Here is a 70855-nt window from a genome sequence, read left to right as displayed (position 1 = left end):
TTCCCTCCATTGGTGTTGTTTGTCTTTTTACTATTTTTTCGACTTTGAATTTTGATTGCCCTATCTATATCTTCTGTCCATTTTTATACAGAGTGGGCGTTCTTGTCCACCTTTGTAATGTTATTTAGAATATCGTGCATTCCCGGTTTTGATATAGATTTCCTCTTAATTAGTGATGTTCATTATGAAACATCTATTTCTTCAAGAAACTAGCTGTGATAAATAGGTTAAAATATATTGAAATTAAACCCTTTAACTACCTGTTAACCACGCATATTCGCTTGGATACAATGGCGTTCCATCTAATCATTACCAGTGCCCCTCTACATTGATATCACTTATACCAATCAACGCCCGCTAAAGTTCATTGCTGAAATAGAATTCATAGTTAAAATATCACTGCAATAACTGTTCTTCTTCTACAGTATATGTAGAGAGAGCCAAGTCGATTAAAATATATAGGGGGTAATTCATTAAATTCTGATCGCAAGTAGCTGCAAATGGTCGGGTGTTTGATAAAATATGATAATTTGGTACAGGTGCTGAATTTGTACGATTTTGTATTCAAATGAGAAAACAAAATGTTATCTGATCGTAATATCTTTTGTTTTTTACATATAAAGAACATGATGTCTCTTCTCATATCTAATTTTTAATTTAACATGCGATTATTTGCTTTCATTCTATCCATACAACAGAGCCTTCATGTATGGTTCTAACAAAATCAAACAATAATACACAAACTGTAGTTTAAAAAAAGGGCCATGACACATACGTTTTAAGACATATTTTGCACGATATACACAACATTTTGGCAAAAAAAATAAAAATAAAAATTTGTTACACTTATTATTGTGTTGTCTTCATATTGACTTTATCCAATATCTGCTACTATTCAGTTGGATTAATAGCAAAATGAAAGTTACAATTATTCAAATTTAAAAGCCAGGAACCAATGAGAAATTGACGAACGGAAAAAACAGTTTTGGCTAGGCGGTTGCGGAATACAAAAAATGCCTTTAAGTAAAATCCCTACATACAACAAAATATATTTTGGAGTAATGATTCTGATTGTGTGCTATAAAGAATATAAAAAGAACATAAAACATTTTGGAAGTCGAATTCTTTAAAAGTATCTATACAATCAAAGTGAAACTGCCAACAACCTCTGAAAATTATCGTCACAAATGCTTTTATATCCACCTTACTGTATTTCTTACTGTTTCAATGACTGACACGGAACGCGTTTTTATCCCATTTACATTTGTAATGCAGAGTGTGCTTTAAAAAGGAAGTTTATTTCAAGTTGCAAATATAGCTATACTTTGTGATATGGATAAACGCATAAATTGAATATACCTTTGCATGAAAGATGAAACCCAATCCATTATATCCCTGGTCGGAGAAAAAAGAGCAAAGCCCTGTTTGCTACATTCATCGTTTGCCTGGTACCATGACATCTTAAGTGGCTGTCATCCACTGTCTCTGATTATTGTATAATGTTTGCTTTTGTATTCTGTCCACGTTGTATACGCTTCAACTGAAATTTATACATTTCATTTAAAAAAAGAACTCTGCAATCTTTTCAGTCCCTATTGAAACAAAATGTTTGAATATAATTTACTTCCATAATTATGTAACGTACATGGGAAAGCGTTACCTCTATACTGTATGATATCTGTATACAGGTTAAAAGGATGAGGGGAAACGCCTAATTTGAAGGAATGAATAATTACATTGTTCGAATATCTTATCCCTTGGACAATCCCAAGGGTTGACTGGGTTTTAGAAATATGGTAACTTGGATCTTTCATCTGGCAGTAAAACAGATGCTTAAGCGAAGCGTTTATTTGACTGTGCGGCTTGCATAGATACACAGCCAGTTAGAATAGGAGCGTCATATTCAATACCTTGTGTTGGGAGAGTTACCTCAGACTTATAAAGTGTTTACTTTATGTTACGAATAGAGTCTTATATAAAGAATCAATACTAAAGAGCCTTCTACCCTTGCTCTCATAAAAAAAAACACAGAGTTTTTTACGCTCAGTTCAAATAAGCTCTTTCTAGTAGCTATCCAAATGTATTTATAGATATAACACATACCTGTAATGGTTAACAAAACTATGTGCACCATGTAAAACATCTCCATTCAACCTTAGCTGCAAACAAAAGATGTAAATAAGGTTAGATAGAAAATGTACCAATTACATGAACGAGAAAGGTTTGAGAACAAAAAGACGTTCCTTCATGGTACACAGTAAATTTGTTCAAGATAATGATTTACTTTTAAAAAATTAGTAATCAGTTGATCGAATTTTTATATCCAATATAAAGCCATCAAATGCATAACATTCACTGTTATTTATTAATTGGAGTGTTTTTTCTAAGCAGTAAACAGTAAATCTGGTAGGTATATATAGTCTAATTTAATCCTGGTATCTATGATGAGTTTATTTATTCGTTAACAATTGTTTTTAGAATTTGGGGAGGGTTTGGGGCCTGACATATAAAATAGACACCTTTTGTTAAAGACCGAAGGAAGACCTCGGCTGGTTTGCCTACTCATTGACCTCCATCTAATATCTACTTTTATTTATGACCAAACGACTTTTTAAGTTTTGTGAACTCTATTTTTTTAAACGTGTCGCGAGTCAATTAGCAAAATGAAGATGTTGACTTAGAATGTAAACAACTATCTGGAATTTCAAAGTATTTACACTAAATTTAAATAATGCCCAACTATATCTATTATTTAGAAACAACTTTTCGAATGCCATTAATATCAATTAAGCAATCGTGAGGTTTTTGTTAAGGATTTTGAAAGTACCATCCACATTTTTTATAGATCATAAAAAGGTGAAAAAACGAATAACATACATCACATGCATATATTATTTAGTATTCGTGTGATTCGTATTGTACTACTGTAAGTGTGATTTCAACGAATGAATCTTACTTTGGGTCTTCATAAGAGTAAACAAATAGCGCTTGAAAAAGGTATAGCCAATTTCCCCGACTTTATTTGACAGTGTCATTAAATAAATGTCTTTTAATATAAATATGCAGATGATTGAAAATGAGACATATAGCTTAAGGACGTGGATGTAAGAAAACTAGCAATGTTAACTTTTACAGTAACAGAGCTTCATATGTGCACTTAAAGCAGTGTCTACACCAGGAATAAATTACCTTAGCTGAACATGTTTTGTCAAAACCTTTAGTAATTTTTGGTCCTCAATGCTCTTCAACTGCGTTCTTTATAACTTTTTTTTATTCTAGTGTCACTGATGATTCTTTTGTAGACGAAACGCGTTTCTGGCGGTACAAAATGCTATAGCTGGTACCTATGATAATTTTATTCAACATTGTGTCGTAATTCTGAACAAATAACTTAACAGCTTTTAGTTGCTCTTATGGTGTAACACCACTAATTCGGGCCCGGCCAGAAAGCACATACAGAAAGTAGTACATATTTAACACAAAATAGTTCCTACGCATGGATGTAACTTTCAAAATACGTAGAATATTTAGGTACTTTTGGTATTAAATGAAAGCTGAATGACTGGTGATCATTGTAGAACACTTTTTGACTTATAATTTTGAAAAATAAAAAAATTGCATGAAATTTAAAAAAGAGGGTACATTTTGCCTGTTTGTCAGATCTGAAGTACTTGTTTTGGTATATCTGAAGTTCCGGGAACCAGTTCTTTCTTATATGCCATTAAAGGTATGTTGATTTTTTCAGTTCAAGGCACCACAAAGTGTTGCTTTGACATGCAATGATTGTCACTTTATTTGAACTTGAAACAAAAGAGCTGTGCCTGTTTGAAATTGGTGAATTTAACATAGAAAGCAATGGGGCCATGAATTAGTGGTGTACTTCCTTATATATAACATTTTTCAAAATTTTGGGTTCTCACAAAAAATTATATCATCTACATAAAAGTAAAAAAAGAATTACAATACAGAAAAAAAAAATTAACAAAACAGCATAATAAAGGTAGAAAATTAACTCATTTTGCATGTAATACAAAAATTCCTTAAAATTTTATTTCTAACAATATTAATGACATGTAATACATTTTTCCGATACTGCACATTCGTCAAAACCTTTGAATAAACCAAGTCGTTTATTTTATTACTATAAATATCTGTTTTATAAAATCTCAAATGTGACAGGAAATTTCAGCAAAATTACAAATATCCCCTTTTCTTTCGAAAAGAAGCACGGTAACCTATGTGACCTTTATTATTTTCAAAAATTGTATATTGATCTGCAACATATTTCAAAGTTTTAAAATTGATGATTCAATAAGTAACTATAATACCTCCCCTTAAAATACCAATGAATGATATTTTGGCATCCATCTAAGCGTAAGACTGTCACGATAATTTAGTATTTATCGGCAAGATAAATTTGTGGTACAACAAAAATTTCCTAAAATACGCCAATATTCATATGATCTTTGATTAAGCAAATGAATATGCATCATTAAAAAAAAAAAAAATTTCAATCGCAAGAAAAACCAATATTCAAGACTTTCCCCGGGATTTAAAAAGTTGTGAAGGAATTGAACAAAGATTATAAAAACTGATGATTAAATTATAAAAAGTATTTCAATCAATTTATTCGATATTTAAAATAACCATACAGGAAAAGAAAACATGCTAATAGTGGTGCAAAAAAGGCAAGAGGTTTTAGCTAGCTATAATACCAGGTTTAATCCACCATTTTCTGCATAAGGAAATGCCTGTACCAAGTCCTAAATATGACAGTTGTTTTCCATTCGTTTGATGTGTTTGAGCTTTTGATTTTGCCATTTGTCCGTTTTGAATTTTCCTTAGAGTTCGGTATTTATGTTATTTTACTTTTTGGACCATGTTTCTGAATACAGTATTTAGATTTTTGTATAAAATGATCAGTTGATATTCATTAAAATAAAAAAAATGTGTTTCACTTAAATACATAATATTGATTTATAAAATAAAAGTCTTTCATAAAATATTCAACATCTCACGATATTTTAGTATAACATTTTAAACTAAAAGAAGACAGAAAAATGATTATAAAGTAGATACTTTTCGCATCTCCCTTCTTAAAAATTGAACTTTACCTTGTAGGAATTTGATCACGGAGTTTCACAATAATACATATAATAAGACTATGACACATATTAGTTGCTGCGTATGACATGATTGGCAATCTTGAAAACAATTTAGTTGTCCCTATTATCCTTATACCATATCTCTATTTATACAATATTTTCTCTTCCTTATCCTACAAAAATGTATGTTAAAAATTATTAAACAGGGAGACTGCGCTCACAAAATATGTTTAACACGAAACATCTTTAAGTACATCCAACAGGTATATTCGGATTTGCGTGTTTAAAACGTATTGCTTTCAATCTTTGATGATCAATTTGATTGCAAAGCTTCCTGGTTAGATTTTACTTCTTTACTTGGTATTGCCAATTGAGAGTTAAGTATTGATGTTACATAGGGGAATATGGACACACGTTGAATTGAAAAGATCCGTAAATAAAAAATTCTTTGATAAAGGTTAGAAATTTCAAACTGTTTACTTTTTATTGTTAGCAACAAATGTAAGCTTTTACTCTTTTTATCCTTTAAAAATTCATCAAGCTGCTGTGATGATTTTGTATTTTAGGTTAAATAGTTTACTTTAGTTACAGTTCAGCAAAAGCCTTATTTTATGTATCTGTATATACTTAAATAAAACATAGAAAAGAATAAAGTACTTGGCGGGTAACATTTTGGTCAGGTCAAATGTGAAGGGGTGTTCCGAAGTAAACTGTAATACGGGTAATGAGGCACTCTAGAAGAACACCCCTTCTTCAATAATGGTGCAGCTACCACTGTGGTATACAAGCAAGCGCAATTCCTTGCTAATTGTCATTTGTCACAAGTCTATGAAGATGGAGACCTGTTATTACGATACGTGGATATTCGAGATTGTAGTCTTTTATCAGATACTAATACTCCGTTGTCTTTTATACGATACTAATACTCTAAGTGTAATAAAGAACAAGTTGGTGCCTGTTTGTAACTTACAAACTTGTACAAGTTGGAGCTTTACAAGTTGTACCGTATTGGACAAGTGCTATAGCTTGAAGGGTACATAATTGAACCAAAAGGACAAGTTTTTTCCTGACTTTGGACAAACTTGTAATAGTATATTACAAATGTGTACCAGTTGTATATATATTTGAATTATAAAAGTTATAAGCAGTTGTACATATTTTAGTTCATTGATGTCAATTTATGAATACAATTTAATGGTTGGATACTTTGTAAATAGAACATTTCGGATCCAGTATCAAACTGGTAACGGACCTTGTACATAATAGAAATAAACATGCCTACTCTGTGTACACGTTGCCTAGTTTGGTGGCTAGCGGTGGGATCTAAATTGTTCATTTTTACATCCATTGTGAAGGTTTATATCCAAAATAATAATATCATAAATTTATATCCAAACTGTCTCATCGTGAGAATTTATATGTTAAAACTATTCACTTTTGCAAAGATCGTAATTGTAAATTGTATATCAAAATTGTCCTGTTCACGTTTTAAATTTCCAACAGTTTAGTTGCGTATATTATTTACATTAGGGATTAACAAATCAAATCAAATCAAATATTTTATTGTCGTATAAACTTTACAGTTTGTGACCAACATGTTTTAATACAATAAACATATATACATACATATCAAACAAACACAATAAAAACAGCATCAAAATTTATAAAAACAAACAAGCTGTTAAGAGTCCCCTGCCCTCAGTTCTAATGACGTTTGCAAGAAGGATCCTAACTTATGTGTTTGTAAAGGCGTTGATGGATTTAGTAAATAATGAATTTTTTCTTCTTCATTTAAATTATTAAAGTTATTATTTTCAGTACATATGTGTTCCAAAAAGGCATTTCTTAGTGTTTTATTATAATCACAATAGAGTAAAAAATGTTTCTCATCCTCTAGTATTTTACATTTATGACAAAGTCGTTCCTCTCTTGGGATTTTAAAATATCTCCCCTTTTCAATTAAGAGGGAGTGATCACTTAGTCTAAATTTAGTGATCAATCTCCTTATCTGAAAATTAGATATATTTAGATAAGATTCTAGTTTGCAATCTTTTTAAAGTTTTTTATATAGATAGAATTTACTTTTATCATCAATGTTTTTCAAATTTAGTTTCAATTAAATCTTCATATCTATTTTTCATTTTTAACTTAATATCGTTTTTTTATTTTATTTACATCTTTTATGTCCTTACAATTAGAAAGAATATTAAGGTCAATATTAGTCTCTTCAACAATATTTTTTGCATATGTATACCATGAATAAGTTCCAGTCAAATCTAGAGACTGTGCTAGAGAAAAAGCTTCCTTTATCAATGGATTAATATTATTATTATATAGTCTAGCTAAATATAAAAGGGGTTGTGTTTTAATAAAACATTCTATAGGCAATCTTCCTAATTCAACTCTTAACGATCGATAGTGGTACAGGTAATACTTTGATTGAAATTTATCATATTGTGCATGCATGGTTAAATCGTAAATTAAAATACAAAAATGTCTTTTGATGATAAAATTGATGAGTTACAAAACAAATACAAGATATGGAAGGAACTATGTACAGAAAGTGTTTTGTTTCGTCAACACCAAAAGATCAAGGTGGACGTCCAAAAGATGTTTTTATAACAAGAAATGATTCAGGTCTGGATCAAAAGGGTCCTCATTGTCAACATGGGCGAAAATAAAAATGTGATATGCCTACATACACCCAGACGAATACTCACAAAATTGTCAAATTTTCTCACATTTATTTAGAGGAAGGGGATACTTTGCCATTACCTATAGATAACGGTCATATTAAGAGATGTGCAAAGTATGAATACCGATATACTGATTACACAAATAAGTTTGGTGAAAAAATTAAACCCTGTAAATATGACGGTAGCACACTGAATGGACTATTTGTCCCATTTTGAAATGTGTGCACTTGTAAATAGTTGGTCGGAGAAACAAAAAGGGTTATATTTGGCGGTATTCTGATTGGAACATGCACAGACTGTACTCGGAGATTAACGAAGTGAGAAAAGACAAAAGTTTTTCAACATCGAATTTAGTTTGACTAGAAGGCGCGAATCGCTCTTCAAGTGAACTGACTAAATCAATCAGTGCACTTGAAGAGGGATTCGCGCCTTCTAGTCAAACTGAATCATACAGAGTTCAGTTTAAAGAACGATATCAAAAAGCCAACGGATCACTTCTCGAACTAGGTCAGTTAGTTCGGAGATTGTCCAACTTGTCATATCCTACTGCCCCGTTGGACGAACGCGTAACTCTCGGGAAAAAGCAGTTTATTGACGCGCTCATAGATTCGGATATGCGACTTAGAATAAAACAATCGCGCCCGAAAGGTTTAAATGATGCCGTGAGACTTGCCGTTGAATTAGAGGCATACATTAAAGCTGGAAATAAAGTAAGAGAGGGACGAGATTATTTACGGCAGACTATGAACGATGACGAATTAGATAGGTAAGGAAAGATTAAATATACTGACTCGTCAACGAAAAAACATATGTATGTCAAACTAAATGTAAGGGACATTGAAGCATTGTGGTTAATTAATATGGTCGCCGAGCTGTTAACACTATAAAAGTCAGCTCTTGCAATTTATGCAAAATTCTTTTTTAATCAAGTGTGGATTTACATATTTTTGTGATTTTCTGATGTATATTGGAATGACTTATCTGCAGATGGATTTATATATGTTAGAATTGTGAAATTAATGACTTTTCCTCAAGGACAGTGAATATTACATATAATATATAAGGAAAAGGAATTTCAGCTATAGATTAATACTCACACCTATTGGTCATGATGCCTGGAGGCAGTAATACTTTTAATAAAACTTCCACTAAACTTACGCATAGTAGAACAGTAAGGAGTGTTCAGACATTACTGGCAGCTAAAAAGAACAACAAAGATGATAAAGAACCTAAGGCAAAAAGAACTCACTCTGAAGTTTCTAATGATTCAAACACTAGTCTTGATCTATCAGGTCTTATAAACTTTCAAAAGAATCTTTATGAAATAAAATTTAGCTTGAGAGATGTAACCACAAAAGATGATTTGATTGACATTACAAAAGACCTTGTCAAGACTTCAGACTTAGAAAATCTTGTTACTGGAATTGTGAAGAAATTATTTAATACGTTCGAGTCATCACTGGAAAAAAATATGAACGATAAAATTTCTAAAATTGAAGAAGAGATGGAAAAGAATGGGGAGGCACTATCTATTGAAAATAAGCACCTGAAAAAAAGACTTGATGCAGTGTCCTCTCCTATATCACCTATTAAGACTGACCTAGCAGAAACAGCAAAAGTTGCCTAGATAGCCAATTTGAGCAGCAATTATAATGAACAATATTCCAGAAAAAACAATATCAAGGTGTTTAATTTTCCAAGGAGAGACAAACAAAACCTTCGCAAGGATTTCATTGAAATGATTAAAAGAGATTTAGACGTTATTTTAGAAGAAAGGGATGTTGTGGCAATAAACAGGTTACAATCTGTACATGAGCCAAGTCCAATTATTGTTCGCTTCTTTAATAGTGATGTGAAGAGAAGTGTTACGCGTGTAAGGAAGCAGTTAAATGGGAAGGTGAAATTTGTTGATGATATGACACAAAGAAATATGGAGCTTATTCATCGGCTAGAGAAGAGCAATTATTTTAAACAGGTTTGGTATTTTAATTGTGGTGTATATGGTAGAACAGAAATGGTGCACAGATAAAGTTTGGAATGTATGATGACATCAACTTTCGAACCAGACAATTAAGGTCTGGGCATTAACTCTTGTGGTAAAAATATTTCTGACAATTATTATATGTAAAATTTAAGAAAAATTTGAAAAAGTTAACTTTGTTAATTAAATATATTTCTAAAAAAATTTCATGAGGAAGGCTTTATTTTGTAACAAAACAACATAACATTTTGTATACATGTATACATTAAAAAAAAAGGAAGTAAGAACTCTAGAATTTGCAAAAATTGTACTTTACTTCAAGTATAAAATGATGCGAAGTATCTTAGTTTTGTATTTATGTTTTTATTCAATATTTCAACATTTATTTAAAGACAGTTTTCAAAATCATTTGTTTGTTTGCCTGATGAATTTGTGTTTTCAATATTTTGTGAATATTGGTATGTACATGTAAAGTGTAAATGTATTCACCTTATTATGGGGTCTCTGAAACTTTTAACAGTAAATTGCCAGGGTTTGCGGGATAGTACAAAAAGAAAAGATGTCAGATCCATGTGGGGTTTTGAATGTTCTTTCTCTACTTTTTCCTCTAATTCAAGAGGCGTATCAATCTTGTTTAATAATAATTTTGAATTTGAAGTGCTAAAAGAGAAAAAAAAAGACTTGAATAGCATTAGATGTTATAATAGATAAACAGAAACTTACACTTTTGTCATTATATGGACCTAATGTTGATAGTCCTGGTTTTTATGATCAGATTATGAATGTTATTGAAGATTTTGGAAATGAAAGTTAAATACTTTGTGGTGACTTCAATTTAGTATTAGATCCATGTATTGATTACTGTAATTATTTACATGTTAATAATCCCAATGCCAGAGATAAAATTCTTGAAATTATAGATCACTAGTCCCTTGTGGACCCTTTCAGAGAACTGTTTCCTGATCTACGCAGATACACTTGGAGAAAAAAATCACCATTCAAACAAGCACGTCTTGATTTTTTTCTTATCCCAGACTGTATGTTGACAAATTTAAGAAATTGTAAAATTGAACTTAGTTATCGTTCAGATCATTCCATGGTAGTTTTAGAATTTGATATAATCCTTTTGTTCGAGGTAAAGGTCTATGGAAATTCAATAATTCATTACTTTATGATATTGAATACATAAATATTATTAAAGATAAGATTTCAGATGTTAAAAAACAGTATAGTGCATTGGTTTATAATTTTGAAAATATACATGAGATTTGTAATGATGATCTTCATTTTACTGTAAATAGTCAGTTGTTTCTTAAACTTTGTTGTTAGAAATTAGAGGTAAAACCATCTCTTATTCAAGCTACAAGAAAAAACAAAGGGATAAAAAAGAAAAAGATTTATTATGTGATATTGAAATATTAGAAGCAGCTGCACTAGAAGAAAATTTAGTACAGAGCTTAGAAATTAAAAAACAAGAATTAGAAAGTATAAGAAAAGAAAAGAAAAAAAGGGGGAAATTTATACGCTCTAGAGTTCAGTGGATTGAAGAAGCTGAAAAACCCGCAAAGTATTTTTGTGGTCTTGAATCAAAAAATTTTACAAGCAAAATAATTCCCAAAGAAGAAAAGGATGACGGGAAAGTTATTACAAACCAATTTGATATTTTAAAGGAGACAAAAGACTTTTATGAAAATTTATACAAAAATAGAGATAAATATGGCAATGGGTGTAAACTGAGTGATTTAGAAAGAGATTTGAAATATTTAAATCTTAGTAAATCATCAGTGGATGAACAGTAGTTGAATTTAGAAGGGGAGATAACTATAAATGAAGCCAGCATTACTTTGCAGAAAATTAATAATAATAAATCACCAGGGTCAGACGGTTTTTCAACAGAATTTTTTAAGTTTTTCTGGAAAGATTTGAAATCTTTTGTTGTCAAATCTTTAAATTATGGGTCAAATTTTGGACACTTATTAGTGACTCAAAGGCAGTGAATCATTACATGCTTACCAAAAGACAATAAACCAAGACATTTACTCAAAAATTGGAGACCTATATCCTTGCTGAATACTGTATACAAAATTGGTTCAGGGGTTATTGCTAGTAGATTTAAAAAAGTTTTAGACAAACGGATTGATTTAGATCAAACTGGCTTCATCAGTGGACGTTTTATTGGGGATAACATTAGATTGATTTATGATCTTTTACAATATTCAGGAGAACATAACATTCCAGGTTTAATGCTTTTAATTGATTTTTAAAAAGCATTTGATTCTCTATCTTTGGACTTTCTGGTATCAGTATTGCAATTTTTCAATTTTGGTGAATCTATTATAAACTGGGTTAAGGTATTTTATGATAATATCTCATCTGCAGTCATTCAGGGAGGAAATCTTTCAGACTTATTTCAAATAGGACGTGGCTGTAGACAAGGGGAAACCTTATCACCTCACCTATAGAACATAAGTTATCACTTTTTTTAGATGGAAGTGAACAGTCCTTAAATGAAACTTTAAATGAATTAGATTGGTATGCAAAACTTTCAGGGCTAAATATAAACTTTTCTAAAACACAGGAAGTTTGGATAGGGAGTAAAAAATATTGTAGTGATAAACTTTGTCCAAACAGAAATTTATCCTAGGGTACAATATCCTTTAAGTTATTGGGTATTAATTTCGATGTTGATCTTGATAAAATTATTAACATTAATTAGAATGAGAGAAATTTGCAGATAACAAATCTTATTAAGATATGGTCAAAAAGAAATCTTACAGAAATAGGTAAAATTACAGTTGTGAAAACTCTGATTTTACCTGTCCTTAATCACCTTATAATTACATTGCCAAATCCAAATCAAGAACTTGTTAAAAAGATTAATGAGCTTATTTTTACATTTATTTGGAATTCAACTGTTCATAGAGCCAAGAAAGAGCTATTGCAAAAGGATTACAGTGAAGGTGGATTGAAAATGATCAACCTAAGCTCCTTTATCACAGCCCTTAAAATCTACATGGGTTAGAAAACTTTTTCAATCTGACAATAAATGGAAAATGTTTTATTTTCCATAATAAATCAAGAAAAATTATTTAAATTTGGAAATGGTTATCTGTCACACATCAAAGGAAATATGAAAAATAAATTTTGGCATGATGTGTTCCATGCATGGGACATTATTGTTCATAAAGAAGAAAACAATACGAGGGAATATTTTTTGTCAAGCCTACTGTGGATGAATAATTGTATAAAAATAGAAAATAAACCTGTATTTTACAAAAACTTGTTTAATAAAGGTATATTTTTTATTAATGATATTGTATCAGATGCTGGAAAAATTCTCAGTTTGGAACAGTTAGAAGCAACATTAAAAATTGACAGAAACGTTATGAAATATAACAGCATAATTTCTGCTGTAAAAAATGCAAGAAAGGGCTATGTTTTTGAAAATTATAAACTAGTCACTCAATTTATTCCTTCATTTGCCAAGATTTTTTTTAAAAGCTCAAGGGGAACTAAAGACATGTATTCACTATTAATTAGAAATAATATAGTTTCAACGGGTCAGAAAAAATGGAATCAAATTTTAAATTCAGATGAAAAAGAATGGAGATTACTTTTTCAAATTACCTTTTATAGTCACAAAAAATACCAAACTGCAGTGGTTACAATATAGAAAAAGTCAGCATATTTTAGGTACAAATAAATTTTTTAATAAAATTAATGTCACTGACAATCCAAATTGTACTTTTTGCCAAGAAGAAGTAGAAACTATTGAACATTTATTTTGGAATTGTGAGATTGTTCAAACATTCATTGATGAGATTGACTCTTGGTTTTGTCTAATGGTATAAGTGTTCCATTTACCATAAAACATTTTCTGTTTGGGGATATTACAAAATCATCTAGGGGAAATGCTGCAAATTTGATTTATTTGCAAATAAAACAATATATTTTCAACTGCAAATATTTTAAGAAAGCAATAACATTACAGGCAGTGCAAAGTAAAATAAAGTCTGTATACAGCACTGAAAAATTAATTGCTGTTAAAAATAAAACAGATATTTTTGACAAGAGTTGGAATGCTTTTGCCATTCTTTTCAGTGAATTTTTTTGAAATTCTTCTGATTATTTTTCTTTCAATTATTATTATTTTTTTTATTTTTCATTATTTGATTACTACAAAATCTACAGACATACTCAAACATAAATCTTTATATTTTACTACTAAAACAACACAAACTATATATTTTTCATAACCTGTGCATTTGTTATACAAGATAACTATATGTTTGATAATCTTAATGGTAAGCTTCTTTTTGATATTACTGACATGGTATATAATTTTTAAGTATGGAAAATTGTATGTATATTACTAACTAATACTACCAGCTATACAAATATGTTATTTACTAATGTTAACGAGGCTGGGATAAGGTACCGGTACTAGATGTTTTCTAACTAACAAATGTACAGATTTCAATAAAATATGATAAATTAAAAAAAAAAAAAAAAATGTGGTTGATACAGGAGAAACTTTGACATTGTTTTCTTCCAAGTTATACGATATGTTGACTCCGATAGATAAATCAGGTCTAAACGGAGTTAAGACAACTGTTAGGTAACTGTAAGGTCAGTATGTTGCAATGAGCTAGACCCTCGAGGAAAAAGGCAGCTTCAATCTGCGTTTCGGTCCAAATATAAGTTAAAATTTGCAGCTGTAGTGACTGATCTGCATTTTGATGGTATGCTTGGTGCGGATTTCATGAAACGACACCATTGTTTAATTGATGTTAAAATGGGATATTTTATACAGTGGATTTTAAGGTTGATTTGTGTTTTCAAGATTAAATAGGCTGTTACCGAGTGTTTACTTCAGAATCGGACTAAGATCATATCTACAAGATCTTTTGGGCAGGACATCAGCCGAATTGACTTCTGAAGACAAACAGAAAGTTAGATCTTTGCTGATAGAAAATTTGGACTTGTTTGCCTCTTCTACTGTTAACATGGGAAGGACCAATTTTGTAAAACATGGAATCAATAGGAGAAACGCAAAGCCATTTAAAGAAACGCCTCATCGAACACCTTTTCAATTGAACAAGGTATTTATGACAACCTTGACCAAATGTTACAAAAGAAGATTATTAAACCCTCCCACAGTCCCGGGCGGCAGGGATAGTCTTAGTGAAGAAAAAGGACGACAGTTACCGTTTTTGCGTTGATTATAGACGTTTAAACAGTGTAACTCTTAATAAAGACGCGTATCCACTACCGAGGATTGACGATTAGTTGGATCATTTAGCGGGAAATAAATGGTATAGTACTTTAGACTGTCGCTTGGGATATTGGCAGGTAGAATTGGCCGAAAATGACAAGCACAAACCAGCTTTTGCAACAAGGAGGTGTTTATTTTAATTTCGGGTCATGCCATTTGGGTTGTGTTGCGCTGAACATACATTTGAGCGATAAATGGAAACCATAATAGCTGGTTGCATCATGCCCTTATTTGAACGCAGGAAGGTTTTACAAATTTCATATGATGAGAAATGTTCTACTCATTTCGGTATCGATAAAACTTTGGCAACACAAGTTCATTGTTAAAATGTATCCTTGTTCTCAAGATTGGTGGCATTGTTACACGTAGATTATATCCTAGTGCTCGAAAAGGGTGACATTGTAACATGAGATGCTCGAGATTGGTGGCTTTGTTACAAAATTGATATTAGTGCTCAAGAAGGGTGGCATTGTTTTAAAAGTAAAATAACAAAAATACGGAACTCCAAGAAAAATTCAAAACGGAAAGTCCTTTATCAAATGGCGAAATCAAAAGCTCAAATACATCAATTGAATGGAAAACCACTGTCATATTTCTAACTTGGAACAGACATTTTCTTATGTAGAAAATGGTGGATTAAACCTGGTTTCATAGCTAGCTAAACTTCTCACGTATGACAGTCACATAGAATTCCTAGATCCTTGTGTTTGACATCGGTGGCATTGTTAAATATACAATAGATCACAGTGCTCGAGGTTAATGGTATTATTACACAAATGTGATGATTTTCTTCAGAATGATGTCGAATAGTGTTATGGTTAAAATGAACCTGATGGAAAAATGATAAATTGACTGTTAATTTGTGCAAACACAATTGTACAAAGTCAGCAAACAAAATTGTATCAAGTCATTACAGAAAGGTCCATTTCAAGGCTTTTATTTTGTTTTATACAAAAAAATGATAATAACATAATTATTTTACGAAAAATAGAATAACAAAAATGTCAAATAGGACATTTGAAAGCCGTCTCTACCATTTATTATGTGAATTTAATTGTTTGCCAATTTTTTTTTCAATATGTTAACAAGGTGTATTAAGGCCACGGTTTTTAAATTTGTTGGTTTGAAGAATTTCAATGGAGGTAATATCAATAACACCAGGACTCAATACTAGCATAACGTCTATATTATGTCACAGACCAAAACGAAATATTGATGAACATACAATTTTCAACAATAGAAATGTGTTTTGTGATTCATGTCAAACGCAAAATTTGCATAGTTTGGATAGAGACTAAAAATAACAGAATGGCTTGCATCAAGAAGTATTTCTAGGTAGGACAAACCTACTTAAAGATAAATTATTTCCGTATCAACAAAATATGTTAACAGTGATATATTTTCTATTATTGCAGGGGAAATCTCAACTTTCAAAATTAACAGTTCATTCAACGTCATTTCAACGTTGCAGATTAATATTGTTTAAATGTTGAAGTGCCTGCTTGGACGCTGATATACAGTCTTCTGCTGGTTGGTATGTATCTATCAGGATACCATTGCACTGGACTTGGAACTTGGAACCAAAAATCATAAGCGTTTATATGCTGGTGACATTCCCTATGATTCAAAGTTGACCAAACATCCTTTCGCCACCATCTACCTAGCTGTAGCATAACTATACATAAGAATGACAGATGAACTCAATTAGAACGACAACTTCACGGCGAGGGAAAGGGTCGACTGCAGTCATACGATGCATAACAGGGGATGCCTCGCTTTATCTTAGATGTCATGTTTTTCTTCCTTGCTTTCACAATCTTTAATAACAGAACCAAACTTGCTATATTGACTTCTGCATTAATTAATTTCATTCTATGATCGATTTCTAGCAATACAAAACATTTAAAGCTTTAGTCCAAAAACTATACTACGGATTTTAAGCTCAAATTGGATTGGTGGTAACATGTGGTTTATGCAAAGAAAACTGCATATTGAAACTTCAATGACCTATATGAGTTTTTTCTTCTTCAATATCACCAGGTATTATTTGTTAATTTCTACTAGAAAAACAATGTTCTTACCAATATTTTTTTTCCCGAAATTGTTCATTGAATAAAAATATACCCAAAACATAATTGACAATGTTGTCTTTTTTTCTGAAAATTGGAAAAGGGACATTTTTTATATTAACCATACTTTTTTTGGTATAACATGGACAAATAACAGCAATTTATATATCCATCAGCTGGACAACTTGCTAAACTGGTTCAAAATTGTATATAAAGTGAAATTTGGAATCATTATATGAGTATATACCAATTGCCTAAATTATAAAATGCTACCATATGAAAACCAAGAAAAATCATAGGTTTATTTAACCAAGAGCTATCTTTTAACTATAAACAAGTGAAAATAAACATGTTTCATTGATTTCAATCCAAAATAATGCAAAAATTGGAACTGAACTAGCGGTGTTCCTCCATGACTAGTTCATCACCCCATTACTTTCTATGTTAAATTCCTCAATTTCAAGCAGTCATTGCTCTTTTGTCTTAAGTTCAAATAAAGTGACAGTCAGTGCACGTCAAAGCAACATATTATGATGTCTTGTACTAAAAAATTCAACATAGTACCTTTAATTGCACATTAGAGAGTACTGGTTTCCGGAACTTCAGATCTGGGAAATGCACAAAATGTACCCTCCTTATTAAATGTCATACATTTTTTTTATTATACAAAATTATGAGTCAAAACGTGTTTTAAAATATTCACCATTCATTCAGCTTTCATTTGATACAAAAATTACCAAAACTATTCTGCATATTTTGAAAGTTACACCCATGTGTAGGAACTATTTTGTTTTTTATAAGTATTACTTTCTGTTTTGTTCTTTCTGACCGCGCCCGAATTAGTGGTGTTACTCTTTAAGTAATGATCTACTTTGTAGGCGTAGATCTACGCCTGAAGACTTACAAACTCCGTTTTCAGTCTCCTATTGGTAAGGGCTGTGCCATTTAGTAGATATAAGAAGATATGGTATGAGTGCCAATGAGACAACTCTCCATCAATGCACAATTTGTAAGAGTAAACCATTATAGGTCAAAGTACGGCCTTCAACACAGAGCCTTGGCTCACACCGAACAGCAAGCTATAAAGGGCCTCAAAAGTGACTAGTGTAAAACCATTCAAACAGGAAAACCAACGGTCTAATCTATGTACAAAATGAGAAAAGAGAAACATTTATGAACCACATCAGCAAACGACAACCACTGAACATCAGGTTCCTGTCTTAGGACAGATGCAAACAAATGCAGTGGGTTTAAACGTTTTAATAGGCGCCAACCTTCGCCCTATCTGAAACAGTAGTGTAACATCACAACATAGAAAGACACACTATAAAATATCAATTGAAATGGCTTAACTCAATCAAAAGACATATTAACAAAAACAAGTGAACATACTCTGAACGAATAGATTTGATTTATGAGACAATGTAAATAAATCAATAATACAAGGGGGTTAGATGTAAAAAATATCTGAAAGACAACCATAACCGTGGACAAAATGCCGCTAAATAAAATAACGTACACAGGTAAATAAAAAATAATTTTGTTGTAAGGTATACATGGAGTACGGAAATAATTTTTACAAAATATATAAATACTTTTGTTGTTCCTAGTATGAGAACAAAAGTGAAAATTTATCGTCATACTAAACACTTATCAAAGGTGGTATTTATTAAAAATAGTGAGACTAGATATAACACTAAATAAGTAAACATTAAATAACAAAAATACATTACAAATTGTATCAACAGGTCAAATTAACACGAAAGTACGATTTGAGAGAACTCGCAGTTACTGAAAGCTAGTTAAAAGCCAAAAACAATTAATGAAAAAAAATCATGCATCAGGGACTAAAGCTCTATTTTGTTCTAAGTGGTATTCAGATTGAAATGGGTCTTTGTTCTTAATGGAACTCAAGGTGATGATTTTTAAATAAAAAACTTTTCACCATAACATTGGAAATGTTGCTATTTAAAATAAAATACTGAAATTAATTACTTGTGTTGTTTTAAAGGGCAGATTGCCACATAACAAGATGTAAACACTTATTAATTGTTTGCAAAGAACTGAATCATAGAGAACTTTATTATTTGAGATTTGTTTTCACTCCGAAAAATCGAACCACAAAGGGTTCTTACAGGTTACGCTAAATTGCGAAAAAAAAGGTACAAGGATTCCCCGAAAATCCATTCATATTTGCGGTGGAAATGTCTCAATTTCTAAACAAACCACCAAACATATGATATCCAAGTTTACGATATGGACAAAGGAATTGAAGACAATTTGACTAATATCGCCTTCCTGAAATGAATTAATCATATTGACAAAGCTACACCGTGGCTAGACCTACAGCTCACTTCTATTTTGCAGTAGTGCACAGTTTAACATAAACATGACCCAACAAGTTCTTAAAGATGTCCTTCAGCGAAGGCACGCCAGATGCTAGGTAGATAGCCACGAAGAGTTATATTCACTCGGACGTGTAGCAAACCTTCATGTTCATAGTCATTTCACTGAGGTCCTTCCCACGGAGTCTTTTGTAAAACGTACGATGAACTATAGTTGTTAACTTCTATATCAATTGGTTTCTGGTGGAGAGTTGTCTCATTGACAATCATTCCACATATTCTAATTTTTATATTGTATGGGTACCGATTCTCGCTCAACCTGACTTGCCGTCCAAGTTATGTGTGGGTACACTCTAGTTCACACAAGAACTGGTAGGTGACAGGTTATCAACCAAGTTGTTCGACGAGTTTATCATGAAGTTACCCACCTTCTTCAATAAGCCGATGTATTTCTTTTCGGTGTTTGATATGCAGTTGTGCTTACCTTTGCCGGACCCCAATTTCTTTTCCTAATAGATATTTATCGTACTCATTCAAGTTTTGGAACATTATGAGAACGAAATTCTGAAGTTAATACTACGAATAAAAAATCTCCTCGTGAGATGATTGTTATCGCGAATCTTTTTATCCCGAGTGCTGATCACAGATGTGACAGTCTAAATACGTCTAATTAGAAACGTGATTTGTCCGCTTTTGCCGTAGACTTCTTTTTCTGATAAAAACAGATCTGACGTGGCAGGGTATTTATACATCTCCTACACGACGGGTGCCACATGTGGAGCAGGATCTGATTACCCTTCCGGAGCACCTGAGATCACCCACAGTTTTTGGTGGGGTTCGTGTTGCTCAGCTATGGCGTTGTCAGTTTATTTTCGACTTATGAGTTTGAATGTCCCTTTGGAATCTTTCGCCTCTCTTTTACAACAACTGGGTCGATGTCTCTGCTGGTGGATATTTTGTCCTCGAGGACATCATCCGCCCAGTGGCATACTATGCATGAATTTACAAAGATCAAACAGAATACTGGTTCGGACGTCGCCCAGTATAAAAAGGTCCGAAACAGACGTCACCATGGACACGGTGTCGTCTGATATTGCATGTGTCCTCTCATCACCAGACATGACAAAAATCCCTAATATGACACATTCTGTTCATCATACTAATAACAACAGCAATAATCTACGTACGCAGCCGTGTTCAGTTCTTCTACAATTCATTTGGATTTTGATGACTCTGAACAAGACTGTCTTTTTTTGAAATATATAAGGCAAAGGCTGTGAAACGTGTGGAATTTTAATAACAGATACTCAATTCACTAGCAATTTAACAAAAAAGTCTTTTTTTACCAGGAGCTACAATTATCTGAATTGTAAGTCAACAAATATAGTCTACGGATTAGAGTGTAACCATTGCAGATTGGTATACGTCGGTGAAACGAAAGGAAGGCTAAATAAACGTATGTGCGACCATAGATCAGACATCAACAAAAGTGCAAGCGACATTATATACATAACCAGCCTGATCATTCAATCGTTTTTATGCAAGTTCGCATCATCGAAAAAATATACCACCAGACTAACAATCCTCATCTTGCAACACCTCTCCGTAGACAAAAAGAAGACTACTCGATTCGACAATTGGAACTGCGACACCATATGGAAGCAATGACAAAATTGATGGTATAGGTATTCTATCTTATCTTTCTGTAGCTCGGTGAATGTGATGAATTTTTTCAACTCTACTCCTCGACGTAGACGCAGTCATGGTCATCGTCATTATACATCACCTACTCTCTATGATGTCTCTTTTAATGACCTGCTGCCATTTATACATAAGCCGTTAGGTATTCATCACATTCGCACCAGTTTGCATTGGAAAAGATGCAAAGGAGAAAAGGTCCTTTCTTCAACTTTCCTTTGCCAACAAAGGTACATGTATCGATGCCATCAACTTGGGCAATATCCTTCATCATAAATCAGTTCACTCGAAAATACCTCCCTATTTTAAAGATCAGTCTGTACCTATTTCTTATACTTATACCAAACCAATTGCAACTAAAATTTTCAATTACAAACACGTGTGGCAGGATCTCAATATTGACGACTTCAAGTCTAAACCTCCTGACTGCACCTGTGCTAGTTCCCCATTCATATATAATCCGGCTGTCCATGTTATTACTGGTGACTAAATATTGTCAATAGTTATCAAAGGTACCAGGATTATAATTTAATACGCCAGACGCGCGTTTCGTCTACATAAGACTCATCAGTGACGCTCAGATCAAAATAGTTATAAAGCCAAACAAGTACAAAGTTGAAGAGAATTGAGGACCCAAAATTCCAAAAAGTTGTGCCAAATACGGCTAAGGTAATCTAATCCTGGGATAAGAAAATCCTTAGTTTCTTATGATGGTCAAACGATCTGTTTATTTTTTAGTGAAAATAAGATTAAAACTTTTTGAGTTACGGGACTTTGTAACTAAAACAGGGGTGTGTTTTTTCACATGTCGCGACGTATCTCAACAACGATTTATGATTATTGCTTAAAACTTTACACATTTCTTAGTTATATTAATCTAAAGATCTGTAAACTTTTTTGTGATGATTCAAAATTTTATTTTAAGAGTTATTGAGTTTTTGTAAAAAAAAGGGGGGTTTTCACATGTCGCGCCGTATCTTAAAAATGATTTATGATTCATGCTTAAAACTTTACACACTTCTTAGTTATATAAATCTAAAGATCTGTACACTTTTTAGAGTTATTGAGTTTTTTGTAAAAAAGGGGAGTTTTCACATGTCGCGCCGAATAGACTTAGAAATTATTTCAGCCAGTCATTAGGAACCTTCTGTTTTTCTAAAACGATATTTAGAAAAACTGATAAACACTCCGCAACTTTCGATCCACCAAATATCAAATATTCGTTTTGAATCATGTCATTGCCACACGCTGGTCTACGTTTACCTGTTTAATAACAGAGCTTAAATCACAAGAAATAGGTCCACCTGGTAAGTGTATATCTTTATAGGCTTTACATACTCGTTTAATTTCGTTGTATCCTTTATTCATTTCATTTAGGTTCATGGAACGTTGACATACCACATATATGATGATGTGGAAAGATCTTCGAAATAATTCGTAAATGCATTACAAATCGACTCTGGTGATGTGTGAACGCTTGTTTATAGTTAAAGTACAAATTATGTTGCATACCTCTGGGTCGTCCGCCATGCACCCAACCTTATGTGTTTTGTTTTCTTTATGGTGTGCTTTTTTCACGTGTCTGTATTCCAGTATGGTTTTGTGTGCAGGGTATAAAAATTACACGGAATTGTCTCTTTTGCGGTATTTATAAGCGTATTCACTGTACTAATTATAATTCCATTCGGTTGAACAAAGAGAATTAGAATGACATTCATTTACCCTGCCTGGTTGTTTTCATTATTTGTTAGTTTATATGGCGTTTCAGTTTTCCCCTGCTTCTGGCAGTGTTTCCTTTATAGTTCTTCGTTCAGTACAAACACGTCTTACTGTTCGCCCGTTAAATTGTTAACTTAAAGTTAGTTTGATATCTATGTTTGAATAGCAGGTTTGCATATATTTCTATGTATATATATAATAAATAATAAGTACGTCTGAAAAAGTGACATGTATATATATGTATATGTGTATTTAGACCCCTCTATCACGAAATTTGTTTTACATTCAGGTTTTTATCAAACGCAATCATAGGTTTGAATGTTGTTTTCAATTTAAATTTGTTTATATTTTTTCAATTGGGCTTGTATTATATTTTTTCCCTCCGGTTTATATAATCCGTTCATCTTATTTCGACTTAAAATTCAAGATGTCCTGTATTGAGGTAAATTATATGGCCTTTCAAATACCCTCCCGATCCCTAACATCACCGCAAGTTTATTGCTTTCTGTTTGGTATTAAATGAATATAAAGATCCATTTTGTTACATCTTGTGGTCAATTTATTTGGCAATCGTCAATGGCAGTCAGCAGAGTTTAAGAACATCAGTTGTTCGACCTGTTAGTCAAATGCGTTTTGTTAAAATAAACTTTTTCACTTTTTTGGTATTTTGGAAAATGTTGTTTGTGCTGTATTTAGACCCCTCTACCACGAAATTTGTTTTACATGCACAGTATAAAAATTGCGGTTTTTATCCAACGCAATCATAGGTTTGAACGTTGTTTTCAATTTAGACTTGTTTATATTTTTTAGTTTGGGCTTGTATTATATTTTCCCTCCGGTTTATATAATCCGTTCATCCTATTTCGACTCTTTAAAATTCAAGAGTCTATCCTTAATTGAGGTAAATTATATGGCCTTCCAAATACTCTTTCGATCCCTAACATCACTGAAGAGACATTAATTGTCGAAATCCGGATATGGTGTACAAATGAACATCAGTTGTTCGACCTGTTAGTCAAATGCGTTTTGTTAAAATAAACTTTTTCACTTTTTTGGTATTTTGGAAAATGTTGTTTGTGCTGTATTTAGACCTCTCTACCACGAAATTTGTTTTACATGCAAAGTATAAAAATTGCGATTTTTAATCCAACGCAATCATAGGTTTGAACGTTGTTTTCAATTTAGACATGTATGTATACAATATAGGTGGTAGAGTGGTCTAGCGCGACCAGCTTAGTGCAACGATATCTCAGTAGCACCAGTTCGAATCCCGGCCAGGGAAGAACAAACAAATTTCTTCCGCAAATTTACAAATCTAATATTGTTCGGTTGATATTTAGACGAATTATATATACAGAATATGTGTTCAGCCATGTATCACCATCAATGGTGATCCGATGGATAAAATCTGTCGTAGAGTTGTCACTGGTTCAGACGTGCTTATGATATAAATATTTCTGTGACTGCATCCTACATTAATTTGTAAGATCCTCTACGATAGATAATTCAGCTGTAAGGATTCCTTCTTCATGCCTCATATATCATGTACTGTATTACGACGTTAGATAAAAACTGACGAGAAAAGGTAACACCAGGCCAACAAAGGCTTTATTATAGTCATATTTTTTTAAACATTTATATTCCTGAACTTCTAAGAGTTTAAACTTACACTAAAATTCTATACTACCCCTAACTCCACTTTTGGACCTCCTAAGAATACAATTTTAGGCACTACCATGTTTTTCTATACTGGTAACATTCCAAGTTATGTCTCTATGAGATGAAACACATAGATCATATCTGGGAACCAGTACGTTAACAAATTACTATATCTATGAGCAGATGAATATTATATATCTTCCCAAAAGGGATGTGTCTTGTGAAACAGCTGTATTTACAAAATGCAACCTGAAGGGCAATAAATTCAAAACGTGATTAGATATTTCTCTAATATTCCGAGATGCTGATTAATTTCGTAGTTTACACCTCTAACATTGTTCTTATAATTTTCGAAACAAAGGAATGTATATGCCAAGCTCGTTTTAATTCAAAATACTAAGGGCAAGTGTGGAGATTTCTCAAAATATTTAGGGTATATAGGAATTGCACTGACCATTTTACACAGTCTTTTTTCCTTATTGCTATAGATTAAGAAATATAAGCCCAAACTATAGTTTGACCACTATGTGTTATTTTTAGACACGGTTGCCATGTTCGTCTTTCAACCTGGACGAAAATTACTAAATTCAACAACAACTTTTTCTTGGCTAACATAGACCGTTAAATCTACAATAAGCATGCCTTGGGCCATCATTTAATTGCTGGAATCCACACTTTCTCGTTTTATACAATATAATCGGAAAATTAAACATAACCTGCTTCAAAACGCCGTTTCAAAGAGATTTTGTCCAAATCTGAATCGAACAAGTATCAAAATAATCTAAACTTTGAGCGTTTTTGTTTGTATGACGCCTTGTTTTGCCATGACGTTAATGCGCCAAAAATCATTTATTTAGAGTTGCGGAATTTCGTTTTATCTTTATAAATTTATACATTTTACAAGCTCTTATCCTGCTAATGAAGTATTTCTTTTTGTAATGCATTATAATAAGTATATAAGTACTGTAGTTGAGTTGCCGCCGTCAATTCTGATTTGACGGTCACACATATCCGTTTTACTGCCTCCGATACGTGTCGCCAGTGAAACTACATTTGCGACTGCAATTATCGTTAATTGACGGCTGAAACTTTTCAACTACAGTACTGTTATTCCTTAGTTTGTTTTTACTTCGACCATCAAATACATTTTGTTTCTGACGTTGGTTTTTTTATTCAGTATTTTACATTGCACTATCGGATTGACAAATCATACTCTGGTTTATGTTCCTTATATATAGTAACCAGGTCCCCAGAATATCAAGGAAATCATCTGAATCTTTAAACAAACATATATCCCTAAATAAATATAATTCCGCATCTGAATCTGAATCCGCATCCGATTCTGAATCAGACATGTCTGGTGTCATGACTTTTAATAAAGTGGCTATTTCAAACCTGTCTTCATCCTGTATATAGTGCCACATTAAAGATAAACACATGACACACTGTTTCTTAAATGAATTGCCTTTAGCATGCTTTATAGCACCATAAGCCTCATTAAATGCAGATACAATATCCAGTTCTTCATGGGCAACATTTTCTAAAATCCACTGCACTAGTTTTACATGTCCACGATGACATGCGTTTTTCATAAGATTCCTCAATTTAATGTTCTCACAAAATCCTTCCTCGAGAAAGTATGGTATAACAGCATACTTCTTTTTCTCCAGTAATGCATTTAGGACCACAGATAAACTATCTGCTTTGTCATGAAACTTTTTAAAAAAATAATTTACAAGCATTATGTCATAATGTTCAACTATTTCACGGTTTAAAAGCATTGAAGTTTGCTTTCCACATGCATGAAAGAACGCTTGATTGATGTCAAGCTGTTCATTTTGAAATGTATGAAATATATACTTCACATGATTAATTTTTCTCTGTTGACAACAACTCATTAAAACATCTTTAATAGGAATTTGTTCTTGAGGAAGATTTAGAAGTACCCATGTCATTACTTCGTTACTGACGTCTTTCTTCTTACATACAGTACTCATTAATAAACCTATATCTACGGAATCGTGATCAATTTCGTTCCACAACAGACTCAACCAAGTTTGAACATCCTTAAAACCTTTCAAAAAATGGTTGTAACCATAATATCTGTCAGAGAATGAACATTCTAAATTACAAGCATACATCATAGCTTGAGTCATGTCCAAAGCAAAGAAATATTCACGTAGAATCTTAACGGTTTGAATCTCAGCATATACACAGGCTTTATTCAGAATTAGTTGTTTATCAAATGAACAATAGTTTTTATTTTCCAGAAACCAGTTCACAAGATCATAATAGTTATGTTCTAGAGATGTTTTCATCATTAGTTCTATGTCTTCTGTACTAATGGAATTTAAGTATTTTTTAAGTATAAAAACTACTAAATTACACATGGCATTGTGCTGCCTATGAAACCGGGTCTGACTTAATAACCTAAACACACCTGATTTCAGATCCAAAGGGTCTATTTGAAAATGTTCAAGAATCCATGTTACCATACTTCCAAATTGGGGATTGAACGTGGGGAAAGCATCATCAATGTTCAAGATCGTCTGATCATCTCCACATGCTAACATTAGTAATGTCCTTCCATCTATAGATATATTAGAATTACATGCATTATATATGCATTTTAATAACCCAAAACATTTTTGTTCATAGGCAGTATCTACTATTTGCTGCATTTTCAACTCTTCCTTTTTCACTGTACTATTCCAGATAGTGCTTACTATTTTCAATATTATAGTAGAACATTTTCCAGTATAGTGCTTAGCTACAGATTTCAAAATTTTCCTTTTATCCAAACATGCTATTTCAATCTTTTCCAGTATGCATACTAATATATCTGGCTGTGAATACTTCAAAGTTGAATCCATAATGCTATACACATCCAACATAGTCATATCAATGTTCTGAACAAACCATTCTACAATTTTGAACATTCTAGAATCACAAGCCTGTTGACATGCAGCTTTAATATCCAACCGATCAAATTCAAATTTTCCAATAATGTATTTTACTATTTTTAACTTCTCCAACTCTATATCTCGTAAATGATCATGATCGTGTACATGCCATGTGCCTTTTCTGACTGCTTTCATACATGCTGAAATAATTACTGATTGGATGTCTAATTGAATTTGAAAGTGGCTGTTTTCCATTATTTGATTGACAACATAGAACTGTCCATTCTTGGAAGCTAAAGTCAATATCGTGGTATTATTTAAGCAAACTGGTAGGAAAGCTTCAAATATATAATCAGGAACATGATGTTTCTGTAAAACTAAAGTTACAACAGGAATCAGTTCTTTTGAAGTAATGTTAATTTTAGTAAAGAGAAAATTTAGCAGTTCTTGGATATAGGGTTCCTTACTCAAATTCCAGTCAACTTTATCAATATTTTTTCTCAAAAATGATACAAAACAGGAAACAGTACCATTTGATTTATATTTGGATGTTAGATATTCTACTGTATCAAACATCTGGTACTTGAAAGCAATTTCTAAGATATAGTCAACATCAGTTAATTCCTGGTCTGCAAATCTTTCTATCAGCCATTTAAGTGGTATATGAGATAATGATGGCGTTCTCCGGAATATTCTTTTATAACAAATCACTCTTCTTATCCATTTATCCCTATACATCAACTTAAAAAATGAATTGATATCAAAAGGAGTCTGATTGTATTTTGAAAGTAAGAACTCCAACACTGGTTTATTGAATACTTCATATGCATTCCATATACATAATGTAAGAAAAACACATGTTTTACTACCATCTTCGACATGAGACATGGTAATTATGTTTGGTATTTCGGTTAGTATAACACCTTGATCAAGCAAAACAGGTATTTTGTTTTCTTCAACTATGCTCAATGTGGCTTTAACACTTCTGATATCTTTAGTAAAACAGACCGCATATAAAGATGAAATCAATGCAAATTTCATGTAACAAATGGTGTAATAGTCCTTGCTGGTTTTGATTATTTGGTTGAATGTATCCAATACAAAACCATATACATCTAAATGACTTTCTGATGTGGCTAAAGTATCAAGTAAGTGAGCAAAAAAACATTCTTTGCTCTTCATGTGTTGAAAATAACTGTTAAACCTATACATTTCCTTGTATCTGATCATATTTTCAGTATGTTTATCTTTGGTATCTTCCTTTTCTAAAGCCTCAAATAAACAAGGTAGTAGGAGACTATAGTCTTGTTGGAATATTTCAGTATTACTAAAGTTACTTAAAAATAGACATGTAAATTCTGCCATGTAAAACTCTGCTAATCTATCGGCCAATAGTTTATAACTGTTAGTTGGAATTCTCAATACTACCTCTCCATCTTTTTCTTTATATGATTCTGGTTTTACCATCTTAAGGAAAAATGACCAGCTGATTAAAGGTATGATCTTGTTTATATTTTCTTCGTCAATCAGGGCAAAAGATATGATGACACTCTCATGTAGTGTTGGATGATGTAATCTGTAAGATCTTTGATTGGGAATATTTATCAAATAACTTCCTTTGAGTTCCATAACTGCATCCACTACGTGGAACTTTTTCAGTTTTATTGTCTCTCCATAGATTGCATCAATTATTTTTGGAACCTCTATAACACACGAGTTATCATTAGGGTAAATACAATTATCATTTATTGCTGTGTAGACTATTACTGCATACTGTAGCATAAACTTTGCTTTATCATTGCTGTGAATTGTACCTTTACGTCTTAATGTCCTTAAGTCTTCTAATATGGCTTCTGTTGGACTGTCAAAAAATTTGCTTCCAAGATGAAAATATTTGTCATTATGGATGAACTCATACACTACTAGAGGAAACCCTTTGACTGGATTACACTGTATTATATCCCAAACTTCGTCCGATTTTAAAATCGTATCACCATTACAGTCTACAAACCCTGTTTTGCCATCATGTACTGCTTGACGAACGGTTTTCATATATTTAGTGAGAATAGTGTTTTTCTCCCCCCGTCTTAGTATATATCTGTCTGAACTTAGATCAATAAAGTTAAATTTGAATAATCTATGACTGTCAAACACTTCTTGACACTGGCGTTTGACTGTATCTCTGATAGTTATAATGACTTTAATGTTACCTTTACAAACATATGCATGAACTTTGTCAAGAATTGGTGCATCCTTCTCTTTATTATAAATACAGTTTGTTTCACCAAAAATGTCATCAAGTAAAACCGCAACATTGTCTTCTCTACTGACAATATCTTCCAATTCATTCAATGTATTTAGCTTTATACATTTGAATGAAGTATCTCCAGTGCAAAACATATGTAGGACATGGCGACCAGTCCGACTTTTCCCTGTGCCTGCATGTCCTGTTATTAACAAGACGCCATCCTGTTTCAACAATGATAAGCTGTCTGTCACCACCTTAGTAGTCACAAATGTATCCTCTCTTAAATCTTCTTCAATAAGGGCTTTTGTATCTCCTAAAAATATATTCAAATAGATATTAATATTAATATGTATTTCAATGTTAGAATGTAAAAGAAATCAGTTTAAATCAATTTTTTTTCTTTGTTGATATATTTGTTTGTTTTTATAGCATTAAAGATTATAACATAATGTTGACTGTTGTGTCCCTATTTTTGACATTTTTTCCTGTTGTGTCTGTTTATTTTTTTTCGCATGTTGTTGTCGGTATGGTGGAATTTTCAGCGACTGTCGTGCAAGTGAGAGGATAAGCTAGCTATAAAACCAGGTTTAATCCCCTATTTAAGGGCCAGGCGGGAGTATGTCCCAAGACAAAACTATATCAGAAACACAACTCTCTGATTTGTAAAACCAGTTTCAATAGAGTTTATTCTTATTTTCAGGTTTAAAAATCAAATTTTGTGAGGATATCTTTATAACTTAATTATATTTGTAAAAATATTAAAAATAAACTTCCCCTTGATGGTGATAGTACATGAAACAAGTATTCTGTGAGTATTGCATGGCAATACATAGTCCCCTACTGGTTAAAAATTCATTGTTTTTGAATAAATGTTACCTTGATCTATACTTTGTCATGGTGTAAACTATATACCAATTTTCAATTTATTATCTTCAAGTAGGACGAAAAAAAGAGTTGAAAACTGATCATTTAAGTCCAAGAAACATTACTCTGCACAAAATCATCAGACCGGAACAAAATTCGAACTTGATCTGTAACTTGTCATAAAACAATACACCAAATATCAAATCAATATCTTCAAACATGCAAAAAAAGTGTGGAAAATTGATTTACGAATGGACAGACAGACAGTCTGGTATTTCTTCTGCTAATTACAAGCAATTATTCTCCAATTAGATGAAAGTCAATAAAGTTTTTAAAGGTTTTGGTAATATGTTGATCGAAGAATGCGACCTAGTCTTAAGGTTGAACACCTATATGTTACATATTTTATTTTTACCTTCAAAGATAACCTTGAAGAATAGCCAACTTCCGTAAATTAAGGCGATATTCATATCTAGCAGATCAATTAAGAAGAGAAACATCAAGAGGTCAAGAAAGAGAGAGAGAGAGAGAGAGAGAGAGAGAGCTGTGTTTTATCGTGTCGGCATGTCATTTTTTCTTTGTTGACGTAGTTTGTTGTTTTATATAGATCATAATACAATGTTGACTGCTGTCTATTGTACCCTAAGTTTTTCCATCATTTGAGTTGAATTTTCCTTGGAGTTAAGTATTTTTGTTATTTTAATTTTCTCATAGAACATTATGGATTAACTAACAGTAAATAATTACCCTCAAGTCTTTTTTGCTTACTTTGACCTGGAAATAGAAAAAAATCATACATTGGACTATTTATTTCCTACATGTTATAGAATAATAGGCATTTTAAAAGCTATCTTCATTTTGTTCTTTTTAAATGATATTTATGTACAGCATATACACCAATATAAATGAATACCAGAGACATTCACCTGTGAACTCTCACCTACTGCTTTAAAATAACGATATAAACATGTTATCAGATAAATTTCTAAAATTTGGATGTTCTTTTCTGTTCTGTACTACGATTTCCTTCAGGGTTGTATGATGGTATCATTTCAAAGCTTTGCTGTTGAAAGGGCTGGTTCAAGTATAATGTCTTTCCTGATAGAGAATGAATACTGTATTCTGCAAGATGATAATCCAATCTTGATAAAGCATGATTATTGAATGAGCATTATCATTGGTACAATATAGAAATCAAAACATCGTCGATGTTGTGATCCAGCTATATTCATTAAGCTAGTCTGATAATCTTTCTGACCATACTTTTTTCAATATTGTTTTCTCTTTCCATTTCCAATCTTACTTAAAATATCTATGTTGTTGTCCAAAGTTAGGGAATTTCCCAAAAGTGATGCAATATTGATATCTATTGATATTTCAATTTAGACTCTGTCAAATTTTTTTTTTTTAAATATTTGCAATTTAATGGTATTGCCAAGAATGGAAAGTGAAATCATCAAACAAGTAATATATTTTTTTTATATGTCATTAATAATAACTGGCTTAATAATTTCCAGAAAGAGGCCTTGCAAATCAGTTTCTCAACAACAAAAGTTAAAAAAAAATAATACTATTTTTTACCTAAATTGGTGTTGACATTCTATGCTAAGAAAATATACATTTCCTGTATTCACATATTAAATGTACAAATACCTAATGCTGAGATATTTCCAATTACTGTTACATGTAAATAGCAATATAATGGGATATCAATGTAGAACACAAAAAAAATGTATTGCAGAAAATGCTCAGGTAAGAGTAAGTTATGCAATTGTGTTTATTGTTTCAACCAAATTTCTGATAATTGTAACTAATTAATTAGAACTTGATTATTGACAGATGATAATCACACTGATTTTACAAGTGAAATAAAACATTTTTTATACATATTTTTTTCATGTTTGTCTTTTCTTTGAAAAAAAACCAACATCTGATCAATCATTCAGCTAGCTAGCAATTTAAATGTAGTGTAGATCAAAATAAAAAATGCATTTGTAGGTTTACTATTGAGGTGAAGAAGGTGTGTATTCAATTAGGTGTTTAATAAATTGTGTCTATCTAATTGTGTAACAGGTCATGAGATATTACCTGTGGTGAATTTAGACTGGGGTTGTTTGCAATTAATACTTGCACCTTTGGGTGTAATTATTTGAAAATCATGACAGTTGATACTCAAACTGAATCTTACTTGTCTACCCTTACCGAAAAATAAGCCTTGTGGCAAACTTGCAGGAACTACACATATACCAATGTCATGTGTGTAGACACATTCAATTCATCTCTTTCAAATGACACATCAAAATTTTAAAAAAGAACTTGCTGCCTATATACAAACAGTCATTGAAAGAATACTTGCAAACTAATGAGATTCGAGGAAATACATACATGCATTTCATTTTAGAAAAAGGCGGCGGGGGTCATTCTCAAACGATATCATGTATCGACCGGTATAAAGAAATAAAAAAGGATAAATATCAGATGTGTATTTAGCATATATAGAGCTAGGTAATAATTGCATTCACTTTATTAAACCGTATACATTTAATCAGTTACAAAATTCAAACTTATAATAGCTAAAGCATGTAGAGTATTTCAAACATATATAGTTGCTAACTTCCCTTATGGAACTGAATTGTTTGCCGCAAACTTGCAGCAGACTTGCAGCAAGCTTGTGGAAAACAAAAAGTTTGCAGGAACACAGAAAATAGTGTTTGCAGATGTTTGCCGCTAGCTGCAAACTTCCGGCAAACATTACAGCTTTTTGCTGCAAGCTTGCGGCAAGTTTGCAAAAACATCAATGTTTGCCGTAAGATTGCCAGAAAGTTAAGATAATAAATAAACAGTTTGCTGCAAGATTGCAGAAAACTTTGACCATTCTATATGTTTGCCAGAACATTGCAAGCATTACACAATATTGACTGGGCATGCCTAGTTGGCACTTCCTGGAATCTAACAATTTGAAATTATGTCTAGGTCATGTTGATTGTGTTTGGAAAATGCATTTCACATATAAGAGATCAAGGAGTCATTTTGGTTCAATAATATAGGATATTCAATAGGTAACTTTGTAAGTACAAATAAGTCATAGAACTGCATGTTTAAATAAAATAATTAATGTCACCATCATACATAATTAAGTAAGCAACTATATATATATATGTGTGTGTTTGAAAAACTTTAGCTACTAAGTATTATAAGTTTGAATTCTGTAACTGATGTCACTAACTGTATCATGTTTATTAAAATTAAGTTCAATTCTGCAATGCAATTATTACCTAGCTTTATACCCAACACACATTGGATGTTTATCCTTTTTCATTTCTTAATACAGGTATATAATGTCATTTGAGAATAACCCCTGCCCCCTTTTTTCAAAACTCAAATGCATGTATGTATTTCCTTAAATCTTTAAATTTGCAAGAATTCTTTCAATGACTGTTTTATTAACAGTTACAGGCAGGAATTCTTTTCAAAATGTTGCTGTGTACTTTGAAAGAGATAAATTGAATGTGTCTTCACACATGACATTGGTATATGTGTAGTTCCTGCAAGTTTGCCGCAAGTTTGCAACAAACAATTGCCGCAAGCTTGCGGCAAATCTAATTTGCATAATTATGTTTGCAGCAAGCATGCCGCAACCTTCATTTGCAAGGTAAAATGGTTGCGGCAAACTTGCCGCAGGGCTTATTTTTCGGTAAGGGTTAATTATACTGGTATGTATGATGTTGACATTATTTATTTTAGTAAATCAACAGTTTTATGCATAATTTGTACTTACAATATTACATATTGAATATCCTATATTATTGAACCAAAATGTCTCCTTGATCTCTTATATATATGTAACATTTATCAAACACAATCAACATGACCTAGCCCACAATTTCAAATTGTTAGCATCCAGGAAGTGCCAACTAGGCATGCCAGTCAATATTGTGTTATTCATGCAATGTTCTAGCAAACATATAGAATATTCAAAGTTTTCTGCTAACTTGCGGCAAACATATAGAATGATCAAAGATTTCTGGTAACTTGCGGCAAACATTCGTTATTTTCTTAACTTTCCTGCAATCTTATGGCAAACATTGATGTTTCTGCAAACTTGCCCCAAAACGCTGCAATATTTGCCGGAAGTTTGCAGCTATCGGCAAACATCTGCAAACACTATTTTCTGTGTTCCTGCAAGGTTTTTGTTTGCTGCAAGCTTGCAGCAAGTCTGCTGCAAATTTGCGGCAAACATTTCAGTTCTATATGGGTATGGAAAGAATTGGAGTAATACCATTTCAAAAAAGTGTGGGAATCAACTTAAATATATTAATACACCTGTTGACACAAATATCATTAAACAAGAACTTACACAAGCATAAGATACTAATATAATACGTTTAAAGTTTTTATCAACTGATTCAATTGATGTACAATTACTTTTTTCAAATTAATTCATAAATAGTATCATTATCAATTTTGATTTACAAAGAAACTATAAGCAAGTGTATCTCTACAATAAAAGGGTTGTTCAATCAATCTTTTCTTAATTTAAGGGCAAATAACATGTCAAAAGTTGGCAGTTGATGATTAAAATATGGTTTTAGAAAGTTTCTGCAAGTCATAAAGACACATAAATAGTTTCATGATATGTCTTCATATAGTTTTCTGCACCATCTCAAAACCAGAGTAATCACATAGATCCAGCAAGGCTGATTCAAAAATGAAGGCCAACCATGATAGAACATGATGACTGAATAAGAAATATAGTTGGCACACTTACCTCGATAAAGCATGATCACTGTACTCAGTAAGAAGAAGAGTAGTTTATGGATCAGGAAACGCTACCTTGGTAGAGCATGATTACAGTACTCAGTGAGACGAAGAGTAGTTTATTGATCAAGAAAAGCTACCTTGGTAGAGCATGATTACAGTACTCAGTAAGAAGAAGAGTAGTTTATGGATCAGGAAACGCTACCTTGGTAGAGCATGATTACAGTACTCAGTAAGAAGGAACGTAGTTTATGGATCAAGAAAAGCTACCTTGGTAGAGCATGATTACTGTTCTCAGTAAGAAGAAAAGTAGTTTATGGATCAGGAAAAGCTACCTTGGTAGAGCATGATTGCTGTACTCAGTAAGAAGAAGAGTAATTTATGGATCAAGAAAAGCTACCTTGGTAGAGCATGATTACTGTACTCAGTAATAAGAAGAGTAGTTTATGGATCAAGAAAAGCTACCTTGGTGGAGCATGATTTATGTACTCATTAAGAAGAAGAGTAGTTTATGGATCAAGAAAAGCTACCTTGGTAGAGCATGATTACTGTACTCAGTAAGACGAAGAGTAGTTTAAAGATCAAGAAAAGCTACCTTGGTAGAGTATGATTACAGTAATTAGTAAGACGAAGAATAGTTTATGGATCAAGAAAAGCTACATTGGTAGAGCATGATTACAGTACTCAGTAAGACGAAGAGTAGTTTATGGATCAAGAAAAGCTACCTTGGTAGAGCATGATTACAGTACTCAGTAAGACGAAGAGCAGTTTGTGCATCACGAAACGCTGCATTAGTAGAGCATGATAACAGTAATCAGTAAGACGAAGAGTAGTTTATAGATCAAGAAATGCTACATTAGTAGAGCATGATTACAGTTATCAGTAAGACAAAGAATAGTTTATGGATCATGAAATGCTTCATTGCATTTGGTAGAGCATAGCAACAGTACTCAGTAAGACAAAGAGTAGTTTATGGATCAAGAAATGCTACATTGGTAGAGCATGATAACAGAACTCAGTAAGACGAAGAGTAGTTTCTGGAACAAGAAACTCTACATTGGTAGAGCATGAATACAGGGGCGTGTTTTATTGGTCTCTTCTGCACATCTCCAGAATGTCTTCTGGTGAAGAGTCCAAAAAAATGAATCTGGACCTCTTCTGGAGATATTCTACGGAAGACCAATAAAACAAAAATTCAATTTACAGTCGAATATAGCAGATTTTTGTTATGTTGGATGACATAAATGGAGTTTACGATGATTTTATAGCAAATTAAGATACGTCCGGTAGACATGACTGTAAAAAAATAACAACAACTTCTGTAACATTTTTTCCCCCAGATGATATTTCATCCGGATAGAGTTTTGCTTTACATGCTCTGTTCGTGACATTTTTCTTTGTTCTTTCCTCTAACTCAATTTTGCTAGACAAATCAGGCTTAAACCCCCATTATTTGATTTTTAAGAATAATCTTATACTGCACAAAAATTCGTCAATGTTTGTCTCGAATATAATCAAAATGGACATCTTGTCTATCCAATTTTTTTAAAGTAACCAAACTGGATTATTTTTGTATAAAGCAAAGATATCGGAAAGTTCTAAAAATCATTTTTCTCTGGTGGTCCTTGAAGAAAATCTTCTGGTCCTAACTATTATTTCTATTGCAAAATTTCGATGGTCAAAACCTTCGGACCACCACTTTTCAAAAATTTTCATTGTATATGGATCTATATGCAAGTATACAATGTATGTGCCTGTCCCAAGTCAGGAGCCTGTAATTCAGTGGTTGTCGTTTGCTTATATGTTACGTATTTGTTTTTCGTTCATTTTTTGTACATAAATTAGGCCATTAGTTTTCTCGTTTGAATTGTTTTACATTGTCATTTCGGGGCCTTTTATAGCTGACTGTGCGATATGGGCTTTGCTCATTGTTGAAGGCCGTACGGTGACCTATAGTTGTTAATTTCTGTGTCATTTGGTCTCTTGTGGAAGTTGTCTCATTGGCAATCATACCACATCTTCTTTTTTATAATAACGTTACCAGACATTTCTCAGACTGTTTTTTTTTTTTAATAAATCAGTTGGTTGTGTACTGATTGATACTTCAGTCTGGGAGAACAAGATTTATTTCAGTACTAGTTGTAATTAGCTTTGAACAAACTTCCAGTAATTGCAAATACTCTAATTTCGGTGCTTTGTGTCTATTGTCTTAATGTAAGTTGTTTTTCTTTTGTGTGTCTCGTACCGATCTTTTGAGTTAATCTAATTGTAATTGATTTGTGCAGGTTGTTCTTATATTGTACTGTTACATCACTGTCCCAGCTTCGGGGAGGGTTGTGCGCTCACAAACATGTTCTTGTACTGTTACACCACTGTCCCAGGTTAGGGGGCGGGTTGTGCCGGATCCCACTAACATGTTTAACCCCGCCACATTCTGTATGTACCAAAAAAAATGTATGTGCCTGTCCCAAGTCAGGAGCCTGTTATTCAGTGGTTGTCGTTTGTTGCTGTGTTATATATTTGTTTTTCGTTCATTTTGTTGTACATTAATATTAGACCGTTAGTTTTCTCGTTTGAATTGATTTACATTTGTGATTTGGGGGCCTTTTATAGCTGACTATGCGGTATGGGCTTTGCTTTTTGTTGAAAGCCGTACGGTGACCTATAGCTATTAATTGCTGTGTCATTTGGTCTCTTGTGGAAAGTTGTCTCATTGGCAATCTTCGTTTTTATATCAACCCTGCCATATTCTTTGTGTGCCTGTCCCAAGTCAGGAGCCTGTATATAGTTTAGTGGTTGTCGTTGGTTCATGTCTCGACCCATATTTCAGTGATATTTTGTAAATTATTTTGTTATGTATAATTAGGCCGTTAGTTTTCGTTTGAATTGTTTCTCACACTTTTCACGTCGGGCCTTTTATAGACGACTTTTAATACAGTATCGGGTTTTGTCATTGTTGAAGGCCTTAAGTACGGTTGCCTATAATTGATTACATCAACTTCATATTTAAACTCCGGTGGATAGTTGCCTCATTAGCAATCATACATCTCTTCGTTTTTATATTATCCCAAGTCAAAGTGGACAGCAGTTCTTTAGCAGTTTATTAGCATTCACAGTTCTTACTCGACAGCTGTTCTTTAGCAGTTCATTAGCATTCACAGTTGCCAAATTCAAGGCAATAGTTAATTTGCATATAGGCATTCCAATAGCATTCCATAGCAGTTTATTTAGCCTTTACAGTTATTTAGCAGTTAATTTTGACGAAAAATTTAAATGAGATACTCAAAAACTGCTATTTTCTCTGAATATTCATGAGAACTGCTATAATAACAGCTATCAATAATGAATATTCATAGAAACTGCTAAGTTGTACATCCTAATATGGCTTTCTAAACTGCTAATAACTGCTATGGAATGCTATCAGATCTGTCAAAAGTTGGAATACAAAGGTACACATGAATATACATTGTACAAGATATGAATGCAAAAATAAAATTCTAATATTTTACTGCAAGTCTTGTTGAAATTTCAAAAAGTTGCACCAACTTATATTTGTGATTTGAGCAGTAACTGCAATCAAATGACTCTATTTTAATCCAATAACCGACTTGTTAAGGGGTGTAAACATGCTTTGTGAGTACTGTACCTGGCCTTATACCCCTTATTAATTATGTCAGTGGCAGAATAATAGGAACAGTTAAGAACTATAAAGCACTTTAAATATCAGTGCTTATAAAAAGCAACTTATTCAATAAGAGTGGTTACTTAAGATACTATTTATTACCTTGACTAAATGATTTTCAGATTAAAAGTTATCTTATTTTTATTATTATTTAATTACCAAATGTACTACTAAATCTCTTCTACTATATATATTTTGTGTGGACCAAAAGAAAACAGTTATCTCCTCTTTCTCTTTTGGAATTAAACAAAATAATTCTTAATACATGTAATATATTATGTTTCCACTTTCTGAAAAAAATTTAAGTAACATATATTAATTTCATTAAATGGACTGTTTGGTCAATATTAAACAATCAGCTATATGTGACCTAGGTTTCCCTAATATTCCCTCCCCCTTTTTCAACTCTTGAATATGATTTATTTTTGTTTTTTTTACAAAATCATATTAAAATATTCATATTTTTATTTTCAATTAACATCTTGCACTGTTAGTATATGCTAGTATTTTATTACAATCCTCTCATCATCAGATATTCTATTTGAATAAACAACTATCCCCCCTTTTTTGGGGCTTTCTGTATTATTTCTGTTTTTCCCTACAAAGTTATGTCAGAAAATACACATGCATTATCTGTAACTTCAACTTACTGTACTGCAGGTGTGAGAAATTATTCCATTTAGCCCAAATTAAACTTCATAATTGACAAAAATACAGTTTTTCACTAGCAAATATTTACACACAACTTGGAGCCAAAATGCACATTTGAAAATGATCAAATAACCTTCAAATAAAGGTTTACTATCAAGCTGAAAACACAGCCAGATCCAAGCATTTTTATAACAAAGATTAAAACCAAAACTGCTATTGAACTGCTGTCATAACTGTTGTCCAATTGACAAATTGACAACAGTTTAGAAGGTAGATCCAGACTGCTAAGATGAATGCTTAAAGAGGAATGCTAAGAAATGGTGAAATAAGGCAGTTTCTCAAACTGCTATTAGATGGAATGCTATGAACAGCTGAAAGACTGCTAAAAATATTAAAAACTGGTAAATAACAGCTAATAAACTGCAAATGATAGCAGTTCAGTTTGACTTGGGATATACCTGACTTTTAAACTCGTGTTTTCCTGAACCGATTCCTGAACATGCATGGCATATTTGTCACTGGGCGTTAAAAATTAGCAACAAACAATCAATCAATTTTAACTTGTGTTAAATAAGAAGAAAAACCATTTGATATTTATTCATTTATTGGGGTGGGGGACAGGAGGATTTCATATATGGATATGGTTGCCTGGTAAGAGCTGAAAAATAGGCATAATAAGGGACAGATTAAAAAAAGTTAATAATGCCCTCTTCCCTTCCCCATTCTTCATCTATACATTTAAACTGACCACCACGGAATAGTCCAACTTAGTGTTGAAAGTAGCGAAAAACACCAATCAATCAAATCCCTTCCCTAGAATATCAAATAGTCGTCCCTTAACTGTAATGGTCCGTGTAGTTCTTATATTTATCCAGCTTATCGTCCTACAGGGATGTCCTACTAAGACTGTCATACCATAAAAACGTTTATAACACAGCTCACATTCTAATATATCTGCATTCATAAATTTATTAATGTCATTTAGACTAAACGACGCCATGTTTGTTATGTGCCTCTGCCGTCTAAACTACCTATCAAAAAAGAAACGGTGGAAGAGAGCCAGTAGATCTTCCCTATGCAAAAAAAACAGAAATGGACCTCTTCTGGCTCACTACCGAAGAACAAAAAAACACGCCCCTGTACTCAGTAAGTGGAAGAGTAGTTTATGGATCAAGAAAAGCTACCTTGGTAGAGCATGATTACAGTACTCAGTGAGACGAAGAGTAGTTTTTGGATCAAGAAAAGCTACCTTGGTAGAGCATGATTACAGTACTCAGTAAGACAAAGAGTAGTTTATTGATCCAGAAAAGGTTACTTGGTAGAGCATGATTACAGTACTCAGTAAGAAGAAACAGAGTTTATGGATCAAGAAATGCTACATTAATAGAGCATGATTACAGTACTCAGTAAGACAAAGAGTAGTTTATGGATCAAGAAAAGCTACATTGGTAAAGCATGATTACAGTACTCAGTAAGATGAAGAGTAGTTTCTGGATCAAGAAACGCTACATTGGTAGAGCAGGATTACAGTACTCAGTAAGACCAAGCGTAGTTTATGGATCAAGAAAAGCTACCTTGGTAGAGCATGATTACAGTACTCAGTAAGATAAAGAGTAGTTTATGGATCAAGAAACCCTACCTTGGTAGAGCATGATTACAGTACTCAGGAAGAGGAAGAGAAGTTTATGGATAAAAAAAAGCTACCTTGGTAGAGCATGATTACAGTACTCAGTAAGAAGAAGAGTAGTTTATGGATCAGGAAACGCTACCTTGGTAGAGCATAATTTCTGTACTCAGTAAGACAAAGAGTAGTTTACGGATCAAGAAAAGCTACCTTGGTAGAGCATGATTACAGTACTCAGTAAGAGGAAGACTAGTTTATGGATCAAAAAAAGCTACCTTGGTAGAGCATGATTACAGTATTCAGCGAGACAAAGAGTAGTTTATGGATCAAGAAAACCTACCTTTGTAGAGCATAATTTCTGTACTCAGTAAGACAAAGAGTAGTTTACGGATCAAGAAAAGCTACCTTGGTAGAGCATGATTACTGTACTCAGTTAGTGGAAGAGTAGTTTACGGATCAAGAAAAGCTACCTTGGTAGAGCATGATTACTGTACTCAGTTAGTGGAAGAGTAGTTGATGGATCAAGAAAAGCTACCTTGGTAGAACATGATTACAGTACTCAGTAAGACGTAAAGCAGTTTGTGGATCACAATACGCTGCATTAGTAGAGCATGATAACATTAATCAGTAAGACGAAAAGTAGTTTATGGATCAAGAAATGCTACATTAGAAGAGCATGATTACAGTAATCAGTAAGACGAAGAGTAGTTTATGGATCATGAAATGCTTCATTGCATTTGGTAGAGCATAGTTACAGTGCTCAGTAAGACAAAGAGTAGTTTATGGATCAAGAAAAGCTACCTTAGTAGAACATGATTACAGTACTCAGTAAGAGGAGGAGTAGTTTATGGATCAAGAAAAGGTACCTTGGTAGAGCAGGATTACAGTACTCAGTAAGACCAAGACTAGTTAATGGATCAAGAAACGCTACCTTGGTAGAGCATGATTACAGTACTCAGTAAGAGGAAGAGTAGTTTATGGATCAAAAAAAGCTACCTTGGTAGAGCATGATTAAAGTACTCAGTGAGACGAAGAGTAGTTCAAGGATCAAGAAAAGCTACCTTGGTAGAGCATGATTACAGTACTCAATAAGACGAAAGGTAGTTTATGGATCAAGAAAAGCTACCTTGGTAGAGCATGATTACAGTACTCAGTAAGAAGAAGAGTAGTTTATGGATCAAGAAACGCTACCTTGGTAGAGCATGATAACAGTAATCAGTAAGACGAAAAGTATTTATGGATCAAGAAATGCTACATTCGAAGAGCATGATTACAGTAATCAGTAAGACGAAGAGTAGTTTATGGATCATGATATGCTTCATTGCATTTGGTAGAGCATAGTTACAGTGCTAATTAAGACAAAGAGTAGTTTATGGATCAAGAAAAGCTACCTTGGTAGAGCATGATTACAGTACTCAGTAAGAAGAAGAGTAGTTTATGGATCAAGAAAAGTTCCTTTCCTAGAGCATGATTACAGTACTCAGTAAGACGAAGAGTAGTTTATGGATCAAGAAAAGCTACCTTGGTAGAGCATGATTACAGTACTCAGTAAGACGAAGAGTAGTTTATGGATCTAGAAAAGCTACCTTGGTAGAGCATGATTACAGTACTCAGTAGTACGAAGAGTAGTTTATGGATGAAGAAAACCTACCTTGGTAGAGCATGATTACAGTACTCAGTAAGACGAAGAGTAGTTTATGGATCAAGAAACGCTACCTTGCTTGAGCATGATTACACAGTGTTGCAGTACTCAGTAAGATGAAGAGTAGTTTATGGAGTAGAATATACTGACCTTGATAGATCAGGATTACTGTACTTGGTAAGATTTCCTTAGTGCAAGTGTCCAGAGGCAAATATTTCATGCATTTTCAAGACAAGAACAAATTAACAGTAAATGAAATATTAATAGGTAGGTACTGTAATAGAAAATGATCTCATCCAGAAATTGATTGAAAAGCGTTACATTTGATGTTCAATATTTATCACCTGGATGTTTAGTGTAAATTTAGCATGTTTCGAAATTGTTATGTTTTGTGCATTATTGATTGTGACTTTTGAACAATGGACAAAACTGTGAGGTCAATAACTGTAATTTCAGGAAATGCTGCATATGTATAACTCTGCCAAAATTTAAGATGAAAGTTTTATTTTTGAAAAACGTATTCTAAGATTTTCACTAAGAGGAAAGTTGAAACCTAACCACTTCTTGAATGACCACTGGGTACCTGTTCCCCCTGGTCAAATACATTGCATACTTTGGGTATCTAATATGAAGTTTTATTAATGATACTTGAGGAGAAAATAAAATGCTTCGCTGAGCACAGCCTGATACGACTGCACAGGTGGAACTCTGAACAGTTGGGGCGAGTTTGGACACAATATTCAAGCTTGATACTGTCTGAATTTGGATCGTGATAAAATTTCTGTCACAAAAATATGTAATAAAAGATCTTAAGAATTTGAAATGGGACATTTAATTTACCAAGTATGGCCTGATATCCAAAATCTAACAACATGGTTAGATTCAGCATATAAAAAAAACACAAATTTTTTTTTTTTTTTAGATGAAATCAAACAAAGTTTACTTTTGGACTTTACAAACTTTAATATGGACTTATTTGAAAACAAAGCATAAAATAAAAAATCTGAATGCACAATATGATTCAGCATATCATAGAGCCACAATAATTCAGTTTTTGATAAAATCATATGAATTTTAATTTTGGACCCTTTGGACCTTAATGTAGACCAATTATAAAAAATCGGTCCCATTATCCAAAATAGTAATACAAGGTTAGAACCCCGATAAATTAAAGACTTTAAGTTAATCCCATTGAAATTGGTTAGAAGTTTTTGCTTTTGCACAATACTGTGCTATTGTGCAATACTGTGTAATTGAAGATTTTTTGCTGTTGCACAATACTGCGCTATTGCACAATATTGTGCAAATGAGGATTTCTTGCTATTGTGCAATACTGTGCAATTGAAGATTTCTTGCTATTGCATATATAATACTGTGCTATTGAGCAATACTGTGCATTTGAAGATTTCTTGCTAGTGTGATATTCTGTGCGATTGAAATTTATTGGTATTGCATAATAGTGGACAATTAAGGATTTCTTGCTATTGTGCAATACTGTGCAATTGAAGATTTCTTGCTATTGGGCAATACTGTGCTATTGGGCAATACAGAGCAATTGAAGATATATTGCTATTGTGCAATAATGTGCTGTTGCACAATACTTAGTAAATCTGAAAAATGAAAAATGGAAAATGTTTAGGAAAAAAATCCCCCCCACAATTTGTTTTGAATCCCCCTTTGAGTAATTGCCCCCAAACTCAATATCAGCCTTTCCTTTGTGGTAATATACTTTGTAGTAAAATTTCAGAAAGATCCATACACTTAACTTAAAGTTATTTTCTGGAAACTAGAAAAATGCTTGTTTTTGGCCCCTTTTTTACCCCTAATTCCTGAAGTTCAGACCTGAACATTTAGGGCTATTGCCCCCAAACGCAATCACAGTCTTCTCTTTGAAATATCGAACCTTGTGGTACAATTTCAGAGAGATTCATGCACTAGCACATAAGCAAATATCTGGAAACTATAAAAATGCTTGTTTTTGCCCCTTTTTGGCCCCTGATTCCTAAACTGTTGGTACCATAACCCCCAAAATCAATCCCACCCTTCCTTTTGTGGTATTGAACCTTCTGATAAAATTTATTGGAGATCCATTCACCTAAGCTAAATTTATTTTACGGAAACCAAATGTATCTTTGGCTGCTGCTGCGCCAACAACATCATACCATTATATGTATGTAAAAAAAAATTGGCGATCATAAAAAAAGTCACAATATTCTCAATTTGCTACCTTTGTAAAGGCTATAAATACATTCAACCATAGTGTATCTCCTCATTCCCCACTTAAGATTTTGGATGATTCCTTTTTTCCTCAAACATGTATTGTAACAGATCATGAAACAAATTGAAAATGAACCAAACTTACCTGGTATGTCACCAGTATTATGTTGTTTCTTCTTCAAATCTTCAATGTCTTTTGCAGATGTTGCAATTTGTTCATCATGTTTGATAAGCTGTCCATCAATTTCTTTGAACTTTTTGTTATATTTGCATTCTAGCCTTTCTAACAGACATGTTAAAGTATCAACCTGGTTCTGTTTGTCCATTACCTCATCTTGTATAAGTTTAATTGTAGTATATATTTTCCCTATTTCTTTCTTACATTCTACAATCTCCTCTGTATATTTGTCTATTGATTCGTTGTGGTCAGAAAGTTCTGCAGCATGTTTCTGAGCCTCATCTACTCCTTTCTGAAGAGAATCAGTGAGCTGCTGAATTCTGTGTTCATGTTGATCTTTGATGGTCTTTTGTTTGTCAACTGCAACCTGGAGATTGTCTAACATTTCTCTGTGCTCTTCAATATTATGTTCATTAATTCTTATTTTGGTTATAATGTCTGTTAGGGACTTGTCTAGAACAATATGTTTTGTAGACTGGGATTCCATCAGCAGGTTATTACCCCCGAGACGTCCAATAGCCTGCAAAAATTTTAAATAAACTGTTAACACAGAGATATGTCTCGCCTATTTGTTATTTTGATAATGCAAATGTTGAAATTAAAATAGCAAAATTTTAACATGTAAGTTATGCAAAAATTCAAAGTCAATGAACCATGACTAAAGGTACAGGGCTAAACAATCTCCATGGAAATGAGATGTGCCAATGCTAATACAACTGCAAACCAAATACCATTGACTTTTCATAAGTCGTTCCCTTTAAACAAACCTAAACACAAACATTAACTTGTAAACTATGTAAAAGTTTCTAAGTCAATGAACCATAATAAGGGGGTGGGGTTATGTAATCTCCATGGAAATGAAACTTGCAAGAATATCATTGACTTAACATTAGTGGTTCATCTTAAACTGACCTAATCACAAACCAATACATGTAAACTAAGCAAAAGTTTCAAAGTCAATAGACCATGACTGAGGGGTAAGGACCAAATATCCATGGAAATGAGATGTGCTAATGCTAATGATTATACAACTGCATACCAATCATCATTGACCTACCACTAACAGTTACCCTTAAACTGACCTAATCACAAACTAATACATGAAAACTAAGCAAAGGCAATAGACCATGAATGAGGGGCGGGGCCAAATAATCTCCATGGAAATGAGATATGCCAATGCTTATACAACTGCATACCAAATATCATTGACCTATCAATAGTGGTTCCCCATAAACTGACCTAATCACAAACTAATACATGTAAATTAAGCAAAGTTTCAAAGTCAATTGACCTTGACTGAGGGGGCAACGCTAAATAATCTCCATGGTAATGAGATGTGCCAATGTTAATACAACTGCATACCAAATATCATTGACCTACCACTAGTGGTTCACCATGAACTAGACCAAGGATTTGTATAGTGAGAAGGATTGGAATCTCGCGGTATATCGACACTTATCGTGAGATGTTGCGTACTCGCCACTATAAATTTAAACGCACCTGTAAGTAAATATCCGGTCGAACAGCGTGTATTGCAAGATAATCATTTCTGACTTGTTTGTTGTTAGGTTTAGTTTGTTTTAGCATCTTTGATCAATATTTTTTTTTAATTCACAAAGATATCACGATTCCTTCTGAGTATGTCATATTGAAGACCTCTCTCAAGCTGGAAAATAAACTTTGATAGTCGTTTACATTTGGCAGTTGCCGAAAATTATCGTAATTATGTTGTTGTTTTTCTTGTGATCGTAATTTGAGTAGCCCAACACATCTTTATGATACTTGTAATAGCTGTTTAAGATAACCCCAAAGAGAAGGTCAAAACAATTATTTATTTTCGCAGCTTGTCTTTGTCCTTTCTTCTAGTATATGAAACTGACCCAACTACCACAAGAGCATTGACCACGTTGACAGTTAGAGGAAATCATACAGTCTTCAAGAATAGTCAGTCTCCATACAATATCTGTATGTTGATTTTTTATCATAGTTAAGTTATGAATAAATTTAACAGAATCAATATACATGTACAAATGTAAGGTCCGCAACAAATGAGAAATTAAATGAATTCATTGATTTTCAAGAATTCTCGTCTGTTCAAACTGCAAATACATGAGTTGTAACTGGAACTATAGAGGTTTGAGTTCATTGAAGGACTGGCAGGAAGTTAAAAATAAGTTCATGATTATAAACAACAGTAAAATAGAAACTGAAATGATATGGAGTAAATGTACATGGGACTAAATCGCACCCAATACATAGAAAACATAGAAAATTATCAATGAACATGGCTTTTATTCCTGTTCTTCATCTTGACAGTTGATGTAGGGTCTTCAACAATGAATGTATCATTCATATCCAAAAATCAATGGTTGTACCCATGGCAAGTACAAGTAAATTTCCCTTGTGAAAAACATTAGTAACACAAGCAACTACATGTAATAGCATTTTACGAATAACTTTGATGGGTTATCTGCTTATTGTGTCATACACCCTACTCATAATTTGTTTCACATTTTTCACATTGTGGCCTTTTAGAGACAACTATACAATATGGGTTTTCTCATTGTTGAAGGCTGTACAGTTGCCTATAATCTGTTGCTCAGATTGTTTATGTCACATAGCTTCATTTTCACTTTTTTACATAATTTTTCATGCTTAATGTGAGGCAGAAATGCAGCAGCTTATTCATTTTCATCTTGAACGGGCAACATTATTTCTTCTACTAATTCTCACCAAGCTAAAATATTCATTCCCACATCACCCCACCTTCATCCCATTGACCCAATAAATCCATTGGTTATCCTCTTTCAAAAAGTACCTACAGACTGTACATTGTACCTAGAAAACCTATCTTAGTGAACACTGACCTGTCTTCGTTTACATCCTTGTCCTTTGATCTCCTGATAGTTGTCTTAATAGCAATCGTACCACATCTCCTTATTTTTATACCCACATGAAATATTTTTTTACATTCCTTATGAACCAAGCATGAAAGACCAAAAAATGGAACATTGTTACAAACTTAACTATCTGGGAACACCCAACCACAGAAATGCTGGTATCTGCTATGACATGTATGAAGACATGTATTCTGGATGTCTTGTATTAAAAGAAGTTTGTTCTTGCTGACAAATTTTATTAACACACAAAGCAATATTAAAACATGTTAATTTTCCAAGTCCTTTTTTAATTCCATTCATGACACTATTTGAATAAATATATAGTCACTGGTTGGATTTTACATATTGATAATAGTGATTTCATACTCTGGTTAACTTCCGTCTTAAGTTTGTCACAGGAGCTGACACAATTTGTATTTGAATTTTTGGAACATAAAGTATCCTCTGCGACGTGTACATCATAGAAAATACATTCTACAAATGTATGTCTTCTAGAGGCTTGGTTTGATGCCTTTCCCTGTATTGCATGCAGTATGAGTGATCATTTTGTAAGTCAGAATATGGTGTTATTTCTTGCACTTTCACCACAAAGAAACATATCTCCTTTCTTTAACTTTGGTATCCTGAAAATAACAAACATTTTTTTTTGTAAGACTAAAATAAATAAAATATAATTAGGGTTTCCCTGACATTTTCCATATTGTAAAATTATAATATTAATCCATTTAATTTCAAAGCAAAAAAAAAAAAACATTTCATGTAAAACAAAATACACCTGCCTACTACCATGACTACAAATTAAAAACGAATAAGAATCTAAAAATTACATTTTGTGGCAGTACTAGTACTACATGTAGTGCTGAAAGCTGTCAGAGCTGGCTAGAATTCAACTAAGAATTTCTGTAAAAAATATTAAGAGATGTGGCACACTGGTATGATTCTTGCACAAATTCTGAATATAATGATTTTAAAGTAATTCTGGTATCAGTATTATTTTATATATTTAATAATGTAGTTACCTGATTATTATCCACAGCCATAACCAACTATTGTCTTCAGAGAGAAGTACTATTAGAACACAAAATATCTTTTTCATCTGAAAGTCAAAAACTTAATGCAAATATGATGTTAAACAATTATACACAGTATCTGAAATTTTATCACTTATGTATCAAGAGTAAGCTACTCTCCTAGCTGTCCATATATAAAAGCTAAATAATTATTTTTTATCAAATAACATTTAGAAAATTTTGCAGTAATTTAAAAACGAATAATTGGGCACTCGTCACTGCTGGGTTATGTATAATCTGTTACTGTTTAAACCATGTAAACAGATGTAATTTACATGTTCACTATAATAATGCTGGGATATGTATTTTATTGAAATTAATCCAGTTATCGTGGGTTTTATGGTATACATATATATATATATATGAACATTAACAAAGTAACACAGTTCATAATACATCACAAAAATAATAAAATACAAGACATGAATTTATGTAGAATATGGAGTCTGGTCAGAAAAAGTTCAGAATTTTAAAGTCCGTATTGGCACATTATGCATCCTATACAAGTACATAACTGGTTGATTGTATTGGGGTAACAAGGATTAATTATGTACTTTAGTAGACATGTAGCCATCCCAAGAATATCAAATGTTTGACCATGACAATATAAAAATTTTGACTATTTTGGTATTTCTTTATATTTCAAATGATGAACCCAGACGCCCAAGAGTCCCGACAATACATGTATGAAGAGTTTTTAGTAGTGAGCTGAGAGTTTATAACTGCTCCTTGATGAAGTGCCTAATTTTACTTTAGAATTCTCCATACATGTACATGTGAATGGACCGTTCTTTTCTTTTTGGTTTTTGTTTATGAGTGTTAAGAAATGTTGTGTATTGTGGAACACTTTTTGACAACAAAGCCTGAAAAATAGTCTTTCATAAAATTTCTTTTTATTCATTTGGGCATAGAAAATTATACTGGTCTGGGACGAGCGCTTGTGATTTATCCTGAAGACGGCAACTTATATTTTTTATTTCATTAACTGAATTAGTCGCACTGAAATCGTACCCTTATCCCCCACACTTTTAAGCACATATACAAATGTAACTATCTCCTGTTATCTTTGGTGCAGGCCTGAGGTATACCAAAAAATTGGAGAGATAGACAGTCTTAATATATGATAGTAAGAACACGCCTTTAACTTGTAAATTAATAGTGTCCCTATATTTTCACTTTATACTACTGCCAAAATATGCTATCACCTATGACAGTAGCCTATGTGCAGTATGACTGTATGATATACTCAGTTGATGTGGTGAACGTAAGCAGGGTTCTGTAAACCCTTGAAGGCATAAAGGAATTTCCCAGTACATTTTCATATCAATTCTAAAGGAAAAAGCAATACCTTTTGGTGTAAATTTCCATGAAATGACAGATACAAACTATGTATTCTACTGTAAACATTTTTCATCACGTTGACGGTTCGAGGGACTACAGGAAGTTTATTTATGTTAATTTGGTCCCGCCCATTATAACGACTTTTGGATGCATCTAGTAACCGTAGCGGTATTTTGAAAATATGATTATATCACACGTTATCATTTTGCAAGCCAAATGTTTTAGAAAGTACAACAAATAAACTATGATAAATTGATATAATTACGTTTTAGTGTTGAAATCGACCGCTTGTGGCACTTTATTGATATTTTATCAGTCCACCCTTTTTTGCACTGACGCGGGACGATTTTTGACGGTTGGTCTGAAATAACCATTAAAAGCTCCTTACACTATATAGTTTATAATATGCACGCACCACACACATTTATTTCATATAATTCAAGTTTCTGAACACAATTCCGTATTATGAAGGAGGAGATTGAGATTAAAGTTGTGGTTTGGACCGCCTATTTGGGCGGGATTATTACGATGAGCAATAGATAAAATGCATAGTATATTTAGATGCAGACAATGTGTTTTGTAAAGATATAAACTGTTTTTTGAATCAGAACTGTCATAAACTTACACTTAAAAGTATCACATCTTGTAATTTTGTTAAAGTATACTTACAAAACGCCGATATTATCTGGAAATGACATAAATTCAACTTGTAATGGTGGACGAAAAACGACTAATGAGATGCATCACGGTAAATCTCGCAAAATCTCATCATACGCAGCTTATTTCAATACAGGCAATGCAAATAGTCCACGAGATTCCAATCCTTCTCACTATACAAATCCTTGACTAGACCTAGTCACAAACTAATACATTGTAGACGCTGCCACTGCCGCCACCGCCAGAAACAGCATACCTATGTCTTGCTTTTTGAAAAAACGTATTAAAATATTTTTCATAGCGCATGTAGAGTGTATGAAACATAACATTACCTTACAAATGGAATATATGTATACAAATTTAAGGATTTGTGCAAGAAATTGGTAATAGATATATATGGAAAAGATCAAAGTATAAAGCAAATAAAATGCTCCGCGTGGTGCAGCTTGATACGACCACAGAGGTCGAACCCTGAACAGTTGGGGCAAGTATGGACACAACATTCAAGCTTGATACAGCACTGAATTTGGATTGTGATTAAATATTTGACACAGCATAGGTTTCTGACACAGAATGAATGTGGTCTAAGAACTTAAAAATTTTTAATTTACCTATTCAAACCATATTATCATTATTTGCTTTTATATATAAATCAGAAATAACCAATTTAAAATGGAAAATTTTAAAGAAAAAAAAAAAGGAAAAAAAGGAAAAAAAAAATCCCTCCCCCAAATTTTTTGAACCCCCTTATGATTCATCACCCCCAAACTCAATCCCAGCCTTCCCTTTGTGGTATGGTACCTTGCAGTACAATTTCAGAGAGATCCATACACTTGAACACAAGTTATTGTCTGGAAACTAGAAAAATGCTTGTTTTTAGGCCCCTTTTTGGCCCCAAATTCCTAAACATTTAGGGCAATTACCCCCAAACTCAAACCCAGCTTTCCCTTTGTGATATGGAACCTTTAAGTACAATTTCATAAAGATCCATACACTTACACACAAGTAATTGTCCTGAAACTAGAAAAATGCTTGTTTTTTGCCCCTAATTCCTAAAATTTTGAGGCAATTACCCCCAAAATCAATCCCAGCATTCCCTTTGTGGTATGGTACCTTGCAGTACAATTTCAGAGAAATCCATACACTTGAACACAAGTTATTGTCTGGAAACTAGAAAAATGCTTATTTTTGGCCCCTTATTCCTAAACGTTTTGGGCAATTACCCCCAAACTCAATTCCAGCTTTCCCTTTGTGATATGGAACCTTGTGGTACAATGTCAGAGAGATTCATACACTAACACACAAGTTATGTCTGGAAGTTACAAAAATGCTTATTTTTGGCCCCTTTTTGGCCCCTAATTCCTTAACTGTTAATACCATAACCCCCAAAATCAATTTCAATCTTCCTTTTGTGGTATTGAACCTTATGGTAAAATTTCATAGAGATCCATTCACTTAAACTAAAGTTAGAGTGCGAAAACCAATGTGTCTTTGGACAACGACGATGCCAACGTCATACCAATATACGACCGCAAAATTTTTTTGCGGTCATATAAAAATAGTATTTTGGCAGAAAATGTCTGTTTTATTAACTGCCTAGATCCAATTACAAGTGGTAATTCAAATGTGTTAGTTTTGTAGGATACAACCTTAATTCAGTTGTGGTGTTTTGTTTTGCAGTTCAAAAGGTCCAAAATTACTAGCCAACAAAAAATAAGAAGATGTGGTATGATTGGTAACCATGGACAACTTTTATATTTGGCAAAACTTTCATGCTATCATCTACATTATCATTATTAAACTTGATCATTCGTGAACAAAAATAAAGCAAGTGTAAGGCACATAACAAATCATAAATGCCAAAACATTCAAATTCCCATTATATAAAACAACGCTACAATAGTATTTGTCGATGTCACTATTCACTATTGATAATGCATAAGAACAGGTTATGTCTTACAGAGAGAAATACCATAGGAGAAATAGTGAGAAATAATATTGCAAAATGCTCATTTATTATTGCACTCAAAACAATCATTCTGTGAGCATTCTCCTACGGGATAAAAATTCATTGTACTGAAACAAAATGCTTACTTGATTCATAGCTTGTCAATGTGTAAACTATATACATGCTATAAGAAATATCAAATCATTATCTCCAAGCATAACAAACAAGTCTGTGGACCATAACTGTGCAAAATAATCATCAAAACCAAATCAAAATTGAAACTTGAGCTGTAACATGAAATGGTATAACTATATACAGTTATCAACTTAATATCTTCAAGCATAACAAAAAAAGTGAGGAAAACTGATTATTTGCATCCAATTTCTTAGTCCAAGGACCATAACCCAGCACAAAATCATCAGACTAAAACAAAATTCAAAAAATGATATGAAACATGTCATGGTAAAACTATATACAAACATCAAATCAATATCTTCAAGCATGACGAAAAACTGAGTACTTACTCATGTTGATTGAACTTTCGAAGTCCAAGGATCTTAGATCTTTACAAAATCATCAGACCCGAACAAAATGCAAACTTGATCTGTAACTGGTCATGATAAAACTATCAAATCTTTATCTTTAAGCATGAAGAAAAAGTGTGGAAAACCGAATTGACGAACTGACAGATGGACAGACAGATGGATGGATGAAGTGTAAACCTATAGTCCCCTACGACTTTTGCGGTAGGAGACTTATAAAAAAAAACTGAAGTTGTCAATCTCTGCCATGTGCTAACTTGTTTTTACTTACACCTTCTAAATCTCCCCAGTACTGAATGACATCTGTTGAAGACAATATCCCATCATTGCTATGGACTAACTTGTTTCTGTACCATTTAACTCTGGCAAGGTCTGCACCAATACTGGTATCACCAGGGTGTGGTAAATTATCCCAGCCAGTTGCAGGGGCTGACTGACGTGGTGGCAGGTTCCGTAAAAGACAAATTAACAGTGTTGTGTCAAAGTTGTCTGATGTAACATTACTTGCTGCAAAAGTAATCATTGTAATGTTTTTATTTCGTGTATTAAATAAAAAGATGGCCATTTTGTATCAGGTTCCCACTAATTTAAAAACTTACCGTTACATAAAACAGAGGTTCTAACATGTTATATATTGAACAAAGCAGGCATTTTAATGAAGATGATTTCATGTGAAAGGATACTAAAACGAGAGTTTACTTATCCATATTAATAATTTGGTAAACACTTAAGTGCATCTGTTATAAAAGTCACTTAAAGTCTTTTTCAAGTTGTCTATAACTGATTTAGTTATAGTAGTTAAAGTAAATGTATGAGGAATATAAGTAGATCTTGACTTCCTTGTTAGTTTAAGTCAGTGGTCATCCTGTCTATAGTTGTACTATGCAGGTTTTTGTTGTGTGTTTTAGTTTTATGACATATGGTCTAGGTAGTAAATGGTTAAAGCTTTGTGTACAAATAAAGATTTTTTTGAAGTCCTCAATGCTCTCAACTTTTTAATTTGATGTGTTTAACTTTTTCATTTAAGGGTCCCTGAACTTGGCCTGAAGTCTTTTTTTAGACAAAATGTTTTCGGCAAACACGAATTTAACTGCTGGTATCTTTAATGGGTTTATTGAAACCTACATCCTTTTGTTTCAATTTTTTAAATTCTAAATTCAGGTTTATTGCACTATATGCTGTTATAAAATTACCATGTGTATTGCATTTAACAGGGTATCCCTGTAAGGTTAATTTTTCTGAACAACCATGGAGATAAATAATAATTAGTTGTTAGATTTACATTCCATGTCTAGACATGCTAGAACAGATTACTACAGAATTTATTTCCCGGTATTCCTGTATCAAGTCAGGCTAGCTATCTGAATCTGGCACAATACAGTATTGTTTGTTTTTATTCATTTCTTTTTTTGGCATTTCTTTTTCCAAAGGAGTATCTTGTTGAATACTGATAAATCTTTTAGAAAATAAACAAATTTATTAACATGATTAAACTTACCATTACTTGGGTATAAAATCTGCAGTTGTAGATGTGTTATAAATCTAAGTCCCTTCAACTTTGCTTCACTATTGGCAAGTTCAGTGGCAAGTCCAGCTGGTGGATGAACAGAATCAAAATATACCTTGACAGCCTGTGAAGCAATCTTCAGATTCAGGAAGTAAAATCTCAGGAAGTTTGACTCTTCTATTGTGAGATTCATTTTGGCTCCTCTAGTAGTATCTTACAGTCTTGTTATTTTTTATTTGATTTGTTATTACTGGCTACAGTGCTGTCCTGTATATTCTACCAGCACTGCAGCCACTTTGGTGTGAAGTTTCATACTACATCTTGTCTCTAACAATTGACCTGTAATTATATTAAGAAAGGACTAAATTGTATACTGTATAACATACTGTGAGGGTTTATTTGTTCTTTTTAATTATATAATAAATACAATACTTTAACCAGGAAAACAGTGAGGACATAAGAAAATATGGAATTTGTTGAATTAATTGAAGCCTGTTAGGGCCATCGATGTAGACAAATAAGTTTAAATTTTAATTCAGTCAACAAATTTTTTTGTCATGCAGTCACAAGCTTTAATAATTTCAAACTAATTTCAGAAGTCGTGGAAGGAGAGCTGACTTGACCAATATGATCTAAGGATTGTCTATGTTGTAAATTTTTTTTTTTAAATTTCTTGTGTTGAGTTAGTGTCAAGCTAGTACTGACTAGCACATTCTGTTCACATGATCATGATGATAATTAATAGAATAGATACTATGGACAATAGAAAAGGGGAATGTGTCAAAAAGACAACAACAGCCTGACTAAGGAGCAGTAAACAGCACATGGAAGCAGGCTCATGCTGGGCCCTAAACAATACTGTATATTAGTTCAGCGAAATGGAAGCCACACTTAACTCCGATACATACAAATGAACCAAAATTATAAAAACACACAAGGCTAACAAGGCCAGAGGTTCCTGACTTGGGAAAAACGCAAAAATGCGGAATGGTTAAACATATTTTGTGAGATTTCAATCCTCCTCCTATACCTCTAGTCAATGTGGAATAAACAGTGACCTACAGTTGTTTATTTCTATGTCATTTTGTATCAGGTGTAAAGTTGTCTCATTGGCAATCATACCACATGTTTTTAATTTCAAAAACACACAGCAATAGACAGAGTAAAACTCAGTTTAAAAGAAGTATGACTTCAATGTTAGTATATAGGTAACAGAAGGAACTAAGCAAGACATCAATGATTAACATAGATAAAGGAAAGAACAGACCTAAAGTTCAACTGTTCCTCGTTTTTCACATGTTACCCGGTATCTGGCCATTGGCAAAAACTAAAACTTTCTTTTAACTTTTTATAAATATCTTAGAGAAATGAAGGCTTGAGAGCAAATGCAAAGCAATTTCAGATATAATTAATATTTCAAAGGGTTTATACTTACTGTTTTAAAAATAATTAATCTGCACTGTTTTTTTTTAATTGTTCAAGACATTGTGCTGATATATAAACCTATGAATACAAGTTTAATAAACATTTGGCAAGACTTGAACACTTGAGAGCACTAACAATGCAATTTTTCATAAAACTAATGTTTCCGAGGGACATAATTGTGGATCGGCATTTTCAAACTTGTTAAAGACATTGTGATATAAGGTTTATAAAAATCTGGCAAGAATTGTACATATGAGAGAGCTTGCAATGCATTTCCCCATATAATTACTATTTAAAGGGCATAACTCTTTTAAAATTATTGATCAGCATTAATTTTCAAACCTGTCCGAGACATTGCTGATACAAAGTGACGTATTTTATCATTTGAAATTTTAAAGGCTTCAAACCTATAAAATTTAAAATGATAAAATACTTCATTTAAGGGCAATAACTCCTAAAAGAAGTGGTCTAACAGCATTGAATCAAATAGGCAATAGGTCAATGTAGAACTTTACATTCTAAAAATGTTTGACTTGGTCAGATTTTATTTATTGATAATGGTTATCAAAATATAAAGCAAAAAATTGCATTTTACCCCTATGTTCAAGTTTTAGCAATGTCGGCATTCTCGGTTGGCAAAAAAGGGGAGGGTTTAGCAATAACAAATCTGAGTGAAAAACTAAAACTATAAGAGGAAAACAACAGAACATGAGAAGCACTGCACTACTACAAAAGCAAACACCAACATATATAAAAACACCATGCAGCATACATAGAAACATAATGGCCCTTCTATACAAACTTTTTATGAAATAAAGGGGCCTGTTTTGAAATTTTTAAAGTCAATACTAAAACTAGAGGCTCTCAAGAGCCTGTGTCGCTCACCTGTATTTACTGTTGTTTTTGAAATCATGTAAAATAAGGTTAAAATCATAATTAATAGTATTAGATACTATAAATTATTGGATATTAGATATTATTAGATACTATAATAATATCTAAGACAAGAGGCTGTCAGAGAGACAGCAAACCGGATTTTCCTGCAGAGGTCGAACCCTGAACAGTTGAGCAAGTATGGACACTACATTTAAACTTAAAACAGCTCTGAATTTGGATTGTGATTGAATATTTGACACATCATAGGTTTGTGACACAAAATCAATGTAGTCAAAGAACTGATATATTTGAAATTGGACATTTAAATACCTATTATGGTCCAATATCCAAAATCTAAGTACATATTAGAATCAGCATATCAAAGAACCCCAAGAATTCAATTTTTGATGAAATCAGACAAAAGTTTAGTCTAGGACCCTTTGGACCTCAATAAAGGAGCCCACAATCCAAAATCTCTCAATACATGGTTAGATTCAGCATTTCAAAGAACCCCATAAATTCAATTTTTGTTGAATCAAACAAAGTTTAATTTTGGACCCTGATTTGGACCAACTTGAAAACTGGGCCTAAAAATCTAATATTTAAATAGAGTTTAGATTCAGCATTTGAAAGAACCCTATATATATATTTAATTTATGTTTAAATGAAACTCAGGTTAATTTTATCCATAATATTTTCTGTGCAAATGGAAATAACTCAAACTGGATAAATAGTTCTCTAAAATAAGATATGATGCAATTTTTCAAATTATAATCAAAAATATAATAACAACAACCAGTGATGACTAAGTTCTCTAAAATAAGATATGATTTAACACTCAAACATTGTTAGAATCAGCATATCAAAGAACCAAAGAATTCAATATTTGATGAAATTAAACAAAAGTTTAATTTAGGACCCTTTGGACCTCAATGTGGTATTATCTTATTAATAATGAAAAGCTCAACCGTTTACAAGTTCTTAAACAGGAGGGGGGTGGGGTGACCCAACGGGACTCACCTTATATTTCATTTGATTTGTTTTATTGTCCCATACAAGAATATATATGGTTTCGGGGTGGGGATCTTGACCATTTACAAGTTTTCAAAAAGAAGGGGGTTGGGGGTTACCCCAGGGGACTTTCCCTCAATTTCATTTGATTTGTTTTATTGTCCCATACAAGAATATATATGGATTAGGGGTGGGGATCTCAACCATTTACAAGTTCTCAAACAGGAGGGGGTGGGGTGACCCCAGGGGACTCGCCTTTTATTTCATTTGATTTGTTTTATTGTCTCATACAAGAATATATATGGTTTCGGGGTGGGAATCTTGACCGTTTACAAGTTTCAAAAAAAAAGGGGGGTGGGGTGACCCCCCTGGACTTCCCCTATATTTTATTTGATTTGTTTTATTGTCCCATACAAGAATATATATGGTTTAGGGGTAAGGATCTCGACAGTTTACAAGTTCTCAAACAGGAGGGGGTGGGGGTGACCCAAGCTGAGGGGACTCGCCTTATATTTCATTTGATTTGTTTTATTGTTCCATACAAGAAAATATATGGTTTCGGGGTGGGGATCTTGACCGTTAACAAGTTTTCAAAAAAAAAGGGGGTGGGGGTTTCCCCAGGGGACTTCCCCTCAATTTCATTTGATTTGTTTTATTGTCCCATTCAAGAATATATATGGTTTAGGGGTGGGGATCTCGACCGTTTACAAGTTATCAAAAAGAAGGGGGTGGGGGTTACCCCCATGGACTTCTATATTTCATTTGATTTGATTTATTGTCCCATACAAGAATATATATGGTTTCGGGGTGGGGATCTTGACTGTTTACAAGTTCTCAAAAAGAAGGGGGTGGGGGTGACCCCCATGGACTTCCCCTATATTTTTATTTGATGTGTTATTGTCCCATACAAGAATATATATGGTTTAGGGGTGGGGATCTCAACCGTTTACAAGTACTCAAATAGGAGGGGGTTGGGGTGACCCCAGGGGACTCGCCTTTTACTTCATTTGATTTGTTTTATTGTCCCATACAAGAATATATATGGTTTCAGGGTGGCGATCTTGATCATTTACAAGTTTTCAAAAAGAAGGGGGTTAGGGGTTACCCAAGGGGACTTCCCCTCAATTTCATTTGATTTGTTTTAATGTCCCATTCAAGAATATATATGGTTCAGGGGTTGGGATCTCGACCGTTTACAAGTTATCAAAAAGAAGGGGTGGGGGTGACCCCCTGGACTTCCCCTATATTTCATTTGATTAGTGTTATTGTCCCATAAAAGAATATATTGTTTAGAGGTTGGGATCTCGACCGTTTACAAGTTCTTAAACAGACACGCTGGGGGTGACCCCAGGGGACTTGCCTTATATTTCATTTGATTTGTTTTATTGTCCCATACAAGAATATATATGGTTTCAGGGTTGGGATCTTGACCGTTTACAAGTTTTCAAAAAGAAGGGGGTGGGGGTGGTCCAGTGGACTCCCCCAAATTTTAGTTTGATTTGTTTTATTGTCCCATACAAGAATATATATGGTTTAGGGGTGGGGATCTCGACCGTTTACAAGATAAAACTCAAATTTATTTCCATGAACCAGTAACAAAACACCAAAATAATTCTCTAAAATTAGATATGACTTAACCACTCATAAATCTCTAAAATTAGATATGATTTTATATCTATCAATTAAACACATCACTTTTCAAAACAAATAACTCAAACTTATTTCCATAAAACAGTAAAAAACAAGCAAAATACTTCTCTAAAATCAGATATGATGTTATATCTATTTCCATATTATAATCAAATTTAATTAATAGTTGCTAATATTGTTTCTTTCATGTGTCAAAAAATAATACAGATCTGCAACTTATCTATCAATGTCAAAAACTTTATCTCATAATAAAAATAGATTATTAACTTATAAGAAACAAGTTCAGATTCAGCTCTTGAAAGAACCCTATATATATTTAATTTATGTTCAAGTATAACACACACAAACTGATTAATTTTCCCAGGGGACCTGCCCTTTATTTCATATGATTTGTTTTTTTGTCCCATACAAGGATATATATAGTTTAGGGGCGGGGATCTTGACCATTTACAAGTTCTTAAATAGGAAGAAGGTGGGAATGACCCCAAGGAACTCACCTTTTATTTCATTTCATTTGTTTTATTGTAACATACAAGAATATATATGGTTTCGCGGTGGGGATCTTGACCGTTTACAAGTTTTCAAAAAAAAGGAGAGATGGGGTTACCCCAGGGGACTTCCCCTTAATTTAATTTGCTTTATTTTATTGTCCCATACAAGAATATATATATGGTTTAGGGGTGGGGATCTTAACCTTTTACAAGTTTTCAAAAAGAAGGGAGGTAGTGTTTACCCCTGTGGACTTCCCCTATATTTCATTTGATTTGATATATTGTTGCATACAAGAATATATATGGTTTCAGGGTGGGAATATATATGGTTTAGGGGTGGGGATCTCAACTGTTTAAAAGTTTTCAAAAAGAAGGGGGTGGGGTTTACCACTTGGACTTCTGTTAAATTTCATTTGATTTGTTTTATTGTCCCATACAAGAATATATATGGTTTAGGGGTGGAGATCTCAACCGTTTTCAAGTTTTCAAAAAAAAGGGGTTGGGATTTACCCCCATGAACTTCATCTATATTTCATTTGATTTGATATATTGTCCCATACAAGAATATATATGGTTTCTGGGTAGGAATCTTGACCGTTTACAAGCTATCAAAAAGAAGGGGGTGGGGGTTACCCCAATGGACTTCCCCTATTTTACATTTGATTTGTTTTATTGTCCCATACAAGAATATATATGGTTTAAGGGTGAGGGATCTTAACCGTTTACAAGTTCTTAAACAGGAAAAAGGTGGGGTGACCCCAGGGGACTCAACTTTTATTTCATTTGATTTGTTTTATTGTAATATACAAGAAGAAAAATGGTTTAGGGTGGGGATCTTGACTGTTTACAAGTTTTCAAAAAGAAGGGGGTGGGGTTTACCCTCGTGGACTTCCCCTAAATTTTATTTGATTTGTTTTATTGTCAAATACAAGAATAAATATGGTTTAGGGGTGGGGATCTCAACCGTTTACAATTTCTCAAACAGAAGGGGGTGGGGGGTTACCACAATGGACTTCCCCTATATATCATTTGATTTCTTTTATTGTCCCATACAAAAATATATATGGTTTAGGGGTGGGGATCTCGACCGTTTACAAGTTCTCAAACAGACACGCTGGGGGTGACCCCAGGGGACTCACCTTTTATTTCATTTGATTTGTAACATACAAGAATATATATGGTTTCAGGGTGGGGAGCTTGCACATTTACAAGTTTTCAAAAAAAAGGAGGGTAGCTGTGAACCCAAGGACTATCCCAATATTTCATTTGAATTGTATTATTGTCCCATACAAGAATATATATGGTTTAGGAGTAGGGATCTCAACCGTTTGCAAGATAAAAGCACATTATCAAATTGAAGGGGGGTAGGGGTAAGAATATATATGATAAACGGACACTTAATTATCTACAAAATGTCTAATAATGAACAGTAAATTCCAAACTTCATTTATACAGTAATACTAGTAAGTTTCAAACTGTATATATACAGTCCTACAGATCTTATCAGAAAACAGAAAATTTTCAAATAAATCTGTCACTCCAATGATTATCATATGCTAAAATATTTCCAAGATCTAATTAATAATGAAAATAAATCATTATCATATGCTGAAATATTTATAATATCTAATTGAACAGAACTATGGTTGTTTAACATAGTACTCTAACATAATTAATAATGTAATAATCTTCAAAATGTCTAATGATATAGCTTATAATCATTACCACTTAGGAAATAGATAATTTTCAAATAAATCTGTCACTCCAATTTTTATTCTGAGATAAGACAAATCATAACATAATAACAACAGTAAAATATTTAAAAATTCTACTTTTGGATAATAAAAATGGTGATAACTCACAAAGGAGATATACTAAAATCTTGAAAATTAATAGAGACCTTCATTAAGTCCCAGGAAACAACATATTTAAATTTGAAAAAAATGTGTTAAAGCGTTTTCATGTTATTGTGCGGACACTATTTGGCAGCCGCCAAACTGGCCAGCTGCCTGCCGTATATCACCATTTTAATAACCGATATTTCCTTCGAAAATCCGGTTAATAATAACCAAAAACTGCAAAAATTCCTTAAAATCACTAGTTGTAGATTGGGTTGTCTGAAAATTTCAGGGCAGATATATCTTAACCTGATGAACATTCTTACCAGATGTCAGATTTACTCTAAATGCTTTAGTTTGAGAGATATAAACCATAAACTGCATTTTATATTTAGCCATGTCGGCCATGTTGGTTGGCAGGCAGGGTCATCGGAAACATTTTAAAAACTAGATACCTTCAGGATAATTATGGCCAAGTTTGGTTAAATTTGTCTCTGTAGTTTCAAAGGAGAAGATTTTTGTAAAAGATTACAAAAATTTATGAAAAATTGTTAAAAATTGACTATAAAGGGTAATAACTTAACTTCTTAAGGGGTCAATTGAGAGCCGTGGTGTAGTGGTTAGCGCATCAGACTACTAACACAAAGGCTTCTGGTTTGATCCCAGTTCTGAGAAGGGGGGACGGGGAATTTACGGGACTGAATTTTCAATCTATTGCACGTAAGATTTCGAAAAAGAGCAGGCAAATGCTGCAACAAGGCAGCACTCACACCAGCAAAGTGGAAAGGGATTAATATAAGTTGCAACAACTTGTTTCCCAATTCACTATAAATAAATATGTTTAAATCAAGGGGTCGATTGACAATTTTGGTCATGTTGACTTATTTGTAGATCTTACTTTGCAGAACATTATAATATTGCTGTTTACAGTTTGTTTCTATCTTTAATAATTTCCCAGATAATAACCAAAAACTGCAAAATTTCCTTAAAATTACCAATTCAGGGGCAGCAACCCAACAACGGGTTGTCTGATTGGTCTAAAATTTTCAGGGCGGTTAGATCTCAACCTGATAAACATTTGTTTTTGGCAGGCAGGATCATTGGACACATTTTTAAAACTAGATACCTTAATGATGATTGTGGACAAGTTTGGTTGAATTTGGCCCAGTAGTTTCAGAGGAGAAGATTTTTTCTTTGGGCCAGGTGAGCTAAAAAGAAATTTTAGTTGCAGTATTATAAGTTCCTGGTGGTATTAGTATTTTTTCCCCATTTATAGCTCTAGTTGGATTGAAACAAGACCATGAAGACTGTATTTTAAGCACTTCCTTATTTTCTCTTTATATAAATGACTTAATCTCCCTTTATAGTTATCCTGATGATATAAGATTGTCTTGTTAGTTTTATATCTGTATGACTTAGTATATATATATATATATATCAGAACACTCAAATGGATTGCAAATACTATGCAGGAAATGAACATAACAATAACAGTCAATTAAGAAAATGTTGACACTAAGTTGACATGAATAAAATATAGGAAAATATATGCGTTCGGTTAAGCTTGTCAGTATTACAGAACTGGGTCACTGTACCTTACATATTATTAAATGTTCCAGCTGGTTTTTATTGCTGATCTTAATGGAATGGTTTGATTTATTATATTTTTTCTTATTATTTGTTTATTGTTTTCCTTGTGCTTTTTTTTATATCTGCAATTGTTTTAAACAATCATTGTTATCATTGTATATAAATGCAATGTAATTATTCAGCTCAGCTTTGGGTGCTGTGATAAGCAAACAATTTTGTTTATTCTATTCTATTCTTTTATATTATATGCCATTACAACTTAATAACAGCGCCTGTATGTAGCTATTGTCCTTGGATTAATTCCCAAAGTTCCTTCTCCAGTACATTCACAGAACGCTATTATAGAAAAAACTATATTGGTGACTGCAAAACATCAATAAAATGCTTCACTGAGCACAGCCTGATACGACAGCAGCGGTCAAACCCTGAACAGTTGGGGCAAATTTGGACACAATATTCAAGCTTGATACTATCCGAATTTGGATTGTGATCAAATTTTTGACATAATATAGGTTTCTGACACAAAATAATGTGGTCAAAGATTTAACAAATCTAATGTGCAATACTGTGCAATTGAAGATTCTTCTTGAAACTTTTCAAAAATTTGAAATTTAAAAAATTTTGAACAAAAAATATGACAGTCAGGGATATAACTCTATAGGGTTATTACAGAAATATAACATACATTTGTTATTGTGGACTAAAAAATCAAAGAACTGTGATAACATATGTATGTTACATGTTTCAAAGGGACAATATACATCACTAGTTTAGTTAAAATGCATACAAGTTCTATTGATATTACTATTGTCTTTATGTATACTTAACTATAGAAAGATATAACAGTTCATAGTTTGCCAATTTTGCATAGTACACCTATATGTTATTACAGAAAAAATATGCCTGTAATAACTAAAGGGTGTTATCACAGCTTCTCTATATCACTCCAAAGCATTTTCTCAGACATACATCATGCTTAATTACAATGTATTTTAATTTATTGTAAGAAATAATGACCAGAGCATGTAATGAGGTTCTGCGCAAGCTTCCCAGTAATTCCCAAGTGTCTCATATAATAAGTTACATTCCTTTAATAACTAAGCTATGTTATTACAGCTAAGTTTATCCCTTAAAAGCCTCTTCTCATTGATTTACCATGGTTAATCAAAAATGTATTAATTTAGTTAAAAAATTAATTATCAAGGCTATATGCATTTAGTTTCTGTGCAAAGTCTCAAGAGTTCCCTAGAGCCCATTATAAATAAGAATATGTTTGATTTATTTTACAAATAACAAACACATGTTATTACAGATTTAGAAAATTTAAGGAATAAAGAGTAGACAACTCATGAAAGTGTCTGTAATAACACACGCAAGTTATTTTCTGTAATAACCCTATAGAGTTATATCTCTGACTGTATGAACTCCTTAAAAAAAATTAGAACCCCCCCTTTTTCAAACTTTTTGAACCCCCCCTTGGAGCATTAACCATCAAACTCAATCCCAGTCTTTTTTTGTAGTATGGAACCTTGTAGTACAATATTAGAGAGATCCATACACTTAAACATAAGTCATTGTCTGGAAACTTTAAAAATGCTTGTTTTTGGCTCCTTTTTTGCCCCTAATTCCTGCATGTTTGGGGCAATTACCCCCAAACTCAATCCCAGCCTTCCCTTTGTGATATGGAACCTTGTCATACAATGTCAAATTTCCAATGGAGTTTGCAACCATAAAAACCCGTTTAAATACATCATAAAAGTATTAAAATAGAAAATGACATCATAATCATGGCTAAAATTTAAAAACCATCATCAGCAACATTTAACAGTAATTATTAAAAATAAAATTCCTTCATCAGCATTTAATAGAAACTTCTAAAAATAAATTGACAGCTAGGACTTTGCAACCATTAAAACCCATTTAAATACATCATAAAAGTATTAAAACAGAAAATGACATCATATATAATCATGGCTAAAATTACAAAAATCTTCATCAGCAACATTTAATAGTAATATCTAAAAATAAAATTCCTTCATCAGCAACATTTTATAGTAATATCTAAAATTAAATTCCTTCATCAGCATTTAAAAGCTAATCACCTCAAGACAATACAACATTTATTTATACATAATTTAAAAGCAGTGTAAGGGAGGTATTTCAAACCATGTTGTGTTTGAATTACCTCCCTTACACTGCTTTTAAATTATGTTTTGTACTTAAGTTATTGTCCATTAACCAGGACACCCTTGTTTTTCCCCCTTTTTTGCCCCTAATTCCTAAACTGTTTGAGCCATAACCCCCCAAAGCCAATTTTTACCATCCCTTTGTGGTATGGAAACTTGTGGTATAATTTCAGAGAGATCCATACACCATTCAACAAGTTATTGTCTTGAAACTAGAAAACTGCTTATTTGGGCCCTTTTTTGGCCCCTAATTCCTAAACTGTTGGGACCATAACTCCCAAAATTTATCCCAACCTTCCTTTTGTGGTCATAAACCTTGTGTTTAAATTTCATAGATTTCTATTTACTTATACTAAAGTTATTGTGCGAAAACCAAATGTCTTCGGACGATGACGACATGATACCAATATACGACCGCGGTCATATAAAAATCATTTACATGATTACATGCAAGTCTTGTAAACAACAATATGTTGGTAAAAGCTAACGTCCTTTTTATTTAAAGCTCAAATCTTATAGGCAAACATCTCCAATATGTCAAAAACAAGTCATCAGAACCTACTGGTAAACATGTCAACCAGATCTGCATATTGACAGGAAATTTTTTTCTAAGAGTAATGCCCTTTGAACTTAGAATTTTGGCCTAAATATACTACTGCAACAGTTTGTCATCGCAACTCCTCTGAAACCACACAACAGAATTTCATGAAACTTTGTAGTTAATGAGGACATAATTTGTAAATGTTCATATATCCACAAGACAATTTTTATCAGTTGACTTTTGTAGAATGAGTCTTTGAACTTAGGAATCTGGTGAGATTTTGTTTGTCCAGTGACAATGTGGGGGTGTGGGGGTATATGAAGAGTGATCACAAAGGTTCTTTAATAATTAATGAATTAGTTCAACATTGCATTTTATACAAATATTCAGGAATATCATGTAAGCTATATGGGGGTTAAAAACAATGCAGTATTTTTTTTTAAAAAACCTTAATTGTCATTATCTATTATAAAGAAAATGCTTCAGGTGTAATTAATAATACTGCCAAATCATAGTAAATCACATCTGGTTGCATACAAAAAAGGGTAAAAAAACATTATTCCCTTGAATTAAAAAAATTTCTGAGTCATAAACAATATTTATATCTTGGGTGTTTAAAAGCACCATTTGTTTTTTATTTGATGTTTCTATAAAATATTTTGGAAACTTGAGGTTATATACAGTCAAGGATATTTATAACTCTATAGGGTTATAAGAGAAAAATAACATACATTTGTTATTGTGGACTAAAAAATCAAAGAACTGTGATAACATATGTATGTTACATGTTTCAAAGGGACAATATACATCATTAGTTTTGTTAAAATGTATACAAGTTCTATTGATATTACTATTGTCTTTTCATATATTTAATAATAGAAAGATATAACAGTTCATAGTTTGCCAATCATGCATAGTACACCTATGTTATTACAGAAAAAAATATGCCTATAATAACTAAAGGGTGTCATTACAGCTTCTCTACATCACTCCTAAGCATTTGCTCAGACATTCATCATGCTTAATTATAATGTATTTCAATTTATTGTAAGAAATAATGATCAGAGCATGTAATGAGGTTCTGCACAAGCTTCCTTGCAATTCCCAAGTGTCTCACATAACAAGTTACATGCCTTTAATAATTAAGCCTTGTTATTACAGCTTAGTTTATCCCTTAAAAGCCATATCTCATTGATTTACCATGGTTAATCAAAAATGTATTAATTTATTTCAAAAATTAGGTATCAAGGCTATGCATTTAGTTTCTGAGTAAAGTTTCAAGAGTTCCCTATATAGCTAGAGCCCACTAAAAATCAAAATAATTATGATTTAATTTACAAATAACAAACATATGTAATTACAGATTGAGAAAATTTAAGGATTAAAGAGTAGACAACTCATGAAAGTTAGTTATTTTCTGTAATAACCCTATAGAGTTATATCCTTGAATGTTGACTGTTATATGGTTACTATTAAAGCTTGTCATGCTTGTAAACAGATGAGAAAGGAGTGGAAATTTATTGCGATTGGTTATTACTGTTAACTTGTGATGGTTATCATCAAATGATCATCTTATATGCAATGAAATGTTATGTGAAATTTTGTCTGTAGTACTGAACAGGATAAAAGTACTTTACTCATGCCAAGTAGTTCTTAATTTGAAACAAATTAGTTTAATTCTGCACAATTTTTTAAAAGTGCAAATTTAACAAAGACTAATTAATAGCATGAATAGGGAAAACAATGGTGGTATTAAACCTTTGTTCTGATAACATGGATAAGACAGAATTATTTTTCCTAATGAAAAGTACTCATGAGAACTTGTATTAGTCTAATTACGCTTTAATAATTGTAACTAAGATATTGCCATTTTATAATATTGTGAAGAACAAAACACTTGAGTCACAATATTTGTCTATAATTGACGAAATGATGGAATCAGTATACTAGTAAGTTCAAATAGCATTTGCAAAGAGTCTTGCTAGCTAATGAGAGTTAATTTAAAGCCCTTTAAATATAATTATTAGCTGAATTAGGAATGTCCACGATATACATAATACAGCCTTTTAAGTCTTAGCTTCGTTGGATTTCATGCATGTTCAGGACAAGAACAAATTAAAAACTTGGCGTGTTGGTACACAACGAATGGACCTATCTGCTGGCAAATTTTACTACTAAAGCATGTTATTTCAGTAAAAATCAGCAGCAGGGGCGGGTCCAGGTGAAGACGTAATGGGCGTACGCCCCCCCTTTTCAAAAAAAAAAAAAAAAAGCTATCGTAAACTGCTAATATTGTATTGAATATGGCAATTTATCATATTCATTAATTATTTTATGTTTTGTAGCATAAAAAAAGGTCCAAAAATTTTTTTCGCCTTGCTCCGCTCCGCAAATTATTTCATTCTACACCCCCTCTTTCAAATATCCTAGAAAAGCCCATGAGCAGAGTGGTACCAAACATAAATTTGATCTGTAACACATCATAGTAGACTCACATACAAAAAATCAGCTCAATATGTGAAGGCACTCAAAAAAAGTCTATATATTAATTGTTGGTTGTGGAAAGACGGACAAGGGTAAATTTAAACTTTATAGTGTAAGCCCAACCACTTTGTGGCGGGGCCATAATGAATACTATAGGAAGATCCTGTATAAATAGAGGCCGTCCAGGAGAAATTTGAACTGCCATTTGAAAATGAGTGAATATAGGATGGGAACAGTAATTTTGCCTTGCAACAGCCCACCTACAGGGACTTATATAGTTGTTAACTTCTATGTTATTTTGGTGTAAAAATAATCAAACACCTGAATTGCATTTGATACTGTCCACTCAGTTACACTCTTTTGAACATCGCTGAATATAGTACATTTTGTTGTAAGTGCTCTCAACTAATGAAATTGTAGGATTTGATTCCTCTTAATCATGTTAATTGTGAAGAATGAATGTGAATCATGTTAAACTCTTAGTCATGTTAGTAAAGGATTATTCTATTACTTGGGTCGATTTACAGTTCAAAATAATCATTGGCCAAGAGTTACTATAAATGAGTAACAACTGCCCTGAAGCACATTTATCATGAAGAAAGGGAGCATCATTTTCTTACATATACATAGTTGTGTAGATATCTAGTACGTGTCTGTCTATTGTCCATGCAAATCAAGGACAATCAATGCAATGCAGTTGCTATCTGAGAGGGAGCATCTCAAAGATTTATCATAACTTTAATAGTTTATTTTTACACTTTCTGGAGGAAGAAACTAAATGCCCAGCAAAATCCGAAAAAGATTTTCTTCTGAAACACAATTCACAAATGCATTTAACTTTTATATATATCTAGTGCAGTAGTGGATGCTAGGCCTTAAAACTTTTCCAATTGGACAGATTAATCTGTACTCAGAATAGTTTTTGAGGTGTAAATACAGCCATTTTTGTCCATTTGTTATGAATAACCATAAACGGTACATATGACATTTTTTTATTTTAAAAAGGGGGGGGGTGTCAAACAGGTGTACATAGTTTTCAACAGGATAATAAATGCAGTCGTTTCTCGATGAACGTGGATTACCTTCGAATCTTTAGTTTTCAACGATGTTTTGTTCTTTATTTTTCTTTAACCACAAAAATCAATAAACAGACAGATGTCGCAAAAGAGGCTCCGCAAAATCGAACACCTAGAGCTGAAAATTCCTACTTTCGTTTTAACCGAAGGAAATCATGTCTACTCGGACCAAAGACAAGTCGGACCAACACCACTCAGACCAATTTAAAGTCATCTCAGACAACTTTTAACGACAAGAACCCCACTGGGAATAAGTTTCAATAACTTTTGTGGGTCCTACAGTGATAATATAGTCTATATAAATTTCACTCATTATAACCTAAGGAGGATTTGTTTTGGATCGGTTATTTATTTTTGAGGACTAAAAGGACAGATTATTTATTTTCTGCACTGTTGAAGCATGATTTT

The 70855-nt window shown here is 32.7% G+C and overlaps 1 protein-coding gene across 3 annotated transcripts; it reads right to left on the bottom strand.

Annotated features, from left to right (window-relative positions):
* Positions 1-24469: 24469 nt before the first annotated feature.
* On the bottom strand, positions 24470-70576 carry LOC127710637 (uncharacterized). 3 transcript variants are annotated; one of them, XM_052216577.1, is made up of 6 exons: positions 70454-70576; positions 55271-55618; positions 54044-54279; positions 45282-45834; positions 31310-31336; positions 24470-30011 (listed from the first exon to the last, which is right to left on the bottom strand). In XM_052216577.1, exons 2-6 carry the CDS (start codon positions 55470-55472, stop codon positions 25729-25731), a joined length of 5301 nt encoding a protein of 1766 aa, XP_052072537.1. In that variant the 5' UTR covers positions 55473-55618; positions 70454-70576; the 3' UTR covers positions 24470-25728. The 3 variants fall into 3 exon arrangements, 2 of the variants coding, with proteins under 2 accessions (XP_052072537.1, XP_052072538.1); XM_052216578.1 differs by lacking the exons at positions 24470-30011; positions 31310-31336; positions 45282-45834 and adding exons at positions 48430-48837; positions 49234-49310; XR_007986253.1 differs by lacking the exons at positions 24470-30011; positions 31310-31336; positions 45282-45834; ... (1 more) ...; positions 55271-55618; positions 70454-70576 and adding exons at positions 48430-48837; positions 49234-49310; positions 51295-51313.
* Between the last annotated feature and the right edge of the window lie 279 nt (positions 70577-70855).

Source organism: Mytilus californianus, unplaced genomic scaffold (genome assembly GCF_021869535.1).
Source record: "Mytilus californianus isolate M0D057914Y unplaced genomic scaffold, xbMytCali1.0.p SCAF_8, whole genome shotgun sequence".
Classification (NCBI taxonomy): Eukaryota; Metazoa; Mollusca; class Bivalvia; order Mytilida; family Mytilidae; genus Mytilus; species Mytilus californianus.
The sequence above is the reverse complement of the archived record's forward strand: the minus strand, read 5'-3'. Positions and strand labels throughout refer to the sequence as shown.

Excerpts from the sequence above, each read along its gene's own strand:
- LOC127710637 (XM_052216577.1), bottom strand. The coding sequence starts at position 55,472 with ATGAATCTCACAATAGAAGAGTCAAACTTCCTGAGATTTTACTTCCTG. Across the intron at positions 31,337-45,281 it reads TAATACTGGTGACATACCAG|GTCAAAGTAAGCAAAAAAGA; the intron begins GTAAGTTTGGTT and ends TTCTATTTCCAG. Across the intron at positions 30,012-31,309 it reads TAAGCAAAAAAGACTTGAGG|GAGATACAAAAGCCCTTATT; the intron begins GTAATTATTTAC and ends ATATATTTTTAG.